Genomic DNA, 72,089 nt, shown 5'->3' with positions numbered 1-72,089 from the left:
TCTCCATAATGTACACAGGGGCTACTATTCTCTATAATGTACACAGGGTCACTATTCTCTATAATATACACAGGAGCTGCTATTCTCGATAATGAACACAGGGGCTGCTATTCTCTATAATATACGCAGGGGCTACTATTCTCTATAATATTCAAAGGAGCTGCAATTCTCTATAAAATACACAGGGGCTGCTATTCTTTACAATATACACAGGAGCTGCTATTCTCTATAATGTCCAGAGGAGCTGCTATTCTCTTTAATGTACACAGGGGCTGCTATTCACTATAATGTACACTGGTGCTGCTATTCTCTATAATATTTGCAGGGGCTGCTATTCTCTATAATTTAAACTGGGGCTGCTATTCTCTATTATGTACACAGGAGCTGCTATTCTCTATCATATACGCAGGGGCTTCTATTCTCTATAATATACACAGCGGCTGCTATTCACTATAATGTACACTGGAGCTGCTATTCTCTATAATATACGCAGGGGATGCTATTCTCTATAATATAAACAGGGGCTGCTATTCACTATAATATACGCAGGGGCTGCTATTCTCTATAATATACACAGCGGCTGCTATTCACTATAATGCACACTGGAGCTGCTATTCTCTATAATATACGCAGGGGCTGCTATTCTCTATAATATACACAGCGGCTGCTATTCACTATAATGCACACTGGAGCTGCTATTCTCTATAATATACGCAGGGGTTGCTATTCTCAATAATATACACAGGGACTGCTATTCTCTATAATATACACAGGGACTGCTCTTCTCTATAATATACACAGGGGCTGCTATTCTCTATAATGTACACAGGGGCTGCTATTCTCTATAATATATACAGGGGCTGCTATTCTCGATAATATACACAGGGACTGCAATTCTCTACCATGTACAAAGGGACTGCTATTCTCTAATATATGCAGGGGGTTCTATTCTCTATAATATACACAGGGGCTGCTTTCTCTATAATATACACAGGAGCTGCTATTCTCTGTAATATACACAGGGACTGCTATTCTCCATAATATACACAGGAGCTGCTATTCTGTATAATCTACACAGGGGCTGCTTTCTCTATAATATACACAGGGGCTGCTATTCTCTTTAATATACACAGGGACTGCTATTCTCTATAATATACACAGGGGCTGCTATTCTCTGTAATATACACAGGGACTGCTATTCTCTAATATATGCAGGGGATTCTATTCTCTATAATATACACAGGGGCTGCTTTCTCTATAATATACACAGGAGCTGCTATTCTCTGCAATATACACAGGGGCTGCTTTCTCTAGAATATACATAGGAGCTGCTATTCTCTGCAATATACACAGGGACTGCTATTCTCTATAATATGCACAGGAGCTGCTCTTCCCTATAATATACACAGGGGTTGCTATTCTATATAATATACACAGGGGCTGCTTTCTCTATAATATACACAGGAGCTGCTATTCTCTGTAATATACACAGGGACTGCTATTCTCTAATATATGCGGGGGGTTCTATTCTCTATAAGATACACAGGGGCTGCTTTCTCCATAAAATACACAGGAGCTGCTATTCTCTGTAATATACACAGGGACTGCTATTCTCTATAATATACACAGGGGCTGCTATTCACTATAATGTACACAGGAGCTGCTGTTCTCTATAATGTACACAGGGGCTGCTATTCTCTATCATATACACAGGAGCTGCTATTCTCTATAATATACACAGGAGCTGGTATTCTCTGTAATATACACAGGGACTGCTATTCTCTATCATGTGCACAGGAGCTGCTATTCTCCATAATATACACAGGAGCTGCTATTCTATATAATATATACAGGAGCTGCTATTCACTTTCATGTACACAGGGGCTGCTATTCTCTATAATATACACAGGAGCTGCTAGTCTCTATAATATACACAGGAGCTGCTATTCTCTATAATAGACACAGGAGCTGCTATTCTCCATAATGTACACAGGAGCTGCTATTCTCTTTAATGTACACAGGAGCTGCTATTCTCGATAATGTACACAGGAGCTGCTATTCTCTATAATCTAGACAGGAGCTGCTATTCTCTATAATGTACACAGGAGCTGCTATTCTCTATAATATACGCACGGGCTGCTATTCTCCATAATATAAACATGGGCTGCTATTCACTATAATGTACACAGGAGCTGCTATTCTCTATCATATACGCAGGGGCTGCTATTCTCTCTGCTGTTCACTATAATGTACACAGGTGCAGCTATTCTTGATAATATACGCAGGGGCTGCTATTCACTATAATGGACACAGGGACTGCTATTCTCTATAATATAAACATGGGCTGCTATTCACTGTAATGCACACAGGAGCTGCTATTCTCCATAATATACACAGGAGCTGCTATTCTATATAATATGCACAGGAGCTGCTATTCTCTATAATGTACACAGGAGCTGCTATTCTCTATAATATACACAGGAGCTGCTATTCTCTATAATACACACAGGGGCTGCTATTCTCTATAATATACACAGGTGCTGCTATTCTCTATAATATACACAGGGACTGCTATTCTCTAATAGATGCAGGGGGTTCTATTCTCTATAATATACACAGGGACTGCTATTCTCTAATATATGCAGGGGGTTCTATTCTCTGTAATATACACAGGGACTGCTATTCTCTATAATAGACACAGGAGCTGCTATTCTGTATAATATACACAGGGGCTGCTTTCTCTATAATATACACAGGGGCTGCTATTCTCCATAATATACACAGGGGCTGCTTTCTCTATAATATACACAGGGGCTGCTTTCTCTATAATATACACAGGGGCTGCTATTCTCCATAATATACACAGGGACTGCTATTCTCTATAATATACACAGGAGCTGCTATTCTGTCTCATATACACAGGGGCTGCTTTCTCTATAATATACACAGGAGCTGCTTTTCTCTGTAATATACACAGGGGCTGCTATTCTCTAATATATGCAGGGGGCTCTATTCTCTATAATATACACAGGGGCTGCTATTCTCTGTAATATACACAGGGACTGCTATTCTCGATAATAGACACAGGAGCTGCTATTCTGTATAATATACACAGGGGCTGCTTTCTCTATAATATACACAGGGGCTGCTATTCTCCATAATATACACAGGGGCTGCTATTCTCTATAATATACACAGGAGCTGCTATTCTGTCTCATATACACAGGGGCTGCTTTCTCTATAATATACACAGGAGCTGCTTTTCTCTGTAATATACACAGGGGCTGCTATTCTCTAATATATGCAGGGGGCTCTATTCTCTATAATATACACAGTGGCTGCTGTTCTCTATAATATACACAGGGGCTGCTTTCTCTATAATATACACAGGAGCTGCTGTTCTCTTTAATATACACAGGGACTGCTACTCTCTAATATATGCAAGGGGTTCTATTCTCTATAATATACACAGGGGCTGCTTTCTCTATAATATACACAGGAGCTGCTATTCTCTGTAATATACACTGGGACTGCTATTCTCTATAATATACACAGGAGCTGCTATTCTCTATAATATACACAGTGGCTGCTATTCTCTATAATATACACAGGGGCTGCGTTCTCTATAATATACACAGGAGCTGCTATTCTCTTTAATATACACAGGGACTGCTACTCTCTAATATATGCAAGGGGTTCTATTCTCTATAATATACACAGGGGCTGCTTTCTCTATAATATACACAGGGGCTGCTATTCTCTGTAATATACACAGGAGCTGCTATTCTCTTCAATATACACAGGGACTGCTACTCTCTAATATATGCAAGGTGTTCTGTTCTCTATAATATACACAGGGGCTGCTTTCTCTATAATATACACAGGAGCTGCTATTCTCTTTAATATACACAGGGAATGCTACTCTCTAATATATGCAAGGGGATCTATTCTCTATAATATACACAGGGGCTGCTTTCTCTAAAATATACACAGGAGCTGCTATTCTGTATAATATACACAGGGGCTGCTTTCTCTATAATATGCACAGGAGCTGCTATTCTCTGTCATATACACAGGGACTGCTGTTCTCTATCATATATACAGGAGCTGCGATCCTCTATAATATACACAGGAGCTGCTATTCTGTATAATATACACAGGGGCTGCTTTCTCTATAATATGCACAGGAGCTGCTATTCTCTGTAATATACACAGGGACTGCTGTTCTCTATCATATATACAGGAGCTGCGATTCTCTATAATATGCACAGGGGCTGCTCTTCTATATAATACACACAGGAGCTGCTATTCTCCATAATGTACACAGGGGCTGCTACTCTCTATAATATACACAGGAGCTGCTATTCTCTATAATATACGCAGGGGCTGCGCTTCTCTATAATATACACAGGAGCTGCTATTCTCTTTAATGTACACAGGTGCTGCTATTCTCTAGAATGTACACAGGAGCTGCTATTCTCTATAATATACACAGGAGCTGCTATTCTCTATAATGTACACAGGAGCTGCTATTCTCTATAATATACGCACGGGCTGCTATTCTCCATAATATAAACATGGGCTGCTATTCACTATAATGTACACAGGAGCTGCTATTCTCTATAATATACACAGGGGCTGCTATTCACTATAATGGACACAGGGACTGCTATTCTCCATAATATACACAGGAGCTGCTATTCTATATAATATGCACAGGAGCTGCTATTCTCTATAATGTACACAGGAGCTGCTTTTCTCTATAATATACACAGGAGCTGCTATTCTCTATAATACACACAGGGGCTGCTATTCTCTATAATATACACAGGTGCTGCTATTCTCTATAATATACACAGGGACTGCTATTCTCTAATATATGCAGGGGGTTCTATTCTCTATAATATACACAGGGGCTGCTTTCTCTATTATATACACAGGAGCTGCTATTCTCTGTAATATACACAGGGACTGCTATTCTCTATAATAGACACAGGAGCTGCTATTCTGTATAATATACACAGGGGCTGCTTTCTCTATAATATACACAGGGGCTGCTATGCTCCATAATATACACAGGGGCTGCTATTCTCTATAATATACACAGGAGCTGCTATTCTGTCTCATATACACAGGGGCTGCTTTCTCTATAATATACACAGGAGCTGCTTTTCTCTGTAATATACACAGGGGCTGCTATTCTCTAATATATGCAGGGGGCTCTATTCTCTATAATATACACAGATGCTGCTTTCTCTATAATATACACAGTAGCTGCTATTCTCTGTAATATACACAGGGGCTGCTTTCTCTATAATATACACAGGAGCTGCTATTCTCTGTAATATACACTGGGACTGCTATTCTCTATAATATACACAGGAGCTGCTATTCTCTATAATATACACAGGGGCTGCTTTCTCTATAATATACACCGGAGCTGCTATTCTCTTTAATATACACAGGGACTGCTACTCTCTAATATATGCAAGGGGTTCTATTCTCTATAATATACACAGGGGCTGCTTTCTCTATAATATACACAGGGGCTGCTATTCTCTGTAATATACACAGGAGCTGCTATTCTCCTTAATATACACAGGGACTGCTACTCTCTAATATATGCAAGGGGTTCTATTCTCTATAATATACACAGGGGCTGCTTTCTCTATAATATACACAGGAGCTGCTATTCTCTTTAATATACACAGGGACTGCTACTCTCTAATATATGCAAGGGGTTCTATTCTCTATAATATACACAGGGGCTGCTTTCTCTATAATATACACAGGAGCTGCTATTCTGTATAATATACACAGGGGCTGCTTTCTCTATGATATGCACAGGAGCTGCTATTCTCTGTAATATACACAGGGACTGCTGTTCTCTATCATATATACAGGAGCTGCGATCCTCTATAATATACACAGGAGCTGCTCTTCTCTATAATATACACAGGAGGTGCTATTCTTTAGAATGTACACAGGAGCTGCTATTCTCTTTAATGTACACAGGAGCTGCTATTCTCTATAATATGCACAGGAGCTGCTATTCTCTATAATGTACACAGGGGCTGCTATTCTCTATAATATACACAGGAGCTGCTATTCTCTATAATATACACAGGTGCTGCTATTCTCTATAATATACACATTAGCTGCTATTCTCTATAATATACACGGGAGCTGCTATTCTCTATAATATACACATTAGCTGCTATTCTCTATAATATAAACAGGAGCTGCTATTCTCTATAATATACACAGGAGCTGCTATTCTCTATAATATACACGGGAGCTGCTATTCTCTATAATATACAAAGTAGCTGCTATTCTCCATAATGTACACAGGAGCTGCTATTCTCTTTAATGTACACAGGTGCTGCTATTCTCTAGAATGTACACAGGAGCTGCTATTCTCTTTAATGTACACAGGAGCTGCTATTCTCTATAATATACACAGGAGCTGCTATTCTCTATAATGTACACAGGAGCTGCTATTCTCTATAATGTACACAGGAGCTGCTATTCTCTATAATATACACAGGGGCTGCTATTCTCTATAATGTACAAAGGAGCTGCTATTCTCTATAATATACACAGGGGCTGCTATTCTCTATAATATAAACAGGGGCTGCGATTCAGTATAATATATACAGGGGCTGCGATTCTCCATAATGTACACAGGGGCTACTATTCTCTATAATGTACACAGGGGCTGCTATTCTCTATAATATACACAGGAGCTGCTATTCTCGATAATGAACACAGGGGCTGCTATTCTCTATAATATACGCAGGGGCTACTATTCTCTATAATATTCAAAGGAGCTGCAATTCTCTATAAAATACACAGGGGCTGCTATTCTTTACAATATACACAGGAGCTGCTATTCTCTATAATGTCCACAGGAGCTGCTATTCTCTTTAATATACACAGGAGCTGCTATTCTCCATAATATACACAGGGGCTGCTATTCTCTATAATTTAAACTGGGGCTGCTATTCTCTATTATGTACACAGGAGCTGCTATTCTCTATCATATACGCAGGGGCTTCTATTCTCTATAATATACACAGCGGCTGCTATTCACTATAATGTACACTGGAGCTGCTATTCTCTATAATATACGCAGGGGATGCTATTCTCTATAATATAAACAGGGGCTGCTATTCACTATAATATACGCAGGGGCTGCTATTCTCTATAATATACACAGCGGCTGCTATTCACTATAATGCACACTGGAGCTGTTATTCTCTATAATATACGCAGGGGCTGCTATTCTCTATAATATACACAGCGGCTGCTATTCACTATAATGCACACTGGAGCTGCTATTCTCTATAATATACGCAGGGGCTGCTATTCTCAATAATATACACAGGGACTGCTATTCTCTATAATATACACAGGGACTGCTCTTCTCTATAATATACACAGGGGCTGCTATTCTCTATAATGTACACAGGGGCTGCTATTCTCTATAATATATACAGGGGCTGCTATTCTCGATAATATACACAGGGACTGCTTTCTCTATAATATACACAGGAGCTGCTATTCTCTGTAATATACACAGGGACTGCTATTCTCCATAATATACACAGGAGCTGCTATTCTGAATATCTACACAGGGGCTGCTTTCTCTATAATATACACAGGGGCTGCTATTCTCTTTAATATACACAGGGACTGCTATTCTCTATAATATACACAGGGGCTGCTATTCTCTGTAATATACACAGGGACTGCTATTCTCTAATATATGCAGGGGATTCTATTCTCTATAATATACACAGGAGCTGCTTTCTCTATAATATACACAGGAGCTGCTATTCTCTGCAATATACACAGGGGCTGCTTTCTCTAGAATATACATAGGAGCTGCTATTCTCTGCAATATACACAGGGACTGCTATTCTCTATAATATGCACAGGAGCTGCTCTTCCCTATAATATACACAGGGGTTGCTATTCTATATAATATACACAGGGGCTGCTTTCTCTATAATATACACAGGAGCTGCTATTCTCTGTAATATACACAGGGACTGCTATTCTCTAATATATGCGGGGGGTTCTATTCTCTATAATATACACAGGGGCTGCTTTCTCCATAAAATACACAGGAGCTGCTATTCTCTGTAATATACACAGGGACTGCTATTCTCTATCATATGCACAGGAGCTGCTATTCTCTATAATATACACAGGGGCTGCTATTCTCTATAATATACACAGGGGCTGCTATTCACTATAATGTACACAGGAGCTGCTGTTCTCTATAATGTACACAGGGGCTGCTATTCTCTATCATATACACAGGAGCTGCTATTCTCTATAATATACACAGGAGCTGGTATTCTCTGTAATATACACAGGGACTGCTATTCTCTATCATGTGCACAGGAGCTGCTATTCTCCATAATATACACAGGAGCTGCTATTCTATATAATATATACAGGAGCTGCTATTCACTTTCATGTACACAGGGGCTGCTATTCTCTATAATATACACAGGAGCTGCTATTCTCTATAATATACACAGGAGCTGCTATTCTCTATAATAGACACAGGAGCTGCTATTCTCCATAATGTACACAGGAGCTGCTATTCTCTTTAATGTACACAGGGGCTGCTATTCTCTTTAATATACACAGGGACTGCTATTCTCTATAATATACACAGGGGCTGCTATTCTCTGTAATATACACAGGGACTGCTATTCTCTAATATATGCAGGGGATTCTATTCTCTATAATATACACAGGGGCTGCTTTCTCTATAATATACACAGGAGCTGCTATTCTCTGCAATATACACAGGGGCTGCTTTCTCTAGAATATACATAGGAGCTGCTATTCTCTGCAATATACACAGGGACTGCTATTCTCTATAATATGCACAGGAGCTGCTCTTCCCTATAATATACACAGGGGTTGCTATTCTATATAATATACACAGGGGCTGCTTTCTCTATAATATACACAGGAGCTGCTATTCTCTGTAATATACACAGGGACTGCTATTCTCTAATATATGCGGGGGGTTCTATTCTCTATAATATACACAGGAGCTGCTTTCTCCATAAAATACACAGGAGCTGCTATTCTCTGTAATATACACAGGGACTGCTATTCTCTATCATATGCACAGGAGCTGCTGTTCTCTATAATGTACACAGGGGCTGCTATTCTCTATCATATACACAGGAGCTGCTATTCTCTATAATATACACAGGAGCTGGTATTCTCTGTAATATACACAGGGACTGCTATTCTCTATCATGTGCACAGGAGCTGCTATTCTCCATAATATACACAGGAGCTGCTATTCTATATAATATATACAGGAGCTGCTATTCACTTTCATGTACACAGGGGCTGCTATTCTCTATAATATACACAGGAGCTGCTATTCTCTATAATATACACAGGAGCTGCTATTCTCTATAATAGACACAGGAGCTGCTATTCTCCATAATGTACACAGGAGCTGCTATTCTCTTTAATGTACACAGGAGCTGCTATTCTCGATAATGTACACAGGAGCTGCTATTCTCTATAATCTAGACAGGAGCTGCTATTCTCTATAATGTACACAGGAGCTGCTATTCTCTATAATATACGCACGGGCTGCTATTCTCCATAATATAAACATGGGCTGCTATTCACTATAATGTACACAGGAGCTGCTATTCTCTATCATATACGCAGGGGCTGCTATTCTCTCTGCTGTTCACTATAATGTACACAGGTGCAGCTATTCTTGATAATATACGCAGGGGCTGCTATTCACTATAATGGACACAGGGACTGCTATTCTCTATAATATAAACATGGGCTGCTATTCACTGTAATGCACACAGGAGCTGCTATTCTCCATAATATACACAGGAGCTGCTATTCTATATAATATGCACAGGAGCTGCTATTCTCTATAATGTACACAGGAGCTGCTATTCTCTATAATATACACAGGAGCTGCTATTCTCTATAATACACACAGGGGCTGCTATTCTCTATAATATACACAGGTGCTGCTATTCTCTATAATATACACAGGGACTGCTATTCTCTAATATATGCAGGGGGTTCTATTCTCTATAATATACACAGGGACTGCTATTCTCTAATATATGCAGGGGGTTCTATTCTCTATAATATACACAGGGGCTGCTTTCTCTATAATATACACAGGAGCTGCTATTCTCTGTAATATACACAGGGACTGCTATTCTCTATAATAGACACAGGAGCTGCTATTCTGTATAATATACACAGGGGCTGCTTTCTCTATAAAATACACAGGGTTTGCTATTCTCCATAATATACACAGGGGCTGCTATTCTCTATAATATACACAGGAGCTGCTATTCTGTCTCATATACACAGGGGCTGCTTTCTCTATAATATACACAGGAGCTGCTTTTCTCTGTAATATACACAGGGGCTGCTATTCTCTAATATATGCAGGGGGCTCTATTCTCTATAATATACACAGGGGCTGCTATTCTCTGTAATATACACAGGGACTGCTATTCTCTATAATAGACACAGGAGCTGCCATTCTGTATAATATACACAGGGGCTGCTTTCTCTATAATATACACAGGGGCTGCTATTCTCCATAATATACACAGGGGCTGCTATTCTCTACAATATACACAGGAGCAGCTATTCTGTCTCATATACACAGGGGCTGCTTTCTCTATAATATACACAGGAGCTGCTTTTCTCTGTAATATACACAGGGGCTGCTATTCTCTAATATATGCAGGGGGCTCTATTCTCTATAATATACACAGTGGCTGCTGTTCTCTATAATATACACAGGGGCTGCTTTCTCTATAATATACACAGGAGCTGCTGTTCTCTTTAATATACACAGGGACTGCTACTCTCTAATATATGCAAGGGGTTCTATTCTCTATAATATACACAGGGGCTGCTTTCTCTATAATATACACAGGAGCTGCTATTCTCTGTAATATACACTGGGACTGCTATTCTCTATAATATACACAGGAGCTGCTATTCTCTATAATATACACAGTGGCTGCTATTCTCTATAATATACACAGGGGCTGCGTTCTCTATAATATACACAGGAGCTGCTATTCTCTTTAATATACACAGGGACTGCTACTCTCTAATATATGCAAGGGGTTCTATTCTCTATAATATACACAGGGGCTGCTTTCTCTATAATATACACAGGGGCTGCTATTCTCTGTAATATACACAGGAGCTGCTATTCTCTTCAATATACACAGGGACTGCTACTCTCTAATATATGCAAGGTGTTCTATTCTCTATAATATACACAGGGGCTGCTTTCTCTATAATATACACAGGAGCTGCTATTCTCTTTAATATACACAGGGAATGCTACTCTCTAATATATGCAAGGGGATCTATTCTCTATAATATACACAGGGGCTGCTTTCTCTAAAATATACACAGGAGCTGCTATTCTGTATAATATACACAGGGGCTGCTTTATCTATCATATGCACAGGAGCTGCTATTCTCTGTAATATACACAGGGACTGCTGTTCTCTATAATATGCACAGGGGCTGCTCTTCTATATAATACACACAGGAGCTGCTATTCTCCATAATGTACACAGGGGCTGCTTTCTTTTGGGCCTCCTTATCTCGAGAGACAATGGATACGCGCCTGGAGGTGGTCAGTGGTTTGTGAAGCAGCGCCTGGAGTGGCTATAAAGGCCAATTCTGGAGTGACAGGCTCTTCCACAGGTGCTGCAGAGAAATTTGTTTGTTGGGGCTGTTGCACAGTTGGCTCTCCCCTTGCGCCTCTGTCTTTTTTCCTGCCAACTACTAAGTCTCTTCGACTCGCCACAATTTAGCCCTGTCTTTATGGCTGCCCGCCAGCTCTGGCGAATGCTGGCAACTGACTCCCACGACTTGTGATCAATGTCACACGATTTCATGTCGCGTTTGCAGACGTCTTTATAACGGAGACATGGACGGCCGGTGGGTCTGATACCAGTGGCGAGCTCGCTGTACAATGTGTCTTTGGGGATCCTGCCATCTTCCATGCGGCTCACATGGCCAAGCCATCTCAAGCGCCGCTGACTCAGTAGTGTGTATAAGCTGGGGATGTTGGCCGCTTCAAGGACTTCTGTGTTGGAGATATAGTCCTGCCACCTGATGCCAAGTATTCTCCGAAGGCAGCGAAGATGGAATGAATTGAGACGTCGCTCTTGGCTGGCATACGTTGTCCAGGCCTCGCTGCCGTAGAGCAAGGTACTGAGGACACAGGCCTGATACACTCGGACTTTTGTGTTCCGTGTCAGTGCGCCATTTTCCCACACTCTCTTGGCCAGTCTGAACATAGCAGTGGAAGCCTTACCCATGCGCTTGTTGATTTCTGCATCTAGAGACAGGTTACTGGTGATAGTTGAGCCTAGGTAGGTGAACTCTTGAACCACTTCCAGAGCGTGGTCGCCAATATTGATGGATGGAGCATTTCTGACATCCTGCCCCATGATGTTCGTTTTCTTGAGGCTGATGGTTAGGCCAAATTCATTGCAGGCAGACGCAAACCTGTCGATGAGACTCTGCAGGCATTCTTCAGTGTGAGATGTTAAAGCAGCATCGTCAGCAAAGAGGAGTTCTCTGATGAGGACTTTCCGTACTTTGGACTTCGCTCTTAGACGGGCAAGGTTGAACAACCTGCCCCCTGATCTTGTGTGGAGGAAAATTCCTTCTTCAGAGGATTTGAACGCATGTGAAAGCAGCAGGGAGAAGAAAATCCCAAAAAGTGTGGGTGCAAGAACACAGCCCTGTTTCACACCACTCAGGATAGGAAAGGGCTCTGATGAGGAGCCACCATGTTGAATTGTGCCTTTCATATTGTCATGGAATGAGGTGATGATACTTAGTAGCTTTGGTGGACATCCGATCTTTTCTAGTAGTCTGAAGAGACCACGTCTGCTGACGAGGTCAAAGGCTTTGGTGAGATCAATGAAAGCAATGTAGAGGGGCATCTGTTGTTCACGGCATTTCTCCTGTATCTGACGAAGGGAGAACAGCATGTCAATAGTCGATCTCTCTGCACGAAAGCCACACTGTGCCTCAGGGTAGACGCGCTCGGCCAGATTCTGGAGCCTAATCAGAGCGACTCGAGCAAAGACTTTCCCCACTATGCTGAGCAGGGAGATTCCACGGTAGTTGTTGCAGTCACCGCGGTCACCTTTGTTTTTATAGAGGGTGATGATGTTGGCATCGCGCATGTCCTGGGGTACTGCTCCCTCGTCCCAGCACAGGCATAGCAGTTCATGTAGTGCTGAGAGTATAGCAGGCTTGGCACTCTTGATTATTTCAGGGGTAATGCTGTCCTTCCCAGGGGCTTTTCCGCTGGCTAGGGAATCAATGGCATCACTGAGTTCCGATTTGGTTGGCTGTATGTCCAGCTCATCCATGACTGGTAGAGGCTGGGCTGCATTGAGGGCAGTCTCAGTGACAGCATTCTCCCTGGAGTACAGTTCTAGGTAGTGCTCAACCCAGCGGTCCATCTGTTTGCGTTGGTCAGTGATTATGTCCCCCGATTTAGATTTGAGGGGGGTGATCTTCTTGATGGTTGGCCCAAGAGCTCTCTTCATGCCATCATACATTCCTCTGATGTTTCCGGTGTCTGAGGCCAGCTGAATATGACTGCATAGGTGTTGCCAGTAGTCGTTTGCGCAACGCCTAGCTGTTCTTTGTGCAGTACTTCTGGCTGCTTTAAGTGCTGCGGATGTTAAATCGCTGGGGGCTTTCTTGTAGTTCAAAAGTGCAATGCGCTTAGCGGCTATGACAGGTTCCAGCTCTTCATTATGAGATTGAAACCAGTCTGCATTTCTCTTCGCACTTTTGCCGTAGGTGGTCAAAGCTGACTCATAGATGGCGTCTCTGATGTGGGCCCACTTGGTCTCAGCATCCCCTGTGGGAGTGTTTTGAAGGGCTGTTACAAGTGAATTTAGAAATTTTTGTAACAGCTGTGGGTGAGAAATTCTGCTCGTGTTGATGCGCGGGTGGCCCTTCTGCTTGGAATGATGCAACTTCTTTGGTCTGAGTCTAACCTTGCTGCACACCAGGGAGTGGTCGGTGTCGCAGTCCGCACTGTGGAAGCTGCGTGTGATTTGAACACTGTTTAAGGCGGCTCGCCTTGTGACAATGAGGTCTAGCTGGTGCCAACGACGTGATCTTGGGTGCCTCCATGAAACCTGGTGACAGGGTTTAGTGTGAAAGAACGAGTTGGTGATGCAGAGGTTATGATAGGTACACAACTCAAGCAGTCTCTGCCCGTTCTCATTCATCCTTCCAACGCCATAGCGCCCAAGGCAGGAGGGCCATGAGTCATGGTCGGCCCCAACCCTGGCATTAAAGTCCCCCAGCAGGAATAGGTGTTCGGTGTTGGGGATGCTGCTAATGATGTTATGGAGTTGTTCATAGAACTGGTCTTTAGCTTCAGGTGCGGAACAGAGTGTTGGAGCATAGATGCTGAGTAGGTGTACTGGACCAGAGGTGGTGAGCAGTCGGATGGACAGTATGCGTTCCGAGCCATTTGAGGGAGGCTCTATCATGCTGAGCAAGGAGTTTCTGATGGCGAAGCCCACTCCATGCTGTCTTGGTTCTTCAGGATCCCTGCCCTGCCAGAAGAAGGTGTAGTCTTGCTCTGCTAGAGAGCCACTCGCGGGGAGGCGAGTCTCCTGAAGTGCTGCAATGTCCACATTGAGTCTACTGAGCTCGTTGTTAATGATGGCGGTCTTCCGAGAATCGTTGATTTGTGTAAGGTCTTCCGACAGGCCAGGACACATAGTTCTGACGTTCCAGCTTGCAAAGCGAAGGGCTGGTACCTTCTTTCCTTTTTTCATGTTGTTTGGTGCGGTGTATCAGTCCACCTTTCGGGCAATGACCCTGAGCTCCAAGCACCCATTGAAGCAGGCAGACTGTGGCGGGACAGAACCTTATTGACCGGGGGCTGCCCGGTTTGAGGCGGGCGGTAGCTGTCCAGTGAGGTGCAATGACCTCTCCCACCGACAAAGGCAACCCGTGGCGCCCAGTTTCTACGCCAATTTATCTGGACTTATAACCCGTAACTGCTGCCTTCCGTGTTGTTTCAGTCGCTGTGAGGCAACTATGGAGTGACCTCTCCATGGCGCATGCCTGGGCAAATTTATGGAGGTTGAGAGTTGCCCAGTCGTCAAAACCCCCCTCTCGGCCTTTCTGGTGGGGTCCAAAGGAGTGCAGCACACGACGTTTGGCACCAGTATGGCTGCAGGAACTGCCGGAAACATGCCAAAGGTGACACATGACCGCCTACGGGGTTCCGCTCCGGATTTTCTCTTAGGGTTTACTCCCTTAGCCTTGGTCTCTCCCGAGACGCCCACAAGGCAGTGGGGTTGTTGGGGCCCCTACACAGGTGTAGGATGGTGCCGGTGGGAGGAGGGGATGCAAGGGGGAGGGGTAGAGGGAGGGGGTGGGGGAGGGGTGCAGGGGAAGGGGGTGCGGGGTGAAGATGGTGCGAGGGGGGGGGCGGGCTGGGACGGGGTTGTGAGGGGGTGAGCTGAGAGGGTGGAGCAGGGAAGGGGACGGGGGTGGGGGGGGGGGGGTGGAAGGGGGGTAAAGGGGGGGGGAGGGGGGGTGGAATCTGGTGCAGGTAATAAGCCATTTCCTCAGTGCCCACCATCGACGTCCGGAAAGCTCATCCACGTCCTTCGGGAGGTGAAGCTGCTACTCTCTATAATATACACAGGAGCTGCTATTCTCTATAATATACGCAGGGGCTGCTCTTCTCTATAATATACACAGGAGCTGCTATTCACTTTAATGTACACAGGTGCTGCTATTCTCTAGAATGTACACAGGAGCTGCTATTCTCTATAATATACACAGGAGCTGCTATTCTCTATAATGTACACAGGGACTGCTATTCTCTATAATGTACACAGGAGCTGCTATTCTCTATAATATACACAGAGGCTGCTATTCTCTATAATGTACACAGGAGCTGCTTTTCACTATAATATACACAGGGGCTGCTATTCTCTATAATATACACAGGGGCTGCTATTCTCTATAATATAAACAGGGGCTGCGATTCTCCATAATGTACACAGGGGCTACTATTCTCTATAATGTACACAGGGGCTGCTATTCTCTATAATATATACAGGAGCTGCTATTCTCGATAATGAACACAGGGGCTGCTATTCTCTATAATGTACACAGGGTTGCTATTCTCCATCATGTACACAGGGGCTGCTATTCTCTACAATATACACAGGGGGTTCTGTTCTCTTTCATGTACACAGGAGCTGCTATTCTCCATAATATACACAGCGGCTGCTATTCTCTATAATGTCCACAGGAGCTGCTATTCTCTATAATGTGAACAGGAGCTGCTATTCTCCATAATATACACAGCGGCTGCTATTCTCTATAATGTCCACAGGAGCTGCTATTCTCTATAATGTGAACAGGAGCTGCTATTCTCCATAATATACACAGCGGCTGCTATTCTCTATAATATACAAAGGAGCTGCTATTCTCTATAAAATACACAGGAGCTGCTATTCTCTATAATGTCCACAGGAGCTGCTATTCTCTATAATGTACACAGGAGCTGCTATTCTCTATAATGTACACAGGGGCTGCTATTCTCTATAATATACACAGGAGCTGCTATTCTCTATAATGTACACAGGAGCTGCTATTCTCCATAATATACACAGCGGCTGCTATTCTCTATAATATACAAAGGAGCTGCTATTCTCTATAAAATACACAGGAGCTGCTATTCTCTATAATGTCCACAGGAGCTGCTATTCTCTATAATGTACACAGGGGCTGCTATTCTCTAGAATATACACAGGGGCTGCTATTCACTATAATGTACACTGGTGCTGCTATTCTCTATAATATTTGCAGGGGCTGCTATTCTCTATAATTTAAACTGGGGCTGCTATTCTCTATTATGTACACAGGAGCTGCTATTCTCTATCATATACGCAGGGGCTTCTATTCTCTATAATATACACAGCGGCTGCTATTCACTATAATGTACACTGGAGCTGCTATTCTCTATAATATACGCAGGGGATGCTATTCTCTATAATATAAACAGGGGCTGCTATTCACTATAATATACGCAGGGGCTGCTATTCTCTATAATATACGCAGGGGCTGCTATTCTCTATAATATACACAGCGGCTGCTATTCACTATAATGCACACTGGAGCTGCTATTCTCTATAATATACGCAGGAGCTGCTATTCTCTATAATATACGCAGGGGCTGCTATTCTCTATAATATACGCAGGGGCTGCTATTCTCTATAATATACACAGGGGCTGCTATTCTCATTTATGTACGCAGGAGCTGCTATTCTCTATAATATACACAGGAGCTGCTATCCTCTATAATATAAACAGGGGATGCTATTCTCTATAATGAACACAGGAGCTGCTATTCTCTACAATCTACACAGGAGCTGCTATTCTCTATAATATACGCAGGGGCTGCTATTCTCTATAATATACACAGGAGCTGCTATTCTCTATAATATACACAGGGGCTGCTGTTCTCTATAATGTACACAGGAGCTGCTATTCACTATAATGTACGCAGAAGCTGCTATTCTCTATAATGTACTCAGGAGCTGCTATTCTCTATAATATACACAGGAGCTGCAATTCTCTATAATGTACACAGGGGCTGCTATTCTCTGTAATATACACAGGGGCTGCTATTCTCTATAATATAAACAGGGGCTGCTATTCATTATCATATACACAGGGGCTGCTATTCTCTATAATATATGGAAGGGCTGCTATTCTCTATAATGTGTGCAGGGGCTGCTATTCTCTATAATGTACACAGTGGCTGCTATTCTCCATAATATACACAGGAGCTGCTATTCTCTATAATATACGCAGGGGCTGCTATTCTCTATAATATACGCAGGAGCTGCTATTCTCTATAATATACGCAGGGGCTGCTATTCTCTATAATATACACAGGAGCTGCTATTCTCTATAATATACGCAGGGGCTGCTATTCTCTATAATATACACAAGAGCTGCTATTCGCTATAATATACACAGGGGTTGCTATTCTCTATAATGTACACATGAGCTGCTATTCTCTATAATGTATGCAGGAGCTGATATTCTCTATAATATACACAGGAGCTGCTATTCTCGATAATGTACACAGGGGCTGCTATTCTCTATAATGTACACAGGGGCTGCTATTCTCTATAACGTACACAGAGGCTGCTATTCTCTATAATGTACACAGGAGCTGCTATTCTCCATAATATACACAGGAGCTGCTATTCTCTACAATGTGCACGGGAGCTGCTGTTCTCTATAATGTACACAGGGGCTGCTATTCACTATAATATACGCAGGGGCTGCTATTCTCTATAATAAAAACAGGGGCTGCTATTCACTATAATATACACAGGGGCTGCTATTCTCTATAATATACGCAGGGGCTGCTATTCTCTATAATGTGTGCAGGGGCGACTATTCTCTACAATGGACACAGGGGCTGCTATTTTCTATAATGTACGCAGGAGCTGCTATTCTCTATAATGTGTGCAGGGGCTGCTATTCTCGACAATGGACACAGGGGCTGCTATTCTCCATAATGTACACAGGAGCTGCTATTCTCTATAATGTACGCAGGAGCTGCTATTCTCTATAATGTACACAGGAGCTGCTATTCTCTATAATGTACACAGGAGCTGCTATTCTCTATAATGTACACAGGGGCTGCTATTCTCTATAATGTACACAGGGGCTGCTATTCTCTATAATATACACAGGAGCTGCTATTCTCTATAATATACACAGGAGCTGCTATTCTCCATAATGTGCACAGGAGCTGCTGTTCTCTATAATGTACACAGGGGCTGCTATTCTCTATAATATAAACAGTGGATGCTATTCTCTATAATGTACACAGGAGCTGCTAATCTCTATAATGTACACCAGAGCTGCTATTCTCTATAATGTACAGGGGAGCTGCTATTCTCTATAATATACACAGGAGCTGCTTTTCTCTCTAATGGACACAGGAGCTGCTATTCTCTATAATGTCCACAGGAGCTGCTATTCTCTATAATATACACAGGAGCTGCTATTCTCCATAATGTGCACAGGAGCTGCTGTTCTCTATAATGTACACAGGGGCTGCTATTCTCTATAATATACACAGGGGCTGCTATTCTCTATAATATAAACAGTGGATGCTATTCTCTATAATGTACACAGGAGCTGCTAATCTCTATAATGTACACCAGAGCTGCTATTCTCTATAATGTACAGGGGAGCTGCTATTCTCTATAATATACACAGGAGCTGCTTTTCTCTCTAATGGACACAGGAGCTGCTATTCTCTATAATGTACACAGGAGCTGCTATTCTCCATAATGTGCACAGGAGCTGCTGTTCTCTATAATGTACACAGGAGCTGCTATTCTCCATAATGTGCACAGGAGCTGCTGTTCTCTATAATATACACAGGAGCTGCTATTCTCTATAATATACACAGGAGCTGCTATTCTCCATAATGTGCACAGGAGCTGCTATTCTCTATAATATAAACAGTGGATGCTATTCTCTATAATGTGCACAGGGGCTGCTATTCTCTATAATATAAACAGTGGATGCTATTCTCTATAATGTACACAGGAGCTGCTAATCTCTATAATGTACACCAGAGCTGCTATTCTCTACAATGTACAGGGGAGCTGCTATTCTCTATAATATACACAGGAGCTGCTTTTCTCTCTAATGGACACAGGAGCTGCTATTCTCTATAATGTACACAGGAGCTGCTATTCTCTATAATATACGCAGGGGCTGCTATTCTCTATTATATAAACAGGGGCTGTATTCACTATAATGTACACAGGAGCTGCTATTCTCTATAATATACACAGGAGCTGCTATTCTCTATAATATCCACAGGAGCTGCTGTTCTCTATAATGTGCACAGGAGCTGCTATTCTCTCTAATATACACAGGAGCTGCTATTCTCTATAATGTACACAAGAGCTGCTATTCTCTATAATGTACACAAGAGCTGCTATTCTCTATAATGTACAGGGGAGCTGCTATTCTCTATAATATACACAGGAGCTGCTTTTCTCTCTAATGGACACAGGAGCTGCTATTCTCTATAATGTACACAGGAGCTGCTATTCTCTATAATATACGCAGGGGCTGCTATTCTCTATTATATAAACAGGGGCTGTATTCACTATAATGTACACAGGAGCTGCTATTCTCTATAATATACACAGGAGCTGCTATTCTCTATAATATCCACAGGAGCTGCTATTCTCTATAATGTGCACAGGAGCTGCTGTTCTCTATAATGTACACAGGAGCTGCTATTCTCTATAATATACACAGGGGCTGCTATTCTCTATAATATACACAGGGGCTGCTATTCACTATAATGTACACAGGAGCTGCTATTCTCTATAATGTACACAGGGGCTGCTATTCTCTATAATATACACAGGGGCTGCTATTCGCTATAATGTACACAGAAGCTGCTATTCTCTATAATATACAGTAGCTGCTATTCTCTATAATAGTCACAGGAGCTGCTATTCTCTATAATATACGCAGGGGCTGCATTTCTCTATAATATAAACAGGTGCTGCTATTCACTATCATGTACACAGGGGCTGCTATTCTCTATAATATACACAGAGGCTGCTATTCACTATAATGTACACAGGAGCTGCTATTCTCTATAATGTACACAGGGGCTGCTATTCTCTATAATATACACAGGGGCTGCTATTGACTATAATGTACACAGGAGCTGCTATTCTCTCTAATATACACAGGAGCTGCTATTCTCTATAATATACACAGGAGCTGCTATTCTCCTAAATGTACACAGGAGCTGCTATTCTCTATAATATACACAGGAGCTGCTATTCTCTTTAATGTACACAGGAGCTGCTATTCTCTATAATATACACAGGAGCTGCTATTCTCTATAATATTAACAGGAGCTGCTATTCTCTATAATGTACACAGGAGCTGCTATTCTCTTTAATGTACACAGGAGCTGCTATTCTCTATAATTTCACAGGAGCTGCTATTCTCTATAATGTGCACAGGAGCTGCTATTCTCTATAATGTACACTGGAGCTGCTATTCTCTATAATATTTGCAGGGGCTGCTATTCTCCATAATTTAAACTGGGGCTGCTATTCTCTATTATGTACACAGGAGCTGCTATTCTCTATCATATACGCAGGGGCTTCTATTCTCTATAATATACACAGCGGCTGCTATTCACTATAATGTACACTGGAGCTGCTATTCTCTATAATATATTCAGGGGATGCTATTCTCTATAATATGCACAGGAGCTGCTATTCTCTATAATATACGCAGGGGCTGCTATTCTCTATAATATACACAGGAGCTGCTATTCTCTATAATATACGCAGGGGCTGCTATTCTCTATAATATACACAGGAGCTGCTATTCTCTATAATATACGCAGGGGCTGCTATTCTCTATAATATACACAGGAGCTGCTATTCTCTATAATATACACAGGGGCTGCTATTCTCTATAATATACACAGGAGCTGCTATTCTCTGTAATGTACGCAGGAGCTGCTATTCTCTATAATGTACACAGGAGCTGCTATTCTCTATAATATACACAGGAGCTGCTATTCTCTATAATATACGCAGGGGCTGCTATTCTCTATAATATAAACAGGGGCTGCTATTCACTATAATATACACAGGGGCTGCTATTCTCTATAATATAAACAGGGGCTGCTATTCACTATAATATACACAGGGGCTGCTATTCTCTATAATATACGGAGGGGCTGCTATTCTCTATAATGTGTGCAGGGGCTACTATTCTCTATAATATGCACTGGAGCTGCTATTCTCTATAATATACACAGGGGCTGCTATTCTCTATAATGTACACAGGGGCTGCTATTCTCTATAATATACACAGGAGCTGCTATTCTCTATAATGTACACAGGGGCTGCTATTCTCTATAATATGCACAGGGGCTGCTATTCTCTATAATATACACAGGAGCTGCTATTCCCTATAATGTACACAGGGGCTGCTATTCTCTATAATATACACAGGGGCTGCTATTCTCTATAATATACACAGGGGCTGCTATTCTCTATAATATACACAGGAGCTGCTAATCTCTATAATATACACAGGGACTGCTATTCTCTATAATGTACACAGGAGCTGCTATTCTCTATAATGTACACAGGGGCTGCATTTCTCTATAATGTACACAGGGGCTGCATTTCTCTATAATGTACACAGAGGCTTCTATTCTCTATAATGTACACAGGGGCTGCTATTCTCTATAATGTACACAGAGGCTGCTATTCTCTATAATGTACACAGGGGCTGCTATTCTCTATAATATACACAGGGGCTGCTATTCTCCATAATGTACGCAGGAGCTGCTATTCTCTATAATATAAACAGGGGCTGCTATTCACTATCATGTACACAGGAGCTGCTATTCTCTATAATATACACAGGAGCTGCTATTCTCTATAATATACACAGGAGCTGCTATTCTCTATAATGTGCACAGGAGCTGCTATTCTCCATAATGTACGCAGGAGCTGCTATTCTCTATAATATACACAGGAGCTGCTATTCTCTATAATATACACAGGAGCTGCTATTCTCTATAATGTACACAGGGGCTACTATTCTCTATAATGTACACAGGGGCAGCTATTCTCTATAATATGCACAGGAGCTGCTATTCTCTAGAATATACACAGGGGCTGCTATTCTCTATAATATACGCAGGGGCTGCTATTCTCTATAATATACACAGGAGCTGCTATTCTCAATAATATACACAGGGGCTGCTATTCTCTATAATGTACACAGGAGCTGCTATTCTCTATAATATGCACAGGAGCTGCGATTCTCTATAATATAAACAGGGGCTGCTATTCACTATCATGTACACAGTAGCTGCTATTCTCTATAATATACGCAGGGGCTGCTATTCTCTATAATATACACAGGAGCTGCTATTCTCTATAATATACACAGGGGCTGCTATTCTCTATAATGTACACAGGAGCTGCTATTCTCTATAATGTACGCAGGAGCTGCTATTCTCTATAATGTACACAGGAGCTGCTATTCTCTATAATGTACTCAGGGGCTGCTATTCTCTATAATGTACACAGAGGCTGCTATTCTCTATAATGTACACAAGAGCTGCTATTCTCTATAATGTACGCAGGAGCTGCTATTCTCTTTAATGTACACAGGAGCTGCTGTTCTCTATAATATACACAGGAGCTGCTATTCTCTATAATGTACACAGGGGCTGCTATTCTCTATAATGTACACAGGGGCTGCTATTCTCTATAATATACACAGGGGCTGCTATTCGCTATAATGTACACAGGAGCTGCTATTCTCTATAATATACAGTAGCTGCTATTCTCTATAATAGTCACAGGAGCTGCTATTCTCTATAATATACGCAGGGGCTGCTATTCTCTATAATATAAACAGGTGCTGCTATTCACTATCATGTACACAGGGGCTGCTATTCTCTATAATATACACAGGGGCTGCTATTCACTATAATGTACACAGGAGCTGCTATTCTCTATAATGTACACAGGGGCTGCTATTCTCTATAATATACACAGGGGCTGCTATTCACTATAATGTACACAGGAGCTGCTATTCTCTCTAATATACACAGGAGCTGCTATTCTCTATAATATACACAGGAGCTGCTATTCTCTATAATATTCACAGGAGCTGCTATTCTTTATAATATACACAGGAGCTGCTATTCTCTTTAATGTACACAGGAGCTGCTATTCTCTATAATATACACAGGAGCTGCTATTCTCTATAATATTCACAGGAGCTGCTATTCTTTATAATATACACAGGAGCTGCTATTCTCTTTAATGTACACAGGAGCTGCTATTCTCTATAATATACACAGGAGCTGCTATTCTCTATAATATTCACAGGAGCTGCTATTCTCTATAATGTACACAGGAGCTGCTATTCTCTTTAATGTACACAGGAGCTGCTATTCTCTATAATTTCACAGGAGCTGCTATTTTCTATAATGTGCACAGGAGCTGCTATTCTCTATAATGTACACTGGTGCTGCTATTCTCTATAATATTTGCAGGGGCTGCTATTCTCTATAATTTAAACTGGGGCTGCTATTCTCTATTATGTACACAGGAGCTGCTATTCTCTATCATATACGCAGGGGCTTCTATTCTCTATAATATACACAGCGGCTGCTATTCACTATAATGTACACTGGAGCTGCTATTCTCTATAATATATTCAGGGGATGCTATTCTCTATAATATGCACAGGAGCTGCTATTCTCTATAATATACGCAGGGGCTGCTATTCTCTATAATATACGCAGGGGCTGCTATTCTCTATAATATACACAGCGGCTGCTATTCACTATAATGTACACTGGAGCTGCTATTCTCTATAATATATTCAGGGGATGCTATTCTCTATAATATGCACAGGAGCTGCTATTCTCTATAATATACGCAGGGGCTGCTATTCTCTATAATATACACAGGAGCTGCTATTCTCTATAATATACGCAGGGGCTGCTATTCTCTATAATATACACAGGAGCTGCAATTCTCTATAATATACGCAGGGGCTGCTATTCTCTATAATATACACAGGAGCTGCTATTCTCTATAATATACACAGGAGCTGCTATTCTCTATAATATACACAGGAGCTGCTATTCTCTATAATATACACAGGGGCTGCTATTCTCTATAATATACACAGGAGCTGCTATTCTCTGTAATGTACGCAGGAGCTGCTATTCTCTATAATGTACACAGGAGCTGCTATTCTCTGTAATATACACAGGAGCTGCTATTCTCTACAATGCACACAGGGGCTGCTATTCTCTGTAATATACACAAGAGCTGCTATTCTCTATAATATAAACAGGGGCTGCTATTCACTATAATATACGCAGGGGCTGCTATTCTCTATAATATAAACAGGGGCTGCAATTCACTATAATATAAACAGGGGCTGCTATTCACTATAATATACACAGGGGCTGCAATTCTCTATAATATACGGAGGGGCTGCTATTCTCTATAATGTGTGCAGTGGCTACTATTCTCTATAATATGCACTGGAGCTGCTATTCTCTATAATATGCACTGGAGCTGCTATTCTCTATAATATACACAGGGGCTGCTATTCTCTATAATATACACAGGAGCTGCTATTCTCTATAATGTACACAGGAGCTGCTATTCTCTATAATATGCACTGGAGCTGCTATTCTCTATAATATACACAGGAGCTGCTATTCCCTATAATGTACACAGGGGCTGCTATTCTCTATAATATACACAGGGGCTGCTATTCTCTATAATATACACAGGAGCTGCTATTCTCTATAATGTACACAGGGGCTGCTATTCTCTATAATATGCACTGGAGCTGCTATTCTCTATAATATACACAGGAGCTGCTATTCTCTATAATATACACAGGGACTGCTATTCTCTATAATGTACACAGAGGCTGCTATTCTCTATAATGTACAGAGGGGCTGCATTTCTCTATAATGTACACAGAGGCTTCTATTCTCTATAATGTACACAGGGGCTGCTATTCTCTATAATGTACACAGAGACTGCTATTCTCTATAATGTACACAAGGGCTGCTATTCTCCATAATGTACGCAGGAGCTGCTATTCTCTATAATGTACACAGGAGCTGCTATTCTCTATAATGTACACAGGGGCTGCTATTCTCTATAATGTACACAGGGGCTGCTATTCTCTATAATATGCACAGGAGCTGCGATTCTCTATAATATAAACAGGGGCTGCTATTCACTATCATGTACACAGGAGCTGCTATTCTCCATAATATACATAGGAGCTGCTATTCTCTATAATATACACAGGAGCTGCTATTCTCTATAATGTGCACAGGAGCTGCTATTCTCCATAATGTACGCAGGAGCTGCTATTCTCTATAATATACACAGGAGCTGCTATTCTCTATAATATACACAGGAGCTGCTATTCTCTATAATGTACACAGGGGCTACTATTCTCTATAATGTACACAGGGGCAGCTATTCTCTATAATATGCACAGGAGCTGCTATTCTCTAGAATATACACAGGGGCTGCTATTCTCTATAATATACGCAGGGGCTGCTATTCTCTATAATATACACAGGAGCTGCTATTCTCTATAATATACACAGGGGCTGCTATTCTCTATAATGTATACAGGAGCTGCTATTCTCTATAATGTACGCAGGAGCTGCTATTCTCTATAATGTACGCAGGAGCTGCTATTCTCTATCATGTACACGGGAGCTGCTATTCTCTATAATGTACTCAGGGGATGCTATTCTCTATAATGTACACAGAGGCTGCTATTCTCTATAATGTACACAAGAGCTGCTATTCTCTATAATGTACGCAGGAGCTGCTATTCTCTTTAATGTACACAGGAGCTGCTGTTCTCTATAATATACACAGGAGCTGCTATTCTCTATAATGTACACAGGGGCTGCTATTCTCTATAATGTACACAGATGCTGCTATTCTCTATAATGTACACAGGATCTGCTATTCTCTATAATATAAACAGGGGCTGCTATTCACTATAATGTACACAGGAGCTGCTATTCTCTATAATATACACAGGAGCTGCTATTCTCTACAATGTGCACAGGAGCTGCTGTTCTCTATCATGTACACAGGGGCTGCTATTCTCGATAATATACACAGGCGCTGCTATTCTCAATAATATAAACAGTGGATGCTATTCTCTATAATGTACAGAGGAGCTGCTATTCTCTATAATATACACAGGAGCTGCTATTCTCTATAATGTACACAGGAGCTGCTATTCTCCATAATATACACAGGAGCTGCTATTCTCTATAATGTACACAGGAGCTGCTATTCTCTATAATATACACAGGAGCTGCTTTTCTCTCTAATGGACACAGGAGCTGCTATTCTCTATCATGTACACAGGAGCTGCTATTCACTATAATGTACACAGGAGCTGCTATTCTCTATAATATACACAGGAGCTGCTATTCTCTATAATATACACAGGAGCTGCTATGCTCTATCATGTGCACAGGAGCTGCTATTCTCTATAATGTACACAGGGGCTGCTATTCTCTATAATATACACAGGGGCTGCTATTCTCTATCATATAAACGGGCTGCTATTCACTATAATATACACAGGAGCTGCTATTCCCTATAATCTCCACAGGGGCTGCTATTCTCTCTAATATACACAGGATCTGCTATTCTCTATAATATACACAGGAGCTGCTATTCTCTATAATATTTACAGGAGCTGCTATTCTCTATAATATACACAGGGGCTGCTATTCACTATAATGTACACAGGAGCTGCTATTCTCTAATATACACAGGAGCTGCTATTCTCTATAATATACACAGGAGCTGCTATTCACTATAATGTACACAGGGGCTGCTATTCTCTATAATATACACAGGAGCTGCTATTCTTTATAATATACACAGGAGCTGCTATTCTCTATAATGTACACAGGAGCTGCTATTCTCTATAATGTACACAGGAGCTGCTATTCTCTATAATATACACAGGGGCTGCTATTCTCCATAATATACACAGGAGCTGCTATTCTCTATAATATAAACAGGGGCTGCTATTCGCCTTAATGTACACAGGAGCTGCTATTCTCCATAATATAAACAGGGGCTGCTATTCACTATAATATACATAGGGGCTGCTAATCACTATAATATACACAGGGGCTGCTATTCTCTATAATATACACAGGTGCTGCTATTCTCTATAATATAAACAGGGGCTGCTATTCACTATAATATACACAGGGGCTGCTATTCACTATAATATACGCAGGGGCTGCTATTCTCTATAATGTACACAGGAGCTGCTATTCTCTATAATATACACAGGAGCTGCTATTCTCTATAATATACACAGGGGCTGCTATTCTCTATAATATACACAGCGGCTGCTATTCTCTATAATGTACACAGGGGCTGCTATTCTCTATAATATACGCAGTGGCTGCTATTCTCTATAATATACACAGGGGCTGCTATTCTCTATAATATACACTGGAGCTGCTATTCTCTATAATATACACAGGAGCTGCTATTCTCTATAATATACACAGGGGCTGCTATTCTCTATAATATACGCAGGGGCTGCTATTCTCTATAATATACGCAGGGGCTGCTATTCTCTATAATATACACAGGAGATGCTATTCTCTATAATATACACAGGGGCTGCTATTCTCTATAATGTACACAGGAGCTGCTATTCTCTATAATGTATGCAGGAGCTGCTATTCTCTATAATATACACAGGAGCTGCTATTCTCTATAATGTACACAGGGGCTGCTATTCTCTATAATGTACACAGGGGCTGCTATTCTCCATAATGTACACAGAGGCTGCTATTCTCTATAATGTATGCAGGAGCTGCTATTCTCTATAATGTACACAGGAGCTGCTATTCTCTATAATATGCACAGGAGCTGCTATTCTCTACAATGTACACAGGGGCTGCTATTCTCTATAATGTACACAGGGGCTGCTATTCTCTATAATATGCACAGGAGCTGCTATTCTCTATAATGTACACAGGGGCTGCTATTCTCTATAATATACACAGGAGCTGCTATTCTCTATAATATACACAGGAGCTGCTATTCTCTATAATGTACACAGGAGCTGCTATTCTCTATAATGTACACAGGGGCTGCTATTCTCTATAATGTACACAGGGGCTGCTATTCTCTATAATATACACAGGAGCTGCTATTCTCTATAATGTACACAGGAGCTGCTGTTCTCTATAATATACACAGGAGCTGCTATTCTCTATAATATACACAGGAGCTGCTATTCTCTATAATGTACACAGGAGCTGCTATTCTCTATAATATACACAGGAGCTGCTATTCTCTATAATATACACAGGAGCTGCTATTCTCTATAATGTACACAGGAGCTGCTATTCTCTATAATATACACAGGAGCTGCTATTCTCTATAATGTACACAGGAGCTGCTATTCTCTATAATATACACAGGAGCTGCTATTCTCTATAATATACACAGGGGCTGCTATTCTCTATAATGTACACAGGAGCTGCTATTCTCTATAATGTATGCAGGAGCTGCTATTCTCGATAATGTACACAGGAGCTGCTATTCTCGATAATGTACACAGGGGCTGCTATTCTCTATAATGTACACAGGGGCTGCTATTCTCTATAATGTACACAGAGGCTGCTATTCTCTATAATGTCTGCAGGAGCTGCTATTCTCTGTAATGTACACAGGAGCTGCTATTCTCTATAATATGCACAGGATCTGCTATTCTCTACAATGTACACAGGGGCTGCTATTCTCCATAATGTACACAGAGGCTGCTATTCTCTATAATGTACACAGGAGCTGCTGTTCTCTATAATATACACAGGAGCTGCTATTCTCTATAATGTACACAGGAGCTGCTATTCTCTGTAATGTACACAGGAGCTGCTATTCTCTATAATGTACACAGGGGCTGCTATTCTCTATAATATACACAGGAGCTGCTATTCTCTATAATGTACACAGGAGCTGCTATTCTCTATAATATACACAGGAGCTGCTATTCTCTATAATGTACACAGGAGCTGCTATTCTCTATAATGTACACAGGGGCTGCTATTCTCTATAATATACACAGGAGCTGCTATTCTCTATAATGTACACAGGAGCTGCTATTCTCTATAATATACACAGGAGCTGCTATTCTCTATAATGTACACAGGGGATGCTCATTTCTATAATATACACAGGGACTGCTATTGTCTATAATATACACAGGAGCTGCTATTCTCTATAATGTACACAGGGGCTGCTATTCTCTATAATATACACAGGAGCTGCTATTCTCTATAAAGTACACAGGGGCTGATATTCTCTATAATATACACAGGAACTGCTATTCTCTATAATATACACAGGAGCTGCTATTCTCTATAATGTACACAGGAGCTGCTATTCTCTATAATGTACACAGGAGCTGCTATTCTCTATAATGTGCACAGGAGCTGCTATTCTCTGTAATATACACAGGATTTGCTATTCTCTTTAATGTACACAGGAGCTGCTATTCTCTATAATGTACACAGGAGCTGCTAATCTCTAGAATATACACAGGAGCTGCTATTCTCTATAATGTACACAGGGGCTGCTATTCTCTATAATGTTCACAGGAGCTGCTATTCTCTATAATATACACAGGAGCTGCTATTCTCTATAATGTACACAGGAGCTGCTATTCTCTATAATGTACACAGGGGCTGCTATTCACTATAATGTACACAGGAGCTGCTATTCTCTATAATATACACAGGAGCTGCTATTCTCTACAATGTGCACAGGAGCTGCTGTTCTCTATCATGTACACAGGGGCTGCTATTCTCGATAATATACACAGGCGCTGCTATTCTCAATAATATAAACAGTGGATGCTATTCTCTATAATGTACAGAGGAGCTGCTATTCTCTATAATATACACAGGAGCTGCTATTCTCTATAATGTACACAGGAGCTGCTATTCTCCATAATATACACAGGAGCTGCTATTCTCTATAATGTACACAGGAGCTGCTATTCTCTATAATATACACAGGAGCTGCTTTTCTCTCTAATGGACACAGGAGCTGCTATTCTCTATCATGTACACAGGAGCTGCTATTCACTATAATGTACACAGGAGCTGCTATTCTCTATAATATACACAGGAGCTGCTATTCTCTATAATATACACAGGAGCTGCTATGCTCTATCATGTGCACAGGAGCTGCTATTCTCTATAATGTACACAGGGGCTGCTATTCTCTATAATATACACAGGGGCTGCTATTCTCTATCATATAAACAGGGGCTGCTATTCACTATAATATACACAGGAGCTGCTATTCCCTATAATCTCCACAGCGGCTGCTATTCTCTATAATATACACAGGAGCTGCTATTCTCTATAATGTACACAGGGGCTGCTATTCTCTATAATGTACACAGGAGCTGCTATTCACTATAATATACACAGGGGCTGCTATTCTCTCTAATATACACAGGAGCTGCTATTCTCTATAATATACACAGGAGCTGCTATTCTCTATAATATTCACAGGAGCTGCTATTCTCTATAATATACACAGGGGCTGCTATTCACTATAATGTACACAGGAGCTGCTATTCTCTAATATACACAGGAGCTGCTATTCTCTATAATATACACAGGAGCTGCTATTCACTATAATGTACACAGGGGCTGCTATTCACTATAATGTACACAGGAGCTGCTATTCTCTAATATACACAGGAGCTGCTATTCTCTATAATATACACAGGAGCTGCTATTCTCTATAATGTACACAGGAGCTGCTATTCTCTATAATGTAAACAGGAGCTGCTATTCTCTATAATATACACAGGGGCTGCTATTCTCCATAATATACACAGGAGCTGCTATTCTCTATAATATAAACAGGGGCTGCTATTCGCCTTAATGTACACAGGAGCTGCTATTCTCCATAATATAAACAGGGGCTGCTATTCACTATAATATACATAGGGGCTGCTAATCACTATAATATACACAGGGGCTGCTATTCTCTATAATATACACAGGTGCTGCTATTCTCTATAATATAAACAGGGGCTGCTATTCACTATAATATACACAGGGGCTGCTATTCACTATAATATACGCAGGGGCTGCTATTCTCTATAATGTACACAGGAGCTGCTATTCTCTATAATATACACAGGAGCTGCTATTCTCTATAATATACACAGGGGCTGCTATTCTCTATAATATACACAGCGGCTGCTATTCTCTATAATGTACACAGGGGCTGCTATTCTCTATAATATACGCAGTGGCTGCTATTCTCTATAATATACACAGGGGCTGCTATTCTCTATAATATACACAGGAGCTGCTATTCTCTATAATATACACAGGAGCTGCTATTCTCTATAATATACACAGGGGCTGCTATTCTCTATAATATACGCAGGGGCTGCTATTCTCTATAATATACGCAGGGGCTGCTATTCTCTATAATATACACAGGAGCTGCTATTCTCTATAATATACACAGGGGCTGCTATTCTCTATAATGTACACAGCAGGTGCTATTCTCTATAATGTATGCAGGAGCTGCTATTCTCTATAATATACACAGGAGCTGCTATTCTCTATAATGTACACAGGGGCTGCTATTCTCTATAATGTACACAGGGGCTGCTATTCTCCATAATGTACACAGAGGCTGCTATTCTCTATAATGTACGCAGGAGCTGCTATTCTCTATAATGTACACAGGAGCTGCTATTCTCTATAATATGCACAGGAGCTGCTATTCTCTACAATGTACACAGGGGCTGCTATTCTCTATAATGTACACAGGGGCTGCTATTCTCTATAATATGCACAGGAGCTGCTATTCTCTATAATGTACACAGGGGCTGCTATTCTCTATAATATACACAGGAGCTGCTATTCTCTATAATATACACAGGAGCTGCTATTCTCTATAATGTACACAGGAGCTGCTATTCTCTATAATGTACACAGGGGCTGCTATTCTCTATAATGTACACAGGGGCTGCTATTCTCTATAATATACACAGGAGCTGCTATTCTCTATAATGTACACAGGAGCTGCTGTTCTCTATAATATACACAGGAGCTGCTATTCTCTATAATATACACAGGAGCTGCTATTCTCTATAATGAACACAGGAGCTGCTATTCTCTATAATATACACAGGAGCTGCTATTCTCTATAATGTACACAGGAGCTGCTATTCTCTATAATGTACACAGGAGCTGCTATTCTCTATAATATACACAGGAGCTGCTATTCTCTATAATGTACACAGGAGCTGCTATTCTCTATAATATACACAGGAGCTGCTATTCTCTATAATATACACAGGGGCTGCTATTCTCTATAATGTACACAGGAGCTGCTATTCTCTATAATGTATGCAGGAGCTGCTATTCTCTATAATATACACAGGAGCTGCTATTCTCGATAATGTACACAGGGGCTGCTATTCTCTATAATGTACACAGGGGCTGCTATTCTCTATAATGTACACAGGGGCTGCTATTCTCTATAATGTACACAGAGGCTGCTATTCTCTATAATGTATGCAGGAGCTGCTATTCTCTGTAATGTACACAGGAGCTGCTATTCTCTATAATATGCACAGGAGCTGCTATTCTCTACAATGTACACAGGGGCTGCTATTCTCCATAATGTACACAGAGGCTGCTATTCTCTATAATGTATGCAGGAGCTGCTATTCTCTATAATGTACACAGGAGCTGCTGTTCTCTATAATATACACAGGAGCTGCTATTCTCTATAATGTACACAGGAGCTGCTATTCTCTGTAATGTACACAGGAGCTGCTATTCTCTATAATGTACACAGGGGCTGCTATTCTCTATAATATACACAGGAGCTGCTATTCTCTATAATGTACACAGGAGCTGCTATTCTCTATAATATACACAGGAGCTGCTATTCTCTATAATGTACACAGGAGCTGCTATTCTCTATAATGTACACAGGGGCTGCTATTCTCTATAATATACACAGGAGCTGCTATTCTCTATAATGTACACAGGAGCTGCTATTCTCTATAATATACACAGGAGCTGCTATTCTCTATAATGTACACAGGGGATGCTCATTTCTATAATATACACAGGGACTGCTATTGTCTATAATATACACAGGAGCTGCTATTCTCTATAATGTACACAGGGGCTGCTATTCTCTATAATATACACAGGGACTGCTATTGTCTATAATATACACAGGAGCTGCTATTCTCTATAAAGTACACAGGGGCTGATATTCTCTATAATATACACAGGGACTGCTATTCTCTATAATATACACAGGAGCTGCTATTCTCTATAATGTACACAGGAGCTGCTATTCTCTATAATGTACACAGGAGCTGCTATTCTCTATAATGTGCACAGGAGCTGCTATTCTCTGTAATATACACAGGATTTGCTATTCTCTTTAATGTACACAGGAGCTGCTATTCTCTATAATGTACACAGGAGCTGCTAATCTCTAGAATATACACAGGAGCTGCTATTCTCTATAATGTACACAGGGGCTGCTATTCTCTATAATGTTCACAGGAGCTGCTATTCTCTATAATGTACACAGGAGCTGCTATTCTCTATAATATACACAGGAGCTGCTATTCTCTATAATGTACACAGGAGCTGCTATTCTCTATAATGTTCACAGGAGCTGCTATTCTCTATAATATACACAGGAGCTGCTATTCTCTATAATGTTCACAGGAGCTGCTATTCTCTATAATATACACAGGAGCTGCTATTCTCTATAATGTTCACAGGAGCTGCTATTCTCTATAATATACACAGGAGCTGCTATTCTCTATAATGTACACAGGAGCTGCTATTCTCTATAATATACACAGGAGCTGCTATTCTCTATAATGTTCACAGGAGCTGCTATTCTCTATAATATACACAGGAGCTGCTATTCTCTATAATGTACACAGGAGCTGCTATTCTCTATAATATACACAGGAGCTGCTATTCTCTATAATGTACACAGGAGCTGCTATTCTCTATAATGTTCACAGGAGCTGCTATTCTCTATAATATACACAGGAGCTGCTATTCTCTATAATGTTCACAGGAGCTGCTATTCTCTATAATGTACACAGGAGCTGCTATTCTCTATAATATACACAGGAGCTGCTATTCTCTATAATATACACAGGGGCTGCTATTCTCTGTAATGTACACAGGAGCTGCTATTCTCTATAATGTATGCAGGAGCTGCTATTCTCTATAATATACACAGGAGCTGCTATTCTCTATAATGTACACAGGGGCTGCTATTCTCTATAATGTACACAGGGGCTGCTATTCTCTATAATGTACACAGAGGCTGCTATTCTCTATAATGTATGCAGGAGCTGCTATTCTCTGTAATGTACACAGGAGCTGCTATTCTCTATAATATATACAGGAGCTGCTATTCTTTACAATGTACACAGGGGCTGCTATTCTCTATAATGTACACAGGGGCTGCTATTCTCTATAATATACACAGGAGCTGCTATTCTCTATAATGTACACAGGAGCTGCTATTCTCTATAATGTACACAGGAGCTGCTATTCTCTATAATATACACAGGAGCTGCTATTCTCTATAATATACACAGGGGCTGCTATTCTCTATAATGTACACAGGAGCTGCTATTCTCTATAATGTACACAGGAGCTGCTATTCTCTATAATATACACAGGAGCTGCTATTCTCTATAATGTACACAGGGGCTGCTATTCTCTATAATGTACACAGGGGCTGCTATTCTCTATAATGTACACAGGGGCTGCTATTCTCTATAATGTACACAGAGGCTGCTATTCTCTATAATGTATGCAGGAGCTGCTATTCTCTGTAATGTACACAGGAGCTGCTGTTCTCTATAATATGCACAGGAGCTGCTATTCTCTACAATGTACACAGGGGCTGCTATTCTCCATAATGTACACAGAGGCTGCTATTCTCTATAATGTATGCAGGAGCTGCTATTCTCTATAATGTACACAGGAGCTGCTGTTCTCTATAATATACACAGGAGCTGCTATTCTCTATAATGTACACAGGAGCTGCTATTCTCTGTAATGTACACAGGAGCTGCTATTCTCTATAATGTACACAGGGGCTGCTATTCTCTATAATATACACAGGAGCTGCTATTCTCTATAATATACACAGGAGCTGCTATTCTCTATAATGTACACAGGAGCTGCTATTCTCTATAATGTACACAGGAGCTGCTATTCTCTATAATGTACACAGGGGCTGCTATTCTCTATAATATACACAGGAGCTGCTATTCTCTATAATGTACACAGGAGCTGCTATTCTCTATAATATACACAGGAGCTGCTATTCTCTATAATGTACACAGGAGCTGCTATTCTCTGTAATGTACACAGGAGCTGCTATTCTCTATAATGTACACAGGGGCTGCTATTCTCTATAATGTACACAGGAGCTGCTATTCTCTGTAATGTACACAGGAGCTGCTATTCTCTATAATGTACACAGGGGCTGCTATTCTCTATAATATACACAGGAGCTGCTATTCTCTATAATATACACAGGAGCTGCTATTCTCTATAATGTACACAGGAGCTGCTATTCTCTATAATATACACAGGAGCTGCTATTCTCTATAATGTACACAGGAGCTGCTATTCTCTGTAATGTACACAGGGGCTGCTATTCTCTATAATATACACAGGAGCTGCTATTCTCTATAATGTACACAGGAGCTGCTATTCTCTATAATATACACAGGAGCTGCTATTCTCTATAATGTACACAGGGGATGCTCATTTCTATAATATACACAGGGACTGCTATTGTCTATAATATACACAGGAGCTGCTATTCTCTACAATGTACACAGGGGCTGCTATTCTCTATAATGTACACAGGGGCTGCTATTCTCTATAATATACACAGGAACTGCTATTCTCTATAATATACACAGGAGCTGCTATTCTCTATAATGTACACAGGAGCTGCTATTCTCTATAATATACACAGGAGCTGCTATTCTCTATAATGTACACAGGAGCTGCTATTCTCTGTAATGTACACAGGAGCTGCTATTCTCTATAATGTACACAGGAGCTGCTATTCTCTATAATGTACACAGGAGCTGCTATTCTCTATAATGTACACAGGAGCTGCTATTCTCTATAATATACACAGGAGCTGCTATTCTCTATAATCTACACAGGAGCTGCTATTCTCTGTAATGTACACAGGGGCTGCTATTCTCTATAATATACACAGGAGCTGCTATTCTCTATAATGTACACAGGAGCTGCTATTCTCTATAATATACACAGGAGCTGCTATTCTCTATAATGTACACAGGGGATGCTCATTTCTATAATATACACAGGGACTGCTATTGTCTATAATATACACAGGAGCTGCTGTTCTCTACAATGTACACAGGGGCTGCTATTCTCTATAATGTACACAGGGGCTGCGATTCTCTATAATATACACAGGAGCTGCTATTCACTATAATGTACACAGGAGCTGCTATTCTCTGTAATGTACACAGGAGCTGCAGTTCTCCATAATATACACAGGAGCTGCTATTCTCTATAATGTACACAGGAGCTGCTATTCTCTGTAATGTACACAGGAGCTGCTATTCTCTATAATGTACACAGGGGCTGCTATTCTCTATAATATACACAGGAGCTGCTATTCTCTATAATATACACAGGAGCTGCTATTCTCTATAATGTACACAGGAGCTGCTATTCTCTATAATATACACAGGAGCTGCTATTCTCTATAATGTACACAGGAGCTGCTATTCTCTGTAATGTACACAGGGGCTGCTATTCTCTATAATATACACAGGAGCTGCTATTCTCTATAATGTACACAGGAGCTGCTATTCTCTATAATATACACAGGAGCTGCTATTCTCTATAATGTACACAGGGGCTGCTATTCTCTATAATATACACAGGGACTGCTATTGTCTATAATATACACAGGAGCTGCTATTCTCTATAAAGTACACAGGGGCTGATATTCTCTATAATATACACAGGGACTGCTATTCTCTATAATATACACAGGAGCTGCTATTCTCTATAATGTACACAGGAGCTGCTATTCTCTATAATGTACACAGGAGCTGCTATTCTCTATAATGTGCACAGGAGCTGCTATTCTCTGTAATATACACAGGAGCTGCTATTCTCTATAATGTACACAGGAGCTGCTATTCTCTATAATGTACACAGGAGCTGCTAATCTCTAGAATATACACAGGAGCTGCTATTCTCTATAATGTACACAGGGGCTGCTATTCTCTATAATGTACACAGGAGCTGCTATTCTCTATAATGTTCACAGGAGCTGCTATTCTCTATAATATACACAGGAGCTGCTATTCTCTATAATGTTCACAGGAGCTGCTATTCTCTATAATATACACAGGAGCTGCTATTCTCTATAATGTTCACAGGAGCTGCTATTCTCTATAATATACACAGGAGCTGCTATTCTCTATAATGTACACGGGAGCTGCTATTCTCTATAATATACACAGGAGCTGCTATTCTCTATAATGTTCACAGGAGCTGCTATTCTCTATAATATACACAGGAGCTGCTATTCTCTATAATGTTCACAGGAGCTGCTATTCTCTATAATATACACAGGAGCTGCTATTCTCTATAATGTACACAGGAGCTGCTATTCTCTATAATGTACACAGGAGCTGCTATTCTCTATAATATACACAGGAGCTGCTATTCTCTATAATGTACACAGGAGCTGCTATTCTCTATAATGTACACAGGAGCTGCTATTCTCTATAATGTACACAGGAGCTGCTATTCTCTATAATGTACACAGGAGCTGCTATTCTCTATAATATACACAGGAGCTGCTATTCTCTATAATCTACACAGGAGCTGCTATTCTCTGTAATGTACACAGGGGCTGCTATTCTCTATAATGTACACAGGGGATGCTCATTTCTATAATATACACAGGGACTGCTATTGTCTATAATATACACAGGAGCTGCTATTCTCTACAATGTACACAGGGGCTGCTATTCTCTATAATGTACACAGGGGCTGCAATTCTCTATAATATACACAGGAGCTGCTATTCACTATAATGTACACAGGAGCTGCTATTCTCTGTAATGTACACAGGAGCTGCAGTTCTCTATAATATACACAGGAGCTGCTATTCTCTATAATGTACACAGGAGCTGCTATTCTCTGTAATGTACACAGGAGCTGCTATTCTCTATAATGTACACAGGGGCTGCTATTCTCTATAATATACACAGGAGCTGCTATTCTCTATAATATACACAGGAGCTGCTATTCTCTATAATGTACACAGGAGCTGCTATTCTCTATAATATACACAGGAGCTGCTATTCTCTATAATGTACACAGGAGCTGCTATTCTCTGTAATGTACACAGGGGCTGCTATTCTCTATAATATACACAGGAGCTGCTATTCTCTATAATGTACACAGGAGCTGCTATTCTCTATAATATACACAGGAGCTGCTATTCTCTATAATGTACACAGGGGCTGCTATTCTCTATAATATACACAGGGACTGCTATTGTCTATAATATACACAGGAGCTGCTATTCTCTATAAAGTACACAGGGGCTGATATTCTCTATAATATACACAGGGACTGCTATTCTCTATAATATACACAGGAGCTGCTATTCTCTATAATGTACACAGGAGCTGCTATTCTCTATAATGTACACAGGAGCTGCTATTCTCTATAATGTGCACAGGAGCTGCTATTCTCTGTAATATACACAGGAGCTGCTATTCTCTATAATGTACACAGGAGCTGCTATTCTCTTTAATGTACACAGGAGCTGCTAATCTCTAGAATATACACAGGAGCTGCTATTCTCTATAATGTACACAGGGGCTGCTATTCTCTATAATGTTCACAGGAGCTGCTATTCTCTATAATATACACAGGAGCTGCTATTCTCTATAATGTTCACAGGAGCTGCTATTCTCTATAATATACACAGGAGCTGCTATTCTCTATAATGTTCACAGGAGCTGCTATTCTCTATAATATACACAGGAGCTGCTATTCTCTATAATGTACACGGGAGCTGCTATTCTCTATAATATACACAGGAGCTGCTATTCTCTATAATGTTCACAGGAGCTGCTATTCTCTATAATATACACAGGAGCTGCTATTCTCTATAATGTTCACAGGAGCTGCTATTCTCTATAATATACACAGGAGCTGCTATTCTCTATAATGTACACAGGAGCTGCTATTCTCTATAATGTACACAGGAGCTGCTATTCTCTATAATATACACAGGAGCTGCTATTCTCTATAATGTACACAGGAGCTGCTATTCTCTATAATGTTCACAGGAGCTGCTATTCTCTATAATGTACACAGGAGCTGCTATTCTCTATAATGTTCACAGGAGCTGCTATTCTCTATAATGTACACAGGAGCTGCTATTCTCTATAATATACACAGGAGCTGCTATTCTCTATAATGTACACAGGAGCTGCTATTCTCTATAATATACACAGGAGCTGCTATTCTCTATAATGTACACAGTAACTGCTATTCTCTATAATGTTCACAGGAGCTGCTATTCTCTATAATATACACAGGAGCTGCTATTCTCTATAATGTACACAGGAGCTGCTATTCTCTATAATATACACAGGAGCTGCTATTCTCTATAATGTACACAGGAGCTGCTATTCTCTAATATACACAATGACTGCGATCTCTATAATGTTCACAGGAGCTGCTATTCTCTATAATATACACAGGAGCTGCTATTCTCTAATATACACAATGACTGCGATCTCTATAATGTTCACAGGAGCTGCTATTCTCTATAATATACACAGGAGCTGCTATTCTCTATAATGTTCACAGGAGCTGCTATACTTTTTTTTTTATTCATTGATGGGATGTGGGCGTCACTGGCTCGGCCAGCGTTTATGCCCATCCCTAATTGCCATTTCAAAGGGCATTTTAAGAGTCAACCACATTGCTGTGGATCTGGAATCACATGTAGGCCAAACCAGGTAAGGACGGCAGATTTCCTTCCCTCAAGGACATTCGTGAACCAGATGGGTTTTTACGACAATTGACAATGGCTTCATGGTCACACTAGACTAGCTTTTTAATTCCAGATATTTTTATTAATTGAATTCAAATTTCACCATTTGCCGTGGTGGATTTCGAACCCACGTCCCCAGCACATTAGACTGGGCCTCTGGGCTATCAGTCCAGTGACATTACCACTACGCTACTGCCTCCCCTGAGGCTGCTATTCTCAGTAATATTATCCCAGTTATGTGTGATTTACCCTGGTCTAATTTTTTTAATCCTGGACCTGCATGTTTACTCTGTGGTCTGGATGTTTTGCCTCGGATCTGAGTGTTTTGTCCCGGGTCTAGGTGTTTTGTCCCGGGTCTGGGTGTTTTGTCCCGGATTTGGTGTTTTGTCCCAGGTCTGGGAGTTTCATCCCGGGTCTGGGAGTTTCATCCCGGGTCTGGGTGTTTCGTCCCGGGTCTGGGTATTTTGTCCCGGGTCTGCGTGTTTTGTCCCAGATTTGGGGGTTTTGTCCCGGGTCTGGGTGTTTTCTCCTGGCTCTGGGTGTTTTGTCCCGGGTCTGGGTACTTTGTCCCGGGTCTGGGTGCTTTCTCCTGGCTCTGGGTGTTTTGACTCGGGTCTGGGTTCTTTGTCCTGGTTCTGAGTCTTTTGTCCCGGGTCTGGGTGCTTTTTCCTGGCTCTGGATCTTTTGTCCCGGGTCTGGGTACTTTGTCCCGGGTCTGGGTGTTTTGTCCTGGCTCTGGGTGTTTTGTCTCGGGTCTGGGTGCTTTGTCCTGGTTCTGGGTCTTTTGTCCCGGGTCTGTGTGTTTTGTCCCGGGTCTGGATGCTTTCTCCCAGGCCTGTGTGTTTTGTCCCGGGTCTGGGTACTTTGTCGTGGTTCTGGATCTTTTGTCACGGGTCAGGGTGTTTTGTCCTGGGTCTGGGTGCTTTCACCTGGCTCTGGGTGTTTTGTCCCGGTCTGGGAGCTTTCTCCTGGCTCTGGGTGTTTTGTCCTGGGTCTGGGTACTTTGTCCCGGGTCTGGATGTTTTGTCCTGGGTCTGGGTGCTTTGTCCCGGGTCTAGGTACTTTGTCCCGGGTCTGGGTGTTTTGTCCTGGGTCTGGGTGTTTTGTCCTGGGTCTGGGTGCTTTCTCCTGGCTCTGGGTGTTTTGTCCTGGTTCTGGATCTTTTATCCTGGGTCAGGGTGTTTTGTCCTGGGTTTGGGTGTTTTGTCCCGGGTCTGGGTGTTTTCCCCTGGCTCTGGGTGTTTTGTCCCGGGTCTAGGTGTTTTCTCCTGGCTCTGGGTGTTTTGTCCCGGGGTCTGGGTACTTTGTCCCGGGTCTGGGTGCTTTCTCCTGGCTCTGGGTGTTTTGACTCGGGTCTGGGTTCTTTGTCCTGGTTCTGGGTCTTTTGTCCCGGGTCTGGGTGCTTTCTCCTGGTTTTGGGTGTTTTGACACGGGTCTGGGTACTTTGTCCGGGTCTGGGTGTTTTGTCCCGGGTCTGGGTGTTTTGACTCGGGTCTGGGTGTTTTGACTCGGGTCTGGGTACTTTGTCCTGGTTCTGGATCTTTTGTCCCGGGTCTGGGTGCTTTCTCCTGGCTCTGGGTGTTTTGTCCCGGGTCTGGGTGTTTTCTCCTGGCTCTGGGTGTTTTGTCCCGGGTCTGGGTACTTTGTCCCGGGTCTGGGTGCTTTCTCCTGGCTCTGGGTGTTTTGACTCGGGTCTGGGTTCTTTGTCCTGGTTCTGAGTCTTTTGTCCCGGGTCTGGGTGCTTTCTCCTGGCTCTGGATCTTTTGTCCCGGGTCTGGGTACTTTGTCCCGGGTCTGGGTGTTTTGTCCCGGGTCTGGGTGTTTTGACTCGGGTCTGGGTACTTTGTCCTGGTTCTGGATCTTTTGTCCGGGTCTGGGTGCTTTCTCCTGGCTCTGGATCTTTTGTCCCGGGTCTGGGTACTTTGTCCCGGGTCTGGGTGTTTTGTCCCGGGTCTGAATGTTTTACTGCCCCTCCCAGTGTTTCCTGTGTCCCGGGTGGGTGGTCGATGTTAATTTTGTGTCTGGCGGGTTCCGGTCGCGGGCGGGAGCAGGAGCTGATCAGAGCTCAGGGCGGCAGCTTGAAAGCGGAGCCAGGGGGATCCCGGAGAGCCGGTCCAGCGGGACTGTCCAGTGGCGGATGGAGAGCAGATTGGATTCGGGGTCACTCGGGGCAGAGGGACAGGGTGAGCCCGCTCTCCAACCTCTCCCGTCCAGCGGGTCCGAAACGCCGACAGAATCGCGACTCGCCGTGAGTCAGGAGCGAGTTTCCCCCGGGGGAGAGTCTGGGTGTGAGGGGTAGAGGGGGGGGGGGGGGGGGGGTGGTTTGGGAATAGCTCTGGGAAGGTGAGGGACTGAACACCGGGATGGTCTGTATGTGAACTTTCCCGGTCCCGACAGTTGGTGTGAATTAGAAACCTGGAAAATCAGTTTTTGGACCAGATGGAGTTTGAAGGGTCTGAGGGTGTTTCAGAGAGGGGGGTTTGGAAAGGTTTTTTTTTTTGGGAGGGGATATTTTGGGGAGGGGTGTTTTGGGGAGGGGGTGAATTGAGAAGGGGTGATTTGTGGAGGGGGTGAATTGGGAAGGGGTGATTTGTGGAGGGGGTGATTTGGGGGGGATGTTTTGCGGAGGGGGTGATTTGGGGAGGGGGTGAATTGGGAAGGGGTGATTTGTGGAGGGCGTGATTTGGGAGGGGGTGATTTGGGGAGGGGTGTTTTGGGGAGGGGGTGATTTGGGGAGGGGGTGATTTGGGGGGCAGTTTTGGGGAGGGGTGATTTGGGGAGGTGGTGATTTGGGAAGGGGTGTTTTGGGGAGGGGGGTGTTTTGGGGAGGGGGTGATTTGGGGGAGGGGGTGATTTGGGGGCAGTTTTGGGGAGGGGTGATTTGGGGAGGTGGTGATTTGGGAAGGGGTGTTTTGGGGAGGGGGTGTTTTGGGGAGGGGGTGTTTTGGGGAGGTGGTGATTTGGGGAGGGGGTGATTTGGGAAGGGGTGTTTTGGGGAGGGGGTGTTTTTGGGAGGGGGTGTTTTGGGGAGGTGGTGATTTGGGGGGTATTTTGGGGAGGGGGTGTTTTGGGGAGGTGGTGATTTGGGGAGGGGGTGATTTGGGGAGGGGTGATTTGGGGGGTATTTTGGGGAGGGGGTGTTTTGGGGAGGTGGTGATTTGGGGAGGGGGTGATTTGGGAAGGGGTGTTTTGGGGAGGGGGTGATTTGGGTGGAGGGGGTGATTTGGGGGGGTATTTTGGGGAGGGGTGATTTGGGGAGGTGGTGATTTGGGAAGGGGTGTTTTGGGGAGGGGGTGATTTGGGGAGGGGGTCATTTGGGGAGGGATGATTTGGGGAGGGGGTGTTTTGCGGAGGGGGTGTTTTGCGGAGGGGGTGATTTGGGGAGGGGGGTGTTCTGGGGAGCGGGTGATTTGGGGGGGTGTTTTGGGGAGGGAGTGTTTTGGGGAGGGGGTGATTTGGGGGGGGTTTGGGGAGGGGGTGTTTTGGGGTGGGGTGATTTGGGGGGTGTTTTGGGGAGGGGGTGTTTTGGGGAGGGGTGATTTGGGGGGGTGTTTTGGGGAGGGGTGATTTGGGGGGGTATTTTGGGGAGGGGTGATTTGGGGAGGTTGTGATTTGGGAAGGGGTGTTTTGGGGAGGAGGCGTTTTGGGGAGGGGGTGTTTTGGGGAGGGGTGATTTGGAGGGTGATTTGGGGAGGGGGTGATTTGGGGGGGTATTTTGGGGAGGGGTGATTTGGGGCGGGGTGATTTGGGAAGGGGTGTTTTGGGGAGGGGTGATTTGGGGAGGTGGTGATTTGGGGGGGGGGTGTTTTGGGGAGGGGGTGTTTTGGGGAGGGGGTGTTTTGGGGTAGAGAGGGGGGGGAGGTGGTTTGGGAATAGCTCTGGGAAGGTGAGGGACTGAACACCGGGATGGTCTGTATGTGAACTTTCCCGGTCCCGACAGTTGGTGTGAATTAGAAACCTGGAAAATCAGTTTTGGACCAGGTGGAGTTGAAGGGTCTGAGGGTGTTTCAGAGAGGGGGGTTTGGAAAGGTTTTTTTTTTGGGAGGGGATATTTTGGGGAGGGGTGTTTTGGGGAGGGGGTGAATTGAGAAGGGGTGATTTGGGGAGGGGGTGATTTGGGGGGGATGTTTTGCGGAGGGGGTGATTTGGGGGGGATGTTTTGGGGAGGGGGTGTTTTGGGGAGGGGGTGAATTGGGAAGGGGTGATTCGTGGAGGGGGTGATTTGGGAGGGGGTGATTTGGGAGGGGGGTGATTTGGGGAGGGGTGTTTTGGGGAGGGGTTGATTTGGGGGGGATGTTTTGGGGAGGGGGTGAATTGGGAGGGGGTGATTTGGGGAGGGGTGATTTGGGGGGGATGTTTTGGGGAGGGGGTGATTTGGGGGGAATGTTTTGGGGAGGGGGTGATTTGGGGAGGGGTGATTTGGGGGGGTGTTTTGGGGAGGGGGTGTTTTGGGGAGGGGGTGATTTGGGGGGTGTTTCGGGGAGGGGGTGATTTGGGGGGGTATTTTGGGGAGGTGGTGATTTGGGAAGGGGTGTTTTGGGGAGGGGGAGTTTTGGGGAGGGGGTGTTTTGGGGAGGGGTGATTTGGGGGGTATTTTGGGGAGGGGGTGTTTTGGGGAGGGGGTGATTTGGGGAGGGGGTGATTTGGGGGGGTATTTTGGGGAGGGGTGATTTGGGGAGGTGGTGATTTGGGAAGGGGTGTTTTGGGGAGGGGGTGATTTGGGGAGGGGTGATTTGGGGAGGGGGTGTTTTGCGGAGGGGGTGTTTTGCGGAGGGGGTGTTTTGCGGAGGGGGTGATTTGGGGAGGGGGTGTTTTTGCGGAGGGGGTGATTTGGGGAGGGGGTGATTTGGGGGGGGTGTTTTGGGGAGGGAGTGTTTTGGGGAGGGGGTGATTTTGGGGGGGGGTTTGGGGAGGGGGTGTTTTGGGGAGGGTTGATTTGGGGGAGTATTTTGGGGAGGGGTGATTTGGGGAGGTGGTGATTTGGGAATGGGTGTTTTGGGGAGGAGGCGTTTTGGGGAGGGGGTGTTTTGGGGAGGGGTGATTTGGGGGGGTGATTTGGGGAGGGGGTGATTTGGGGCGGGGTGATTTGGGAAGGGGTGTTTTGGGGAGGGGGTGTTTTGGGGGGGTGTTTCGGGAGGGGTGATTTGGGGGGGGGTGTTTTGGGGAGGGGGTATTTTGGGGAGGGGTGATTTGGGGAGGTGGTGATTTGGGAAGGGGTGTTTTGGGGAGGGGTTGTTTTGCGGAGGGGGTGATTTGGGGAGGTGGTGATTTGGGAAGGGGTGTTTTGGGGAGGGGGTGTTTTGCGGAGGGGGTGATTTGGGGAGGGGGTGTTTTGCGGAGGGGGTGATTTGGGGAGGGGGTGTTTTGGGGAGGGGTGATTTGGGGAGGTGGTGATTTGGGAAGGGGTGTTTTGGGGAGGGGGTGTTTTGCGGAGGGGGTGATTTGGGGAGGGGGTGTTTTGCGGAGGGGGTGATTTGGGGAGGGGGTGTTTTGCGGAGGGGGTGATTTGGGGAGGTGGTGATTTGGGAAGGGGTGTTTTGGGGAGGGGGTGTTTTGCGGAGGGGGTGATTTGGGGAGGTGGTGATTTGGGAAGGGGTGTTTTGGGGAGGGGGTGTTTTGCGGAGGGGGTGATTTGGGGAGGGGGTGTTTTGCGGAGGGGGTGATTTGGGGAGGGGGTGTTTTGCGGATGGGGTGATTTGGGGAGGGGGTGTTTTGCGGAGGGGGTGATTTGGGGAGGGGGTGTTTTGCGGATGGGGTGTTTTGGGGAGGGGGTGTTTTGCGGAGGGGGTGTTTTGGGGAGGGGGTGTTTTGCGGAGGGGGTGTTTTGGGGAGGGGGTGTTTTGCGGAGGGGGTGTTTTGGGGAGGGGGTGTTTTGCGGAGGGGGTGTTTTGGGGAGGGGGTGTTTTGGGGGGGTGTTTCGGGAGGGGTGATTTGGGGGGGGTGTTTTGGGGAGGGGGTATTTTGGGGAGGGGTGATTTGGGGAGGTGGTGATTTGGGAAGGGGTGTTTTGGGGAGGGGGTGTTTTGCGGAGGGGGTGATTTGGGGAGGTGGTGATTTGGGAAGGGGTGTTTTGGGGAGGGGGTGTTTTGCGGAGGGGGTGATTTGGGGAGGGGGTGTTTTGCGGAGGGGGTGATTTGGGGAGGGGGTGTTTTGGGGAGGGGTGATTTGGGGAGGTGGTGATTTGGGAAGGGGTGTTTTGGGGAGGGGGTGTTTTGCGGAGGGGGTGATTTGGGGAGGGGGTGTTTTGCGGAGGGGGTGATTTGGGGAGGGGGTGTTTTGCGGACTGGGTGATTTGGGGAGGTGGTGATTTGGGAAGGGGTGTTTTGGGGAGGGGGTGTTTTGCGGAGGGGGTGATTTGGGGAGGTGGTGATTTGGGAAGGGGTGTTTTGGGGAGGGGGTGTTTTGCGGAGGGGGTGATTTGGGGAGGGGGTGTTTTGGCGGAGGGGGTGATTTGGGGAGGGGGTGTTTTGCGGATGGGGTGATTTGGGGAGGGGGGTGTTTTGCGGAGGGGGTGATTTGGGGAGGGGGTGTTTTGCGGATGGGGTGTTTTGGGGAGGGGGTGTTTTGCGGAGGGGGTGTTTTGGGGAGGGGGTGTTTTGCGGAGGGGGTGTTTTGGGGAGGGGGTGTTTTGCGGAGGGGGTGTTTTGGGGAGGGGGTGTTTTGCGGAGGGGGTGATTTGGGGAGGGGGTGTTTTGCGGAGGGGGTGATTTGGGGAGGGGGTGTTTTGCGGATGGGGTGTTTTGCGGAGGGGGTGTTTTGGGGAGGGGGTGTTTTGCGGAGGGGGTGTTTTGGGGAGGGGGTGTTTTGCGGAGGGGGTGATTTGGGGAGGTGGTGATTTGGGGGGGGTGTTTTGGGGAGGGGGTGTTTTGGGGAGGTGGTGATTTGGGGAGGGGGTGATTTGGGGGGGGGTATTTTGGGGAGGGGTGATTTGGGGAGGGGGTGTTTTGGGGAGGGGGTGTTTTGGGGAGGGGGTGATTTGGGGAGGGGGTGATTTGGGGGGGTATTTTGGGGAGGGGTGATTTGGGGAGGTGGTGATTTGGGAAGGGGTGTTTTGCGGATGGGGTGATTTGGGGAGGTGGTGATTTGGGGAGGGGGTGATTTGGGGGGGGTATTTTGGGGAGGGGTGATTTGGGGAGGTGGTGATTTGGGAAGGGGTGTTTTGGGGAGGGGGTGTTTTGCGGAGGGGGTGATTTGGGGAGGGGGTGTTTTGCGGAGGGGGTGATTTGGGGAGGGGGTGTTTTGCGGAGGGGGTGATTTGGGGAGGGGGTGTTTTGGGGAGGGGGTGTTTTGGGGAGGGGGTGATTTGGGGAGGGGGTGATTTGGGGGGGGTATTTTGGGGAGGGGTGATTTGGGGAGGTGGTGATTTGGGAAGGGGTGTTTTGCGGATGGGGTGATTTGGGGAGGTGGTGATTTGGGAAGGGGTGTTTTTGCGGATGGGGTGATTTGGGGAGGGGGTGATTTGGGGAGGGGGTGTTTTGGGGAGGGGGTGATTTGGGGAGGGGGTGTTTTGCGGAGGGGGTTATTTGGGGAGGGGGTGTTTTGCGGAGGGGGTGATTTGGGGAGGGAGTGTTTTGGGGAGGGGGTGATTTTGGGGGTGTTTTGCGGAGGGGGTGTTTTGCGGAGGGGGTGATTTGGGGAGGGGGTGTTTTGCGGATGGGGTGATTTGGGGAGGGGGTGTTTTGGGGAGGGGGTGATTTGGGGAGGGGGTGATTTGGGGAGGGGGTGTTTTGCGGATGGGGTGATTTGGGGAGGGGGTGTTTTGCGGATGGGGTGATTTGGGGAGGGGGTGTTTTGGGGAGGGGGTGATTTGGGGAGGGGGTGTTTTGGGGAGGGGGTGATTTGGGGAGGTGGTGATTTGGGAAGGGGTGTTTTGGGAAGGGGTGTTTTGCGGAGGGGGTGATTTGGGGAGGTGGTGATTTGGGAAGGGGTGTTTTGGGGAGGGGGTGTTTTGCGGAGGGGGTGATTTGGGAGGGGGTGTTTTGCGCAGGGGGTGATTTGGGAAGGGGTGTTTTGGGGAGGGGGTGATTTGGGGGGGGGTGTTTTGCGGAGGGGGTGATTTGGGGAGGGGGTGTTTTGCGGAGGGGGTGATTTGGGGAGGGGGTGTTTTGCGGAGGGGGTGATTTGGGGAGGGGGTGTTTTGCGGAGGGGGTGATTTGGGGAGGGGGTGTTTTGCGGAGGGGGTGATTTGGGGAGGGGGTGTTTTGCGGATGGGGTGATTTGGGGAGGGGGTGTTTTGCGGATGGGGTGATTTGGGGAGGTGGTGATTTGGGGAGGGGGTGTTTTGGGGAGGGGGTGATTTGGGGAGGGGGTGTTTTGGGGAGGGGGTGTTTTGGGGAGGGGGTGATTTGGGGAGGGGGTGATTTGGGGAGGGGGTGTTTTGTGGAGGGGGTGATTTGGGGAGGGGGTGTTTTGCGGAGGGGGTGATTTGGGGAGGGGGTGTTTTGCGGAGGGGGTGATTTGGGGAGGTGGTGATTTGGGGAGGGGGTGTTTTGGGGAGGGGGTGATTTGGGGAGGTGGTGATTTGGGGAGGGGGTGTTTTGCGGAGGGGGTGTTTTGCGGAGGGGGTGTTTTGCGGAGGGGGTGATTTGGGGAGGGGGTGATTTGGGGAGGGGGTGATTTGGGGAGGGGGTGTTTTGGGGAGGGGGTGTTTTGCGGAGGGGGTGTTTTGCGGAGGGGGTGTTTTGCGGAGGGGGTGATTTGGGGAGGGGGTGATTTGGGGAGGGGGTGTTTTGGGGAGGGGGTGATTTGGGGAGGGGGTGTTTTGGGGAGGGGGTGTTTTGGGGAGGGGGTGATTTGGGGAGGGGGTGATTTGGGGAGGGGGTGTTTTGCGGAGGGGGTGATTTGGGGAGGGGGTGTTTTGCGGAGGGGGTGATTTGGGGAGGGGGTGTTTTGCGGAGGGGGTGATTTGGGGAGGTGGTGATTTGGGGAGGGGGTGTTTTGGGGAGGGGGTGATTTGGGGAGGTGGTGATTTGGGGAGGGGGTGTTTTGCGGAGGGGGTGTTTTGGGGAGGGGGTGATTTGGGGAGGGGGTGTTTTGCGGAGGGGGTGATTTGGGGAGGGGGTGTTTTGCGGAGGGGGTGATTTGGGGAGGTGGTGATTTGGGGAGGGGGTGTTTTGGGGAGGGGGTGATTTGGGGAGGGGGTGATTTGGGGAGGTGGTGATTTGGGGAGGGGGTGTTTTGGGGAGGGGGTGTTTTGGGGAGGGGGTGTTTTGCAGATGGGGTCTGTATGAAGGTTGTTTTATCAGGTCCATTGGTATTATTGGAGCTCTCTCTATATTGATGATATCTGATCAGATCTCGGAGCTCACGTTGTACAATTGCCCCAAGCAGTCGACATGGTGGGGTTTATGTCCGAGGGGCAGCGCAAGAGGAAGCGAACGATCTTCAGCAGATGGCAACTCGGAGAGCTGGAGAAAGCGTTTGTGATGGCACCCTACCCTGACATTAAGATGAGAGAGATATTGGCAGAGATTACTGACCTTCCGGAATCCAAGATCCAGGTAATGTTTGTCTAAGACAGCTACAAAGTTCATCAGCTTTTTGTAAATAACGTCTGCATTGAGATATTCTCTGTACAATTCTGCATAGTTACAAAATGAACAGCTTTCAAACACAAAACTTTGGTGCTGGATTGGATGATTGAGTGGAGTGATTGGGGGAAGGTGATGGTACTGGTATAGTTAGAGTATCAATTGGTGATTGAGGAATGAAATTAATCTTTGACAGAAGCATAAATCAGGCAATAGTGAATAGGCTGCTGGTTTTGCACTCTGCCTGATTTCTGTTTCTCCCATCCGTTACCTCGAGACTTGACAACTCTCACATACTCCTGGCTGCTCTCCCACATTCTACCCTCCATAACCTGAGGTCATCCAAACTTGCACCAATCCCATTCATCCATCACCCCTCTGCTCGCTGACCTACACTGGCTCTTTGTTTTTAAATCCCTCCATGGTTTCGCCCCTCACTATCTCTGTAATCTCCTCCAGCCCTATAACCCTCCGAGTTCTCTGCCCTCCTCCAATTCCGGCCTCTTGCAAATTCCCGATTCCCATCGCTCCACAATCGGTGGCCGTGCCTTCAGCTGCCTGGGCCCCAAGCTCTGGAATTCCCTCCCTAAACCTCTCCACCTCTCTCTCCTACTTTAAGACTTAAAACTGACCTATTTCACCAAGCTTTTGGTATCTAATATCTCCTAATATTTCCTTTTGTGCCTTGGCATCAAATTTTGTTTGATAATGCTGCTGTACGTTTTACCATGTTCAAGGTGCTATTTCAATATCAGTTATTGTTTCTATTGATGTCAATGGAAAATAAATGGGGGATGGTTAACCCTGGGGGGGGGGGGGGGGGGACTGGGATGGTTAACCCTGGGGGAGGGGGAAGTGGGGGGGGGTGAACTGGGATTGTTAACCCGGGGAGACTGGGATGGTTAACCCTGGGGGAGGGGGAAGTGGGAAGGTTAACATTGGGGAGGACGGGGGTGGGGGGGTGAACTGGGATGGTTAACCCTGGGAGGGAGGACTGGGATGGTTAACCCTGGGGGAGGGGGGTGGGGAGCTGGGATGGTTAACCCTGGGGGAGGGGGAAGTGGGGGGGGGGGGGTGAACTGGGATGGTTAACCCTGCGGGGGGACTGGGATGGTTAACCCTGGGGAGGGGGGGCGGTGAACTGGGATTGTTAACCCTGGGGGGGGGGAACTGGGACGGTTAACCCTGGGAGAGGGGGGGAAGTGGGAAGGTTAATCCTGGGGAGGGGGGGGGGGTGAACTGGGATTGTTAACCCTGGGCGGGGGGGGGGGGGTGGAACTGGGATGGTTAACCCTGGGGGAGGGGGAAGTGGGAAGGTTAACCCTGGGGAGGACGGGGGTGGTGAACTGGGATGGTTAACCCTGGGGGAGGGCGAAGTGGGAAGGTTAACCCTGGGAGGGGGGACTGGGATGGTTAACCCTTGGGGGGGGGGCTGGGATGGTTAACCCTGGCGGGGGGAGAAGTGGGAAGGTTAATCCTGGGGAGGGGGGGGGTGAACTGGGATTGTTAACCCTGGGGGGGGGGGAAGTGGGAAGGTTAACCCTGGGGAGGACGGGGGTGGGGGGGTGAACTGGGATGGTTAACCCTGGGAGGGAGGACTGGGATGGTTAACCCTGGGGGAGGGGGAAGTGGGAAGGTTAATCCTGGGGAGGGGGGGGGGGTGAACTGGGATTGTTAACCCTGGGAGGGGTGGGGAACTGGGATGGTTAACCCTGGGGGAGGGGGAAGTGGGAAGGTTAACCCTGGGGAGGACGGGGGTGGTGAACTGAGATGGTTAACCCTGGGGGAGGGCGAAGTGGGAAGGTTAACCCTGGGAGGGGGGACTGGGATGGTTAACCCTGGGAGGGGTGAACTGGGATGGTTAACCCTTGGGGGGGGGCTGGGATGGTTAACCATGGGGGGTGGGACTGGGATGGTTAACCCTGGGGGGTGGGGGGGGAAGTGGGAAGGTTAACCCTGGGAGGGGGGACTGGGATGGTTAACCCTGGGGGAGGGGGAAGTTGGAAGGTTAACCCTGGGAGGGAGGACTGGGATGGTTAACCCTGGTGGGGGGGGGGGGGACTGGGATGGTTAACCCTGGGTGGGGGGGACTGGGATGGTTAACCCTGAGGGCGGGGAATGGGATGGTTAACCCTGGGGGTGGGGGGACTGGGTTGGTTAACCATGGGGGGGCGGGGGACTGGGATGGTTAACCCTGGGGGCGGGGAATGGGATGGTTAACCCTGGGGGGGGGGACTGGGATGGTTAACCCTGGGGGGGGGGCGGACTGGGATGGTTGCAGCTGTTACTCTGGATGAGATCCGATGGGTGACACCTGGATTGGCTCAAGTCTGTGCCAGAGTGAATGAACCTGTTCTATTCTCCATGAGAAATGCAGCAAAATCAGTCAAACTGGATCAAAAAGCTTCTATCAAACAGCAAAAGAAGGTCTAATGTTCTCTGGCTGTATTTTGGAGAAGTGTTGAATCAATCCATGGACACAGAAATAAACTAGCGTTTGCCAGAGGAATGGAGTGAGTGAGTGCATGAGTGAGTGAGCGTGAGTGAGTGAGTGAGTGAGTGAGTGAGTGAGTGCGTGAGTGAGTGCGTGAGTCAGTGCGTGAGTGAGTGAGCGTGAGTGAGTGAGTGAGTGAGTGAGTGAGTGAGTGCGTGAGTGAGTGCGTGAGTCAGTGCGTGAGTGAGTGCGTGCGTGAGTGAGTGAGTCAGTGCGTGAGTGAGTGAGTGAGTGAGTCAGTGCGTGAGTCAGTGCGTGAGAGCATGAGTGAGTGAGTGAGTGAGTGCGTGAGTGAGTGAGAGCGTGAGTGAGTGAGTGCGTGAGTGCGTGAGTGAGTGTGTGAGTGCGTGCTTGAGTGAGTGGAAGCGTGAGTGAATGAGTGAGTGAGTGCGTGAATGAGTGAGTGAGTGCGTGAGTGAGTGAGGGCATGTGTGAGTGAGTGAGGGCGTGTGTGAGTGAGTGAGTGCGTGTGTGAGTGAGTGCGTGAATGAGTGAGTACATGCGTGAGTGAGTGAGTGCGTGCGTGAGTGAGTGCGTGCTTGAGTGAGTGGAAGCGTGAGTGAGTGAGTGAGTGCGTGAATGAGTGAGTGAGTGAGTGCGTGAGTGAGTGAGGGTGTGTGTGAGTGAGTGAGGGCGTGTGTGAGTGAGTGAGTGCGTGTGTGAGTGAGTGCGTGCTTGAGTGAGTGAATGCGTGAGTGAGTGCGTGAGTGAGTGCGTGAATGAGTGAGTACATGCGTGAGTGAGTGAATGAGTGCGTGTGTGAGTGAGTGAGTGCGTGCGTGAGTGAGTGAGTGCGAGTGAGTGAGTGAGTGAGTGCGTGAGTGAGTGAGTGATTGCGTGCGTGAGTGAGTGAGTGAGCGCGTCGGTGCGTGAGTGAGTGCGTGAGTGAGTGAGCGAGCGCGTAGGTGTGTGAGTGAGTGCGTGAGTGAGTGTGCGAGTGGGAGTGAGTGAATGAGTGCGTGCGAGCGTGAGCGAGTGCGAGCGTGAGTGAGTGCGTGTGTGAGTGAGTGAGTGCGAGCGTGAGTGAGTGCGAGCGTGAGTGAGTGCGTGTGTGAGTGAGTGAGTGCGTGTGTGAGTGAGTGAGTGAGTGCGTAGGTGCGTGCGTGTGTGAGTGAGTGCGTGAGTGAGTGAGTGCGTGCGTGAGTGAGTGCGTGCGTGAGTGAGTGAGTGCGTGCGTGAGTGAGTGCGTAGGTGCGTGCATGTGTGAGTGAGTGCGTGAGTGAGTGAGTGAGTGAGTGCGTAGGTGCGTGCATGTGTGAGTGAGTGCGTGTGTGAGTGAGTGCGTGTGTGAGTGAGTGAGTGCGTGAGTGAGTGCGTGCGTGAGTGAGTGAGGGCGTGTGTGAGTAGTAGTGAGTGAGTGAGTGAGTGAGTGCGTGAGTGAGTGAGTGAGTGAGTGCATGCGTGAGTGAGTGAGTGTGTCAGTGGGAGTGAGTGAATGAGTGCATGCGTGCGTGCGTGTGTGAGTGAGTGCGTGAGTGAGTGAGTGCGTGCGTGAGTGAGTGCGTGCGTGAGTGAGTGAGTGCGTGCGTGAGTGAGTGCGTAGGTGCGTGCATGTGTGAGTGAGTGCGTGAGTGAGTGAGTGAGTGAGTGCGTAGGTGCGTGCATGTGTGAGTGAGTGCGTGTGTGAGTGAGTGCGTGTGTGAGTGAGTGAGTGCGTGAGTGAGTGCGTGCGTGAGTGAGTGAGGGCGTGTGTGAGTAGTAGTGAGTGAGTGAGTGAGTGAGTGCGTGAGTGAGTGAGTGAGTGAGTGCATGCGTGAGTGAGTGAGTGTGTCAGTGGGAGTGAGTGAATGAGTGCATGCGTGAGTGAGTGAGTGTGTGAGTAACTGCGTGAGTGAGTGAGTGAGTGCGTGGGTGATTGAGTGTGTGAGTAGTAGTGAGTGAGTGCGTGTGTGAGTGAGTGAGTGCGTGAGTGAGTGAGTGCGTGAGTGAGTGCGTGCGTGAGTGAGTGAGGGCGTGTGTGAGTGAGTGTGTGAGTAGTAGTGAGTGAGTGAGTGAATGAGTGAGTGCGTGAGTGAGTGAGTGCGTGCGTGAGTGAGTGCGTGAGTGAGTGAGTGAGTGCGTGAGTGAGTGAGTGCATGAGTGAGTGAGTGAGTGTGTCAGTGGGAGTGAGTGAATGAGTGCATGCGTGAGTGAGTGAGTGTGTGAGTAACTGCGAGTGAGTGTGAGAGTGGGAGTGAGTGAATGAGTGCGTGAGTGAGTGCGTAGGTGCGTGAGTGAGTGAATGAGTGAGTGAGTGAGTGCGTGAGTGAGTGTGTGCATGAGTGAGTGCATGGGTGAGTGCGTAAGCGCGTGAGTGAGTGAGTGAGAGTGAGTGAGTGAGTGAGTGCGTGCGCGAGTGAGTGCATGAGTGAGGTTTTTTTATTCATTCATGGGATGTGGGTGTCACTGGCTAGGCCAGCATTTATTGCCCATCCCTAATTGCCCTTGAGAAGGTGGTGGTGAGCTGCCTTCTTGAACTGCTGCAGTTCATGTGGGGAAGGTACACCCACAGTGCTGTTAGGAAGGGAATTCCAGGATTTTGACCCTGTTACAGTGAAGGAACGGCGATACAGTTCCAAGTCAGGATGGTGTGTGACTTGGAGGGGGAACTTGCAGGTGGTGGTGTTCCCATGTATTTGCTGCCCTTGTCCTTCCAGTTAGTAGAGGTCGCGGGTTTGGAAGGTGCTCTCTAAGGAGCCTTGGTGCATTGCTGCAGTGCATCTTGTAGATGGTACACACTGCTGCCACTGTGCGTCAGTGGTAGAGGGAGTGAATGTTTGTGGATGAGGTGCCAATCAAGCGGGCTGCTTTGTCCTGGATGGTGTCTTGAGCATTGTTGGAGCTGCACCCATCCAGGCAAGTGGAGAGTATTCCGTCACACTCCTGACTTGTGCCTTGCAGATGGTGGACAGGCTTTGGGGAGTCAGGAGGTGAGTTATTCGCTGCAGAATTCCTAGCCTCTGACCTGCTCTTGTAGCCATGGTATTTATATGGCTACTCCAGTTCAGTTTCTGGTCAATGGTAACCCCTAGGATGTTGATAGTGGGGAATTCAGCGATGGTAATGCCTCGGAATGTCAAGGGGAGATGGTTAGATTCTCTCTTGTTGGAGATGGTCATTGACTGGCACTTGTGTGGTGTGAATGTTACTATCCACTTATCAGCCCAAGCCTGGATATTGTCCAGGTCTTGCTGCATTTCTACACGGACTGCTTCAGTATCTGAGGAGTCACAAATGGTGCTGAACATTGTGCAATCATCAGCGAACATCCCCACTTCTGACCTTATGATTGAAGGAAGGTCATTGATGAAGCAGCTGAAGATGGTTGGGTCTAGGGCACTACCCTGAGGAACTCCTGCAGTGATGTCCTGGAGCTCAGATGATTGACCTCCAACAATCACAACCATCTTCCTTTGCACTAGGTATGACTCCAGCTATCGGAGTCCCTGATTCCCATTGACCTCAGTTTTGCTCGGGCTCCTTGATGCCATACTCGGTCAAATGCTGCCTTGATGTCAAGGACAGTCACTCTCACCTCAGCTCTTGAGTTCAGCTCTTCTGTCCATGTTTGAAGCAAGGCTGTTATGAGGTCAGGAGCTGAGTGACCCTGGCGGAACCCAAACTGAGCGTCACTGAGCAGATTATTGCTAAGCAAGTGCTGCTTGATGACACCTTCCATAACCTTACTGATGATTGAGAGTAGGCTGATGGGGCAGTAATTGGCCGGGTTGGATTTGTCCTGTTTTTTGTGTACAGGACATACCTGGGCAATTTTCCACATTGCAGGGTAGATGCCAGTGTTGTAGCTGTACTGGAACAGCTTGGCTAGGGGCGCGGCAAGTTCTGGAGCACAGGTCTTCAGTACTATTGCCGGAATATTGTCAGGTCCCATAGCTTTTGCAGTATCCAGTGCCTTCAGTCATTTCTTGATATCATGCGGAGTGAATCGAATTGGCTGAAGTCTGGCATCTGTGATGCTGGGGACTTCAGGAGGAGGCTGAGATGGATCATCAACTCGGCACTTCTGGCTGAAGATGGATGAAAATGCTTCAGCCTTATCTTTCGCACTGATGTGCTGGGCTCCCCCATCATTGAGGATGGGGATATTTGTGGAGCCACCTCCTCCAGTTAGTTGTTTAATTGTCCACCACCATTAACGGCGAGATGTGGCAGGACTGCAGAGCTTAGATCTGATCCGTTGGTTATGGGATTGCTTAGCTCTGTCTATTGCATGCTGCTTATGCAGTTTGACACGCAGATAGTCCTGGGTTGTAGCTTCACCAGATTGACACCTCATTTTGAGACATGCCTCGTGCTGCTCCTGGCATGCTCTCCTGCACTCTTCATTGAACCAGGGTTGGTCTCCTGGCTTGATGGTAATGGTAGAGTGGGGGATATGCCGGGCCATGAGGTTAGAGATTGTGGTTGAATACAATTCTGCTGCTGCTGATGGCCCACAGCGCCTCATGGATGCCCAGTTTTGCATTGCTAGATCTGTTTGAAATCTATCCCATTGAGCACGGTGATAGTGCCACACAACACGATGGAGGGTATCCTCAATGTGAAGGCGGGACTTCGTCTCCACAAGGACTGTGCGGTGGTCACTCCTACCAATACTGTCATGGACAGATGCATCTGCGGCAGGCAGATTGGTGAGGACGAGGTCAGGTAGGTTTTCCCCTCTTGTTGGTTCCCTCACCACCTGCCGCAGACCCAGTCTAGCAGATATGTCCTGAAGGACTCAGCCACCTCGATCAGTAGTGGTGCTACCGAGCCACTCTTAGTGATGGACATTGACGTCCCCCACCCAGAGTACATTTTGTGCCCTTGCCACCCCCAGTGCTTCCTCCAAGTGGTGTTCAACATGGAGGAGTACTGAGTCATTAGCTGAGGGAGGGCGGTCGGTGGTATTCAGTAGGAGGTTACCTTGCCCATGTTTGACCTGATGCCATGAGACTTCATGGGGCCCAGAGTTGATATTGAGGACTCCCAGGGCAACTCCCTCCCTACTGTATACCACTGTGCCACCACCTCTGGTGGGTCTGTCCTGCCGGTGGGACAGGACATACCCGGGGATGGTGATGGCAGTGTCTGGGACATTGTCTGTAAGGTATGATTCCGTGAGTATGACTATGTCAGGCTGTTGCTTGACTAGTCTGTGGGACAGCTTTCCCAATTTTGGCACAAGCCCCCAGATGTTAGTAAGGAGGACTTTGCAGGGTCGACAGGCTGGGTTTGCTGTTGTTGTTTCCGGTGCCTAGGTCGATGCCGGTTGGTCCGTCCGGTTTTATTCCTTTTTATTGACTTTGTAGCGGTTAGATACAACTGAGTGGCTTGCTAGGCCATTTCAGAGGGCATGTAAGAGTTAACCACATTGCTGAGGGTCTGGAGTCACATGTAGGCCAGACCAGGTAAGGACAGCAGATTTCCTTCCCTAAAGGACATTAGTGAACTAGATGGGTTTTTACAACAATCGACAATAGTTTCATGGCCATCATTAGACTAGCTTTTAATTCCAGATTTATTAATTAAATTCAAATTCCACCTTCTGCTGTGGTGGGATTTGAACCCATGTCCCCAGAGCAATACCCTGGGTCTCTGGGTTACTAGTCCAGTGACAATACCACTACGCCACTGCTTCCCATGCAACTGTGAGTGAGTGAGTGAGAAAGGAGTGGTTGTTATCGGTTGCTGGGGAACTGAGTTGCTTATCCATCCTGATTCCAGCTTCTGCCCCATCTGCACTGAGATTGGCACTGAGCTGGTGAGGAATTAGACCATTTCCAGACACAAGCTTCCCAAACTGGGAGCAGAAATTATTTTAATAATTCTTAGTATAACATCACCAGAGAATGCTAAGGCCCATAGGATTCATGGAGTAGGAGAGCACAGCTTACCTCCCTGCTACCAAGGCTGGCTCTCCCTGCACTGTGTCCCTTTCTCCGCCATCCGTGCTCTCTCTTGCTCTCCCTCTTGTTTTTCTCTCCCTCTCCCTTCCCACTCTCTGTCTCCCATTGTCTCTCCCTCTCTGTCAACCCCACCCCTCCGTCCTCTCTCTCTCCCCCCATCTCTCTGTCTCTGTGCCCCTCTTTCTCCCACTGTATCTCCCTCCTTGTCTCTGTCTCTGCTTGTTTCTCCTGTGTGTGTGTCTGTCACTCTGTCTCCTTCGCTCTCTCTTTGCCCCTCTATGATAAATTCCTGTGCCCACCTTTCTATTGAAAATTTCCTATGTAAACTTGTCACAGTGTAATGGCACCCTCCAGCTTTTTCCGATACCTGGTCAGTGCTGTTTGGGCTTGGATGGGAATTGGATAATATAAGGATCACACATGTAGACTGGGAACAGTATGTACAGCGGCTTTTCATTATAAAAGGGCATCACAGCTGAGCCAGTCCTGTCCTCACCTGCTGTCTGTCCATCCACCTCTGCAGACACTGGGCTGCATAGTGATCTGGGGCAGGAATCTTGCCAATTTTTTCCCCCCAAATATATACTTTATTCATAAAAATGTGTAAAAAATAAATTACAACACAGTTCAAAACAGCACCAAGTTGATATTTCAGAAAGTGCAAAGGAAATCCGTTTTCTTCGATACAGGAGTGAGCTGCCTCACAACCCTTCCATTCCGCATGTACATTTTACAGCAAACAAATATTTGGTGTATACAGCCCGAGGGGTTTCCCATGAATCCAGCCCCTCAGTTCAGCTTGTTGGGGGGACCTTACACTGTGGTCTTTCCCCATTGAGCCTTTGCTGCGGCTGCCCCAAGCTTTAGTGCGTCCCTCAGCATGTAGTCCTGGACCTTGGAATGTGCCAGTCTGTAACATTCGGTCGTGGACAACTCTTTGCGCTGGAAGACCAGCAAGTTTCGGGCAGACCAAAGAGCATCTTTCACCGAATTGATAGTCCTCCAGCAGCAGTTGATGTTTGTCTCGGTGTGCGTCCCTGGGAACAGTCCGTAGAGCACAGACTCCTGTGTTACAGAGCTGCTTGGGATGAACCTCGACAAAAACCACTGCACCTGCTTTGCAAAGGAACATTCCAGAAGGAGGTGGGCAACAGTCTCTTCCCCACCACAGCCACCTCGAGGGCATTGTGTGGAGGGGGTGAGACTCAGAGTGAGCAGGAAGGATCTGACGGGGAGGGCTCGTCTCACCACTAGCCAAGCTACATCTTGGTGCTTGTTTGAAAGTTCTGGTGATGAGGCATTCCGCCAAATGACTTTAGCAGTCTGCTCGGGGAACCATCTGACAGGATCCACCGTCTCCTTTTCCCGTAGGGCCTTGAGGATATTCCTTGCAGACCACTGCCTGATGGATCGGTGGTCAAAGGTGTTTTCCCGCAGAAACTGCTCCATGAAGGATAGGTGGTACGGTACAGTCCAACTGGATGGCGCGTTCCGCGGCAATGTGACCAGGCCCATCCTTCGCAACACCGGGGACAGATAGAACCTCAGCATGTAGTGACACTTGGAGATTGCATACTGGAGGTCTACACACAGCTTGATGCAGCCGCACACGAAGGTGGTCATCAGGATGAGGGCGATGTTGGGTACGTTTTTCTCGCCCTTATCCAGAGGTTTGAACATCGTGTCCCTCTGGACCCGGTCCATTTTAGATCCCCAGATAAAGCGGAAAATGGCTCGGGTGACCGTCACAGCGCAGGAGTGGGGTATGGACCAGACCTGCGCCACGTATAGCAACAATGTGAGGGCCTCGCACCTGATGACCAGGTTCCTGCCCACAATGGAGAGAGATCGCTGCTCCCACATGCTCAGCTTGTGTTGTACCCTGGCTACTCGCTCCTCCCAGGTTTTGTCGCATGTCCCGGCCCCTCCGAACCATATCCCCAGCACCTTCAGGTAGTCTGACCTGACAGTGAAGAGGACAAAGGATCGGTCAGCCCAGTTCCCAAAGAACATGGCCTCACTCTTGCCGTGGTTAACTTTGGCTCCCGAGGCCAGTTCATACTGGTCGCAGATGCTCATCAGTCTGCGCACAGACAGTGGATCCGAGCAGAAGATGGCGACATCATCCATGTACAGGGAGGTTTTAACCTGAGTGCCTCCATTGCGTGGGATTGTCACCCCTCTTATGCTCGCATCCTTCCTAATAGACTCAGCAAAGTGTTCAATACAACAAACAAATAAGACAGGGGAGAGAGGACAGCCCTGTCTGACTCCAGATTGGATCGGGAAACTTTCCGATTCCCACCCATTGATTGAGACTGCGCTACTGATGTTTGTGTGGAGCAGTTGGATCCAATTGCAGATTCCCTCCCCAAACCCCATTTTGGAGAGCACGTCCATTATGTATGTGTGTGATATCCTGTCAAAAGCCTTTCCCTGGTCCAGGCTGATGAGGCAAGTGTCCCGTACATAGGTGATTGTATCCCTGAGTAGCGCGAGACTATCAGAGATCTACCAGCGGGTACAGTGCAGGTCTGGTCAGGGTGAATCACCAACTCCAGAGCAGACTTGACCTGATTGGCGATGATTTTGCACAGAATCTTGTAGTCAACATTAAGCAGTGAGATGGGCCACCAATTTCTGATTTCTGCCCTCTCCCCCTTCCGCTTGTAGATGAGGGTGATGATGCCTTTCCTCATGGATTCTGACATGCTGCCGGCCAGGAGCATACACTCGTATACTTCCAGCAGGTCCGGGCCGACCCATTCCCACAGGGCCAAATACAACTCAACTGGTAACCTGTTGCTTCCGGGAGTTTTACTCGTCTCGTCCAGAGTTAGCGGTTTGTCCAGACTCTCCCGCTGTGATAGATGACAGGAAGGACTGGGTGGCCGTGCTGTCCGTGGGTTTCACATCGTACAGCCCAGCATAAAAGGATTTGCTAATCCTTAGTATGTCTGACTGTGAAGACGTTACCGAGTCATCCTCTTCCTTCAGGCTGCTGATCACAGAGCTCTCTCTGTGTACCTTTTGGAAGAAGAAACACGAGCACATCTCATCCTGCTCAACGGAGCGGACTCTGGACCGGAAGATGATCTTGGAGGCCTCCGTGGCAAAGAACGAGGCCTGCTGGCTCTTCACCTCTTGGAGATCCTCCTTGACCTCGACCCCCATCGACTGCAGGGGGAGCAGATTTTGCATCCTTTTCTGGAGTCGGGACATTTCCCTCTGTCTCTCTCTTGTCTTCTGAACACTTTTGAGAATAAAGAACCTCTTGATGTTCGTCTTGATCGCTTCGCACCAGTACCAGAGACTCAAAGAGGAGTTTCATGGTTCTCCAACTTTTGTAATCCCTTTTGAGTTCCTCAGTGTTCTCTGGGGTCAGCACTGTAACACTCAGCTTCCATGTCCCCCTGCCAACCCACTGGTCATCCTGTAAGTGACAGTCAGCCAGTAAGAGGCAGTGGTCAGAGAAGAACACCGACTTGACGTCGGTGGATCTGACCATAAAAGCACGGGACACAAACAGGAAATCAATCCTGGAATGGGCAGATCCGTCTGATTTTGACCAGATGTATCTATGATGCGTTCCGTCTGCAAGTTTGCTGACGACGTCGTGCAGCTTGGCATCTTTTACTGTTTCCATTAGGAATCTGGATGTAGCCTCCAGTTTTCTGTCATCACTGCCGGATTGTCCAGCTGCATCAATGATGCAGTTGAAGTCACCGCCAAGAATGACTGGCCTGGATGTCACCAGCAGCAGTGGGAGCTGCTGGAGGAACGGGAATCATTACCCCCTGACCAGATCGATGGCCCGTGGGACCAACATCGCGACCATTGCCTGTAGGTGCTGAGGTGTGGTATTCCACACTCCTGCAGAAATAGCAGAACGGCTTTGACCTTGGCGAGATAGTCCTAGGTCGAAACACATCGTGTCGTGGATTTAACGCTACGCATGTTAATCAAAGCAATCTTTATACCCATTTTAAAGTTGGGTGTTGCCTACCACACCAGTTGTCCTTGCTAGTCCCAGTCCTTCGGTATGTTCCTGCATACCCATGGTGTGCACAAGCTGTTTCACGTTCGTTGGGCTCAGAAACCCCTCCTGGTTTCTCATGGGGGGGGTTTGTTCCGCTGGGGTGACATCGGGGGTGGGGGGGGGGGTTCTTGTAGGCAGCAAGTTTTGGGCTGTCCTCTGCCGTTGGTGTCTTTCCCCTCTGTTCCTCCTCAAAGACATCACTGCTCCCGGCTTCCCAGAGCTGGAGTGCGCCCGACACTTCTTTGCTCTCGGTGTCCCGGAGCTGGGAAGCACTGGGCATGTCGCTAGGTTCGGCGCTTTGGGTTTGGGGCACGCTGGGCCCATCACAGCTTCCAGTGCCCTGGAGCTGGGGGCTTTATCTTCCGGCTCCTTTGAGTTCTGTCTCTTCTTTTGCAGGTGCCATCATTCCAACCCTTCCTCATCCAGTGAGGAGGAGCTGCCGTAGTCTGTCTCAGACGGTAGCCTCCTCTTGCCACTGGTTTGGGTGGTGGCCTGTTCCTTTTTTGGAGGTTTTTTCTTTGTGGTTTTCCTTTTTACCACTTGCCACTGACCAGTTTGTCCATCTGCTGCCTACTCCTCCATTGATTCTGTCTGTAGAGGAGGGGTTTCCAGGCACGGGGTAGGTGTTGGGTCGCTGGTTGCAGCTGCCTCCCCTTTCTTCTCCTTCTCAGGTAGACTTTCCTCGCTGCGGAGAGGGTTGCTTGTCTCCTTCCCAGCACCAGACGCATTCACCTTTCTTCAATCAGCCTTTCCTTGGACCTTGTCGTCTGAACACAACTGAGGCAGCGTTTGGGGCAGGTTTTGTAGAGGTGACCTGCCTCACTGCACAGGTTGCAGCACCTACTCTGCTTACAGTCCTTGGTCTGATGGCCTTCCTCTTGCAGTTCTTGCAGACGACTGTGCTGCAGTTGGCTGCCACGTGACCAGATTTGCCACAGGTGCGTCAAACTCTGGGCTGCCCTGCATAGACCAAGAAGCCTCGACTCTGCCCGATAGCGAAGCTGGGGGGAGGGTGGATGATGGCTCCATTGGCATCGACCTTCAAGGTCACCTTGACCTGGCGCTTGCTGGTCCAAATCCCAAATGGGGCCTTGACATCAGTGCTGCTGCCAGCCACCTCGACGTACCTGGCGAGGGAGGTGAGTACATCCACCACAGGAACATGGGGGTTATAGAGGTGAATTGTCACCACCCGTTGCGACGGCAGCGTGAAGAGTGGTTCCACTGTGAGGATGGACAGTGGCGCCTGGTTTCCCTTCTCCATGAACACCTTCAGGAACTTGATGTATCCCGCCACATTCTTGAACGTCAAGTCGAAATATCCACTGCTGGGGAAGTCCTGCAAGCAGAAGATATCTGCAGTTTGGAATCCACAGCAATCAATAAGGATTTTCTTAATGAAGAAGGTGCGGTCAATCGGTGCACCTCCTTTATTATCCTTCACCACCACCCGAATGGTGTTACCACTCCCTGGCCTGAAGCTTTAGAATTGGTTGCAGTCATTTTACTCAAAACATACTGGAACAGGATCAAAGGCCACTGATCATGGTCTCTCCCCTGCCAGGTAAGCAAAACTTTTTTTTTTATTTCCAAAATATACTTTATTCATAAAAATCTGTAAAAATTACATTGCCAAACAGTACGAAAAAATACAAACATTGCAAAAGAGATCAGTTTCTTTCAATACTCTCATGAGTTTCTTCCCAACCCTTCTGTTTCACAATTGTCATGTCAATTACAGTTTTACATTTACAGCAATTCAGAATATTAACGATACAGTTCGAGGGGCTTCCCATGGATCCAGCCCCTCAGTCCAGCTTGGTGGGGGAACCTTACACTGTGGTCTTTCCCCATTGAGCCTTTGCTGCGGCTGCCCCAAGCTTTAGTGCGTCCCTCAGCACGTAGTCCTGGACCTTGGAATGTGCCAGTCTGCAACATTCGGTGGTGGACAACTCTTTGCGCTGGAAGACCAGCAAGTTTCGGGCAGACCAAAGGGCGTCTTTCACCGAATTGATAGTCCTCCAGCAGCAGTTGATGTTTGTCTCGGTGTGCGTCCCTGGGAACAGCCCGTAGAGCACAGACTCCTGTGTTACAGAGCTGCTTGGGATGAACCTTGACAAAAACCACTGCATCTCTTTCCACACCTGCTTTGCAAAGGCACATTCCAGGAGGAGGTGGGCGACCGTCTCTTCCCCACCACAGCCAACGCGGGGGCACTGTGCGGAGGGGGCGAGACTTCGGGTGTGCATGAAGGATCTGACGGGGAGGGCCCTTCTCACCACCAGCCAAGCTACGTCTTGGTGCTTGTTTGAAAGTTCTGGTGATGAGGCATTCCGCCAAATGACTTTGACGGTCTGCTCGGGGAACCATCCGACAGGATCCACCGTTTCCTTTTCCCGTAGGGCCTTGAGGACATTCCGTGCAGACCACTGCCTGATGGACCGGTGGTCAAAGGTGTTTTTCCGCAGAAACTGCTCCTGCCAGGTAAGCAAAACATTTTATTTTTGGTTCCCATGGCTTGGGGCAGTTGTAGCTCCGCCACTGCCAACTTGAGCTGAAAGGGAGTTCCCCTGCACCTTTACCTCATTCTGATCAAGACAATAGCTGCCAGGTGACAGGAATTAAGTACAAGGAAATGGGGGTCTGGGAGGGGGTGGAGCAGCTAGGAACAGTGATTGAATCAAATGATCCCAAACCTGTGCAAATTACTTCCGACCTTTTTGCTTCTTGTTTCCCAGGTCTGGTTTCAGAACCGTCGTGCACGATGCACCAAACAGCGCAAGAAGTTGAGGAATTGTTCGCTGGGGCAGAATTCACCCTCTCCCCTCCAGGCACACGGCCTTTTTAAACCTGCTATCACTGGCAGGGATCCAGATGGAGAGCCTCTCCCATACGGACCTGGCTTCTGCAACACACCAGTGATGGGCAGGTACAGCAGACATAGTTTGAGTTATGGAAACTCCCCAGTGCAGCACCAGGGCTGTCCATCAAATCTATCTCCCGCCTTCCTGGAGCAGCTTATGTGGGAGAACAGCCCAGCTTTCAGCCACTTGCCTCAGCCAGTAGGCAGCAATCACTCCAGAGACAACATCAGTCAGTTCAACGCCAGCCTCACTTTTAGGAATAAAGGGGACACAGTGACTCCCTCCAGAAATTACGCTGCCGATTTCACACAGCTCACTGTACCTGACCAAGTCATTCTGTACCTGGAACCAGGGCCTGGAGAGCAGGGGGAGACTGGACCACACAGCTCTCTCCGCTGCACCTCTGACCTCATTTACAATGCTGCAATTATCACCAATGTGTAACCAGCATCGTTCCAAACTTCAAGGAAACAGGAGGAGAAGAGGCTCGTTTCCCAGCTCACTGGAACTACCCAACATACAGAACAAACCAACAGACAAAATCTCTTATATAAAAGCAAAATACTGCGGATGCTGGAAATCTGAAACAAAAACAAGAAATGCTGGATTCACTCAGCAGGTCTGGCAGCATCTGTGGAAAGAGAAGCAGAGTTAACGTTTCGGGTCAGTGACCCTTCTTCTTCGAGACAAAATCTCTTGATGCAGACGTAGATCACAGAACCTGGGAATTTCTCCCTACCTTTCCAGAGATGACCGGCATGGTGATGTGACTTGGAGGGAACGACACTGGCTGATTTACTGTCATGCATGAGCAACATCTCCCTCCCTCTGAGCTCAAACCTACTTCACTGCACATCACAAGGCCATGCTGACTAAAGCATAGTTTCCATAGCTCGGTAATGCCTGCAAGTGCAGTGAGCATGATCTAAAGTATGAGGTACCATCCTATGCCTCCCGTCTCGTATCTCAGCCACTGTCAGGCTGAGCCTCCTCACTGTGCTCTGAATGTGAAACTGGACAATGAGCATCAGTAAACCACTCACCACAACTGAGGCCGAGTCAGTCCAAATCCGACATTCACTTTCAAGAGGGGTCACTGGACAGTGGGCAGTGTGTGCGGTCTGGGATAGTGGGTGGGGTTTGGGAGAGTGGACAGTGGGTGGGTCTGGAAGAGTGGGTGTGGACAGTGGGTGGGGTCTGGGAGAGTGGACACCAGGTGGGTCTGGGAGAGTGGGTGTGGACAGTGGGTGGGGTCTGGGAGAGTGTGTGTGGACAGTGGGTGGGGTCTGGGAGAGTGGACAGTGGTGTGTTCTGGGAGAGTAGGTGTGGACAGTGTGTGGGTCTAGGAGAGTGGACAGTGGGTGGGTCTGGGAGAGTGGACAGTGGGTGTATCTGGGAGAGTGGACAGTGGGTGGGTCTGGGAGAGTGGACAGTGGGTGGTGTCTGGGAGAGTGGACAGTGGGTGGGTCTGGGAGAGTGGACAGTGGGTGGGTCTGCGAGGGTGGACAGTGGGTGCTGTCTGGGAGAGTGGACAGTGGGTGCTGTCTGGAAGAGTGGGTGTGGACAGTGGGTGGGGTCTGGGAGAGTGGACACTGGGTGGGTCTAGAAGAGTGGGTGTGGACAGTGGGTGGGGTCTGGCAGTGGGTGTGGACAGTGGGTGGGGTCTGGCAGAGTGGGTGTGGACAGTGGGTGGGGTCTGGGAGAGTGGACAGTGGTGTGTTCTGGGAGAGTGGGTATGGACAGAGTGTGGGTCTAGGAGAGTGGACAGTGGGTGGGTCTGGGAGAGTGGACAGTGGGTGTATCTGGGAGAGTGGACAGTGGGTGGTGTCTGGGAGAGTGGACAGTGGGTGGGTCTGCGAGGGTGGACAGTGGGTGGGTCTGGGAGAGTGGACAGTGGGTGGGTCTGGGAGAGTGGACAGTGGGTGCTGTCTGGGAGAGTGGACAGTGGGTGGGTCTGGGAGAGTGGACAGTGGGTGGGTCTGGGAGAGTGGACAGTGGGTGGGTCTGGGAGAGTGGACAGTGGGTGGGGTCTGGGAGAGTGGGTGTGGACAGTGGGTGGGGTCTGGGAGAGTGGACACTGGGTGGGTCTAGGAGAGTGGGTGTGGACAGTGGGTGGGGTCTGGCAGTGGGTGTGGACAGTGGGTGGGGTCTGGCAGAGTGGGTGTGGACAGTGGGTGGTGTCTGGGAGAGTGGACAGTGGGTGGGTCTGGGAGAGTGGACAGTGGGTGGGTCTGCGAGGGTGGACAGTGGGTGGGTCTGGGAGAGTGGACAGTGGGTGCTGTCTGGGAGAGTGGACAGTGGGTGGTGTCTGGGAGAGTGGACAGTGGGTGGGTCTTGGAGAGTGGACAGTGGGTGGGTCTGGGAGAGTGGACAGTGGGTGGGGTCTGGGAGAGTGGACAGTGGGTGGTGTCTGGGAGAGTGGACAGTGGGAGGTGTCTGGGAGAGTGGACAGTGGGTGGTGTCTGGGAGAGTGGACAGTGGGTGGGTCTGGGAGAGTGGACAGTGGGTGGTGTCTGGGAGAGTGGACAGTGGGTGGGTCTGGGAGTGGACAGTGGGTGGGTCTGGGAGAGTGGACAGTGGGTGGTGTCTGGGAGAGTGGACAGTGGATGGTGTCTGGGAGAGTGGACAGTGGGTGGGTCTGGGAGGGTGGACAGTGGGTGGGTCTGCGAGGGTGGACAGTGGGTGGGTCTGGGAGAGTGGACAGTGGGTGGTGTCTGGGAGAGTGGACAGTGGGTGGGTCTGGGAGAGTGGACAGTGGGTGGTGTCTGGGAGAGTGGACAGTGGGTGGGTCTGGGAGAGTGGACAGTGGGTGGGGTCTGGGAGAGTGGTGGGAGGTGTCTGGGAGAGTGGACAGTGGGTGGGTCTGGGAGAGTGGACAGTGGGTGGGTCTGCGAGGGTGGACAGTGGGTGGGTCTGGGAGAGTGGACAGTGGGTGGTGTCTGGGAGAGTGGACAGTGGGTGGGTCTGGGAGAGTGGACTGTGGGTGAGTCTGCGAGGGTGGACAGTGGGTGGGTCTGGGAGAGTGGACAGTGGGTGATGTCTGGGAGAGTGGACAGTGGGTGGTGTCTGGGAGAGTGGACAGTGGGTGGGTCTGGGAGAGTGGACAGTGGGTGGTGTCTGGGAGAGTGGACAGTGGGTGGGTCTGGGAGAGTGGACTGTGGGTGGGTCTGCGAGGGTGGACAGTGGGTGGGTCTGGGAGAGTGGACAGTGGGTGGTGTCTGGGAGAGTGGACAGTGGGTGGTGTCTGGGAGAGTGGACAGTGGGTGGGTCTGGGAGAGTGGACTGTGGGTGGGTCTGGGAGAGTGGACAGTGGGTGGTGTCTGGGAGAGTGGACAGTGGGTGGGTCTGGGAGAGTGGACAGTGGGTGGGTCTGGGAGAGTGGACAGTGGGTTGTGTCTGGGAGAGTGGACAGTGGGTGGGTCTGGGAGACTGGACAGTGGGTGGGTCTGGGAGACTGGACAGTGGGTGGGTCTGGGAGAGTGGACAGTGGGTGGTGTCTGGGAGGGTGGACAGTGGGTGGGTCTGGGAGAGTGGACAGTGGGTGGTGTCTGGGAGAGTGGACAGTGGGTGGGTCTGGGAGAGTGGACAGTGGGTGGGTCTGGGAGAGTGGACAGTGGGTGGTGTCTGGGAGAGTGGACAGTGGGTGGGTCTGGGAGAGTGGACAGTGGGTGGGTCTGGGAGAGTGGACAGTGGGGGGTCTGGGAGAGTGGACAGTGGGTGGGTCTGGGAGAGTGGACAGTGGGTGGTGTCTGGGTGAGTGGACAGTGGGTGGGTCTGGGAGAGTGGACAGTGGGTGGGTCTGGGAGACTGGACAGTGGGTGGGTCTGCGAGGGTGGACAGTGGGTGGGTCTGGGAGAGTGGACAGTGGGTGGGTCTGGGAGAGTGGACAGTGGGTGGGTCTGGGAGAGTGGACAGTGGGTGTGGTGATTCCATATACTGCAATGAACTTTAATAAATGGGATTTACTGATCACTTGTGTGAGCAATGATGGGAATATTATTGGTGTCTCTCTCTCTGTTGTTCACATGAGCTAGGCATCATAACATGATAAAAACACTTAACTATTATGAAGGGTTTATAACAGGTTCAGTTATTTATCTAAACTAATGTCCTGGAGTTGTAAGTTGGACGATGTGCTGTTTCACAAGGGTGGCAGTGTAAGACACAAAGTATTATTCTGCCACTGTTGGCGAATTACTGTTTAATTGAGGGTGAAAAAGTGTAGATTGCAAAACTCTTGTGTAAGTTACAGATTCCAGAGCAGAACATGCAGCATGAAATGACTGCCTTTCTCTACAGGACTGTTTTATATATGTGACAAGGTGTGACTCCTGGTGGCTGTAACCTGTTCCTTAACGTAGATGACTACTCCTTCATCCCTGCTCTCACTGCACCAGCTGCTCAGTGAATCTCAGCACCACAGGCTGAGGAGGAAGCGTCCTGTGTTACAATGTGGGTGTGGAGCACAGGTGAAGGCAGGGCTGGGCTCTCTGTGATGCTCTCCCTGGTCAAAGGCAATGTCTGGGATCACAAGTGAAGAATGACCATTTAGGCCGTGAAACTGCAGTGACTTTACCTGTAGCAGAAAATGAGAGACATTGGAAGGAGAAGATTTTTAAAGAATTCACTGTCCCAATCTCGTTCCTATGGTCTTTTTAAAAAGAGGATCCATTTTCTGTGTTGTGATTGTGTTTGATTGTATTATATCAGGTGCTTCATGAACAAAGATTCTCCTCCCTCCCTCCCTCCCTCCCACCGTGTAGTTATTAAACCTGTGTAGATGAAATGAGATAAAGATGCCCTAAACTCTGCCTCCTGAACATTTTACTGCAAGATCCTTTTCCTAATCCAGACTGAAACATCATTGTTCTTACCTCACTTTCCCCCATTTAAAGGACAACGCAATGATAACGTTTTTTCATTATTTTATATCTAAAAACCTTTTGGTTTACAACAATCAGATCGGACAATATTCATAAGCCTTGCAGATGATCCTTTTAATTACAATGGGATTTTTCAGTATCCAAATATCATAAGCTATTATTGTGCACCAAAGTCTCATCATCGCACCAGTTACTAACCTGCTCTCCACCTGCCTCTATATGGCAGAGACAGTATAGTGGGACTCTGGCAATGAGAATAATCTCCAGCAATCCCTTAATCCTGCTCTCAGAATCAAATTGAGTGCAAGAAATAAGCACAGTCTCTACACTGAGTCCCACACTCAGGTCAGTTATAAAACCCTGTACTCATTTTTTAAAATTATTCTTTTAGCATAAACAAGAGACTTTAGATGATTTAACAGACATCATATTATTAATCAGCAGATCCAATGCAACTGTCCTATGTGAAGCTGGGCTGCAGTTTAGGGTAATATTTCCCTTCCTGCAGTCTACGCCATGGGCTTGTGAGGATGAGACACGACTCATTTCAAGCTCAGATTTGCCAGCTATTATAGCCAATGCTGAAAACATCACACACTGTCTTATGGAAAGCGTTGATTAAATTTAAGAAAAAGTGACCAAAAGCAAGGAAGTTATAAAACACTCTTACAACAGCAGCCAGAGTATTGTGTCCAATTCTTGGAAGCACACTCTGGGAAGGATGTCAAGGCCTTAGAGAGGATGCAGAAGGGATTTACTAGAATGGTACCAGAGATGAGGGATTTGAGTTATGTGGAGAGACTGGGGGAACTGGGGTTGTTCTCTGTGAGCAGAGAGTTTAAGGGGAGATTTGATAGAGTAGATCGGGAGAAACAGTTTCCAGTGGCAAGAGGGTTGATAACCAGAGGACACAGATTTAAGGTAATGGCAAAAGAACCAGAGAGGCGATGAGAATTATTTTTACACAGTGAGTTGTTGTGATCTGGAACGCGCTGCCTGAAAGGGTGGTAGAAGCAGATTCAACAGTAACTTTCAATGGGGAATTGGATAAATACTTGAAGGGCAAAATTTGCCATCTGTTCCTGTTACTGCAAGGTTACAGCTTCATTACAGATGAGGGAGGCCATCAGCCCATCCACTGGATCAATTCTAAAACCCCCTGCAGCATCCTGTTAGTTCTTCAGTTGTATTATCCCTGTGAAGCTCATTGGGATGTGTTTAAGATGCAGCAGGAAGTAGGGGACCGTCCTCTCGTTGACACAAAACATCACTCACAATGCCAGCCTCTTGCTTTCTGTCAATCATTCTCAGTTCCAGAGACTGCCACAGTCTCACACTGAGCATTGTGAAGGTGGGGGCAGTGGGATTGTATCTCAGTTTGGGGAGGCAGCACCTTCAAGAAAGCAAACACATAGAATCCAGTTGTGCTCCCATTCTGTTACTGATTGCTGTTA

At 46.7% G+C, this 72,089-nt stretch overlaps 1 protein-coding gene across 1 annotated transcript; it reads left to right on the top strand.

Moving 5' to 3' along the window:
* Positions 1-50,272: 50,272 nt before the first annotated feature.
* sebox (SEBOX homeobox) lies at positions 50,273-66,196 on the top strand. The gene is made up of 2 exons (XM_068009902.1): positions 50,273-50,437; positions 65,627-66,196. Exons 1-2 carry the CDS (start codon positions 50,273-50,275, stop codon positions 66,194-66,196), a joined length of 735 nt encoding a protein of 244 aa, XP_067866003.1.
* Positions 66,197-72,089: the final 5,893 nt, after the last annotated feature.

Source organism: Heterodontus francisci, chromosome 30 (assembly GCF_036365525.1).
Source record: "Heterodontus francisci isolate sHetFra1 chromosome 30, sHetFra1.hap1, whole genome shotgun sequence".
Classification (NCBI taxonomy): domain Eukaryota; kingdom Metazoa; phylum Chordata; class Chondrichthyes; order Heterodontiformes; family Heterodontidae; genus Heterodontus; species Heterodontus francisci.
This window is presented reverse-complemented; position numbering and strand designations above follow the sequence as displayed.

Excerpts from the sequence above, each read along its gene's own strand:
- sebox (XM_068009902.1), top strand. The coding sequence starts at position 50,273 with ATGGTGGGGTTTATGTCCGAGGGGCAGCGCAAGAGGAAGCGAACGATC. Across the intron at positions 50,438-65,626 it reads TTCCGGAATCCAAGATCCAG|GTCTGGTTTCAGAACCGTCG; the intron begins GTAATGTTTGTC and ends CTTGTTTCCCAG.